Source organism: Aegilops tauschii, chromosome 7 (assembly GCF_002575655.3).
Source record: "Aegilops tauschii subsp. strangulata cultivar AL8/78 chromosome 7, Aet v6.0, whole genome shotgun sequence".
NCBI classification, from domain to species: Eukaryota; Viridiplantae; Streptophyta; class Magnoliopsida; order Poales; family Poaceae; genus Aegilops; species Aegilops tauschii.
This window is the reverse complement of record NC_053041.3, coordinates 322,263,056-322,335,144: the sequence shown is the minus strand read 5'-3', so window position 1 is coordinate 322,335,144 and position 72,089 is coordinate 322,263,056. Positions and strand designations below refer to the sequence as shown.

Below are 72,089 nucleotides of genomic sequence, written 5' to 3'. Positions count from 1 at the left end.
CTCATCGAGTCATGGCGGTTTATATTTCCGGCTTAAAGAAACCACGCGCCGTAGAACCTTCCGACTCAAAGGAAACCATGCGCCATAGAATTTTCCGGCTCATCTGTGATAAGGCCGTAGACAATCGAATTACTCTCAATACCTTGGGCGGCTAAATAACCTGGTACACTTAGATATATGTCATTAGTCCCCTCTGTAAGCCGCCACTTTAACATTGAACTATAACTTCCCTCCGGCTTATACTTAAACCGGACGTTTCCTTTTATCATAGGCTGCCGACTTTCACCATGCCTCCCAAAGCTCCTAAAGCCTCTATCACTTGCAATTGGATGAGGTCCAATGTCACCAATGAGACCTTAGCGGATTTTGTCAAGTCAGGCTACCTGCCCAAGAAGGATGTCATGTCCTACCGTGCCCCTGACCCGTCAGAGGAGAGACCACAGCCAAAGGACGGGGAGGTGGTCATTTTTGCGGATCACATGAGCCGGGGCTTCGCACCGCCCGGCTCAAAGTTTTTTAGAGACGTGCTGAACTTCTTTGACCCGCGGCCACAAGATATAGGACCCAACTCGGTGTCCAACATCTGCAACTTCCAAGTGTTCTGCGAGGTCTATCTTGGAGAGGAGCCCAGTCTGCTGCTCTTCAGAGAGCTCTTCTACTTGAACCGCCAGAACGAGTGCGCCAACGGGCCAAGTTTGGAGCTAGGCGGCATCTCCATTCAGAGACGGAGAGACTGTCTTTTCCCTTACGCAGAGCCGCCCAGCCACCCCAAAGACTGGAATTTGACGTGGTTCTACTGCCAAGACACGTCGCCGACTGATGAGAGTCCGTTGCCCGGCTTTCGCCCCTTGCGTCTGGAGCCCACACACCCACTGTCAGACAAGCTGACTCAAGCGGAGCGCCAACCTCTGCTCCCCACCATAAACAAGATCAAGGCTCTCCTGGGCAATGGTCTCAACGGAATCGATCTGGTCCGGGTCTGGATCTCCTGGCGGGTGATCCCATTGAGCCGCCGCCCCGGCTTAATGTGCGAGTACACGGGCCGAAAGGATGACCCTCAGAGACACAGCCGCAATGATCTTCCTGAAGATGTTGCAGAGGATCTGACCAAGGCTCTCTTGAACGAGAGTCTGGCAGACTGCGGGAGGACCGGGTTAGCCCCCTTCTGCAAGACCAACCCAGCCCCAGCGGTAAGCCGCTGATCTAAACATCTTATCTTCTTCTGTATATAACTGTCATCTGAATCGTTTTAAGAAATCATCATTGTATTTTTCAGGCTGATGACAAGTTCTGGCGGGTCAAATATGACCATGAGGCGGCCAAGAAGGCCAGAAAGGCGAAGAAAGCCGCCAAGAAAGCCGCCCCTCGCAAGAAAGGAAGTAGGCCTACTGCTTCAGAGCTGATGCAACTAAGCGACAGCTCCGAGTCAGAGGTAACTCCTGAGCCTGTAAGTCCTTGTTGTATTTGTTGTTTATTTCTGTCTGCCTTATCAATACTTGTTCATCGATAGGACGACACCGGAGCAAGTAACCCGGTGGTTGAAGAGGTAATGTCACTTTCCTCCGACTCGGAGCCCTTGTCAAGGCTGAAAGTCCGAAGGGTAACCCGGAAAGTAAGCTTTTCCAATCCTTTAGCTTATCAAGATCCTCAATTTATTTTGAAGCGACAGGTTCATGAAAGCCGGCGGCACACCCGGACCAACAAAGACACTGACCTTTCCGCCGGGTTACCTGACGCATCAAGGAAACGCCGGACCGAGGTGATCTCAAAGTTGTACCCTTTTCATCCTTTGGCAGGTGTTATACGTCAACCACTCAACTCTTCTGACTCAAATTATCAGGAAACTTCCCCCTCTTCTGGCGACTCTATGCAGTCGAATCTTCCGGCTTTCAAGACCGTGCCCGGGTAATGATGACCATCTCATGTTATACTTGTCTTTACTTACACTTTTGTGCTTAATCTTTTTTGTCTTTGCAGTGCTCAAGCAAAGCTCAGCAAAAGGGCGAAGAAGCACAAGCCGGTCGATGAGCCGGATTTGCCTGAGCCAGAGGCAGCCGCTCAAGAACCGCCAGCTGCCTCTGCGCCTGAGGCTGCTGCTCCAACCAACAAGCCCGTAACAGAAGCTTCTGTTAACCCGGAGGCCTCTAGCTCGGCTCAACCAGCAGATGACCCGGACGTGGTAATCACCCGGACGGGATTTGTTGAGCCGGGGAGACCCACTGCGTTGGCCAAGTGCTCCGCCAAGGGGGAGCTGCTACAGCCCCGCCGGGTTAACCTGGACCTCACCGACTACGCCACTTTGAACATCGGAGAAATCGTCTCCGGCTTCGTCAGCCAAGTGCACAAGAGCCGGGATGCGGAGATTGCCATGGTGAACCAGATTCAGCAGAAGTCTGAGGTATTATTCTTCTGTCTTTTTACTTACTGCATAGTTACCTTTACCATGCTAGCCCCCAAGTCGACAACTTATTACTGAATATGTTGTAGACTTAAGTTCCGGCTTACTCAATTGAACCGGCAATTTGTAGATAGAAACGTTCAATATGCATTAGCCCCCAAGTGCCAAGTGTCTTTGCTTGAAAAGTGCTTGGGACTTTAAAACTGTTCATCCTATAACCCGGAAATTATGCATGCAGGCTGCTTGTAAAAAGTTTGAAGCTGACATCTCCGATCTGAAAAACCGGCTGAAGATGCAAGAAATGGAGACCCGGAAGGCAAATGCCAAATTTGTGTCCAGTATCGCCGCGCAAGAAAAGCTGAAGACGGAGTTTGACGCTGAATGGAAGGCTTGGGCTGAAGAAAAGGCCGCGCTGGTGAACCGGGCTGAACAAGCGGAGAAGGCCCTCTCCGAGAAGACCGCCGAACTCTCCGGCTTAAAGCGCCAGGTGTCCCAAATGGTTGCCGCAATCTTCGGTAAGTCATCTCACCGACTTTCATCAAGTTCAGAATCTTTATATCTCATAACTCATCCTCGTCGGCGGCTTATCTGATTCTGTTAAACAGGTCCCAGAAGTGCCAACCTCAACCAGAGTGTGGTAACCAAGCTGAAGGCCGTGTGCACCCTGGTGGAGCAGCTCTACACCGGGTCACAGCGTGCCTTGGCTATGGTGGCCCTATCCAACGAGGTGCCGACTCACCTGGCGGAAGTTCTTCGCCGGCTCGCCGTTCTGCCTCAACGTATCCAAGAGCTGCGACGGGCCTCTGCAAGAGCCGGAGCTATCACCGCGCTGAGCCGGGCCAAGGCGTTCCTTCCAGAGTTAGACCCGGCAGACATCGCCCTCGGCTATCCAAGCTTAAAGGAAGACGGCTCCGCCTTTGACCAGAAGGACTTCGCGGCTTGCGTGAAGATCGTACGCCCGGTGCCCACTCTGATTGGCAATGATACAGATCTGACTAAGTATCAGCCGGGTTACAATGCGGAAAATCAGAGGATCCCGACCCCTCACTATGAAGCCCTCAGCTTAATCCCGCCGGCTCGTCAGCACACCTTCGCCCCGGAGATTGACCCGGCCGGGTTAATTGACGAGGAAGCTCAATTCGAAGCTCTGAGCGGCATCGACTGGAAGTCGTCGACTTTCCAGACCTTGGGAACAGCCGGAGGAGAAGAGAGAGACGAGCCGGAGACTTGAACCCAGCAAGCGTCGTAACTCTGCTGGCGGTTTATCAAACAATGCCTCACCCTTTTGGACTCAACGAGTCTTTGTAATAGAATAGGGTCAACACTTTAACTGTGCCGTGCCATCGTGCACGCATTGAATGCTGAAGTCTATGGAAGTTGTCTCCTTTATATTTCTCCGGGTCATGATTGATCATTCATTTTCCTTAAGCTCAAAATAGTTGCCTTTAACTATCCTGCATAAAAGGACAAATCACAAGTCTCTAGGCGGCTTACCGCACTGAGAAGCACAGGTTTTAGATATATAACCCGGATATGACTCAAAAAAGACGTCCTCAAGTATGTCCTTAATACAGCCGTAATAACACACTTAGCGGCCTGCAAGCATACCTCCGGTTTAAATAACCCGGGTAATAAGGGTGATACCTCAATTCTGGTTTACCTGTCTTAATAACACCCATTGCGCTCAACTAACACTGGAAATCAAAATTAAGCCGGCAAAGTGAGACCCGGCCGTACACACTTTGAAATACTCAGAAGAAACTTGCTATAAAGCAGAAGAGCTTAGGGGCTTCCGGTTCGAATACGACCAGAGACCCGGCCCAAAGGGGTTATGCTAGGATTCGAATACGATCATATAGCCCCCAGTGGGTGTGGCGATGCCAATCAAGAGGGTACCGACAGCTATGTTCTCTTTGGTTCGAATACGACCCATGTTTGAACAGGAAGCCCCAAAGTGATTTTAAGAATTGTTTAACGACACTGATTCGAATACGATCCACGTCGGTTCTCAAAGGGGTTAAACTAAGATTCAAATATGATCAAAGAAAACTCCCCAATGAGCTTGGCACTTTGCCAATCAAATGGGTATCGACAGCTATGTTCTCTTTGGTTCGAATACGACCTATGTTTGAACAGGAAGCCCCCAAGTGACCTTGTTGCTTACGGCTAGATTCGAATACGATCATAAGCCGGATCCTCCTTCAAGTTATCATGTAATCTTGCAATGAAAACAACACATGCACTTTTGGAGGAGAAAAAAGGACAGAGGTCCTGCTTTATTGCTTATCATAATATATACATGGCGTAGAGAAATATGTACATTGGGAGAGCCGGTGGCTCAAGTGTAGTAAGGCCGAAGCTGAGCTATGTTCCACGGCCGACGGGTCTCTTCCTCCGACTTACGTGAATCTTTATGCTCCCGAATGTCAATGAGGTAATATGACCCGTTGTGCAAATTCTTGCTGACCACAAAGGGCCCTTCCCAAGGTGGGGATAACTTGTGCACGTCTGTTTGATCTTGGATGAGCCGGAGCACCAGATCACCTTCCTGGAAGACCCGGGATTTAACCCGGCGACTATGATAACGTTGCAGGTCTTGTTGGTAAATCGTTGAGCGAGCTGCTGCCACATCACGCTGTTCATCCAACAAGTCAAGAGCATCTTGGCGCGCCTGTTCATTGTCCGCCTCAACATAAGCCGCCACTCGAGGTGAGTCATGACGGATGTCACTGGGGAGGACTGCTTCTGCCCCATAAACCATGAAGAAAGGCGTGAAACCTGTAGACCTGTTAGGAGTAGTGTTGATGCTCCATAACACGGAGGGCAACTCCTCCACCCAACAACCTGGCGTTCGTTGCAAAGGGACCAAAAGCCGGGGCTTGATACCCTTCAGAATCTCCTCATTCGCCCTCTCAGCTTGACCATTGGATTGAGGATGAGCCACTGAGGAAACATCAAGTCGGATATGCTCTCGTTGACAAAACTCTTCCATAGCGCCTTTGGATAGATTGGTGCCATTGTCAGTTATAATGCTGTGCGGAAAGCCAAAGCGAAAGATCACCTTTTTCATAAACTGAACTGCCGTGGCTGCATCACACTTGCTAACTGGCTCTGCTTCTACCCACTTGGTAAATTTGTCAACCGCCACCAAGAGGTGGGTCTTCTTATCTTTGGACCTTTTAAAAGGCCCAACCATATCAAGCCCCCGGACCGCAAAGGGCCAAGTAATTGGGATCATCCTCAGCTCTTGAGCCGGCACATGAGCCCGTCGCGAGAACCTTTGGCAACCATCACATTTACTGACCAAGTCCTCCGCGTCAGCATGAGCCGTCAGCCAATAAAAACCATGACGAAAAGCCTTCGCCACAAGAGACTTTGAGCCGGCGTGATGGCCACAATCCCCTTCATGAATCTCACGCAAGATCTCTCGACCTTCCTCAGGGGAGACACAACGCTGGAATGTTCCCGTAACACTGCGGTGATGCAACTCGCCATTGATAACAATCATTGACTTAGCCCGCCGGGTTATTTGCCTGGCCAAAGTTTCATCCTCAGGCAACTCTCCCCGGGTCATGTAAGCCAGATAAGGCATTGTCTAGTCCGGTGTGATATGGAGAGCCGCCACCAGTCGTGCCTCCGGGTCAGGGACAGCCAAGTCTTCCTCTGTAGGGAACTTAACAGAAGGGCTATACAGGACGTCCAGGAAAGTATTAGGCGGCACCGGTTTTCGCTGAGAGCCCAGCCGGCTTAAAGCATCAGCCGCCTCGTTCTTCCTGCGATCGATGTGTTCCACTTGGTAACCCTGAAAGTGCCCAGCAATGGCATCAACTTTGCGGCGATAAGCCGCCATGAGAGGGTCCTTGGAATCCCACTTTCCTGATACTTGTTGAGCCACCAAGTCTGAGTCGCCGAAGCACCTTACCCGGCTCAAGCTCATCTCTTTAGCCATCCGAAGACCATGGAGCAAGGCCTCGTACTCAGCCGCGTTGTTAGTGCAAGGAAACATCAACTGTAGCACATAATGAAACTTGTCACCTTTAGGGGAAGCCAACACGACTCCAGCCCCCGAGCCCTCCAACTGCCTGGACCCATCAAAGTGTATAGTCCAATATGTGTTGTCCGGCTTTTGCTCGGGCACTTGTGACTCTGTCCAATCATTGATGAAATCCACTAAGGCCTGAGATTTAACAGCAATATGTGGCACGTATTTCAGACCATGGGGTCCGAGCTCTATAGCCCGCTTAGCAATTCTCCCTGTGGCCTCTCTGTTTTGAATGATATCACCAAGAGGGGCAGAACTGACCACAGTGATGGGATGACCCTGAAAATAATGTTTAAGTTTCCGGCTCGCCATGAATACACCATATACCAGCTTCTGCCAATGCGGGTACCGCTGCTTGGACTCGATAAGCACTTCGCTGACATAATAAACCGGCCGCTGAACCGGATGCTCCTTACCCTCCTCCTGGCGCTCCACCACAATAGCCACACTGACGGCTCGTGCGTTTGCCGCCACATACAGTAGTAAGGGCTCCTTATCAACCGGAGCAGCAAGGACTGGGGGCTCTGCCAGCTGCTTCTTCAAATCCTCAAAGGCGGTATTAGCTGCATCATTCCAGACAAAGTTATCAGTTTTCTTCATCAACTGATATAATGGCATGGCCTTCTCACCCAAACGGCTTATAAACCGGCTTAAAGCAGCGATACGACCCGCCAAGCGCTGAACGTCATTTATACACGCCGGCTTAGCCAGTGAGGTGATGGCCTTGATCTTCTCCGGGTTAGCTTCAATGCCTCTGTCAGAAACCAAAAAACCCAAGAGCTTGCCTGCAGGAACACCAAAAACACACTTGGCCGGGTTAAGCATCATCTTGTAGACCCGGAGATTATCAAAGGTTTCCCTTAAATCATCTATCAGGGTTTCCTCCTTTATGGACTTAACCACAATATCGTCCACATAAGCATGAACATTGCGCCCAATCTAGTTATGAAGACAGTTCTGCACACAACGCTGATAAGTCGCCTGTGCACACTTGAGTCCAAAGGGCATAGACACATAGCAGAAGGCTCCAAAGGGAGTGATGAATGCCGTCTTTTCCTGGTCCTTAACTGCCATTTTAATCTGATGATATCCGGAATAAGTATCCAAGAAACTTAAGCGCGCACAACCCGCCGTAGCATCAATAATTTGATCAATACGGGGAAGGGCAAAAGGATCAGCTGGACACGCCTTATTTAAGTCCGTGTAGTCCACACACATCCGCCAAGTGCCGTTCTTCTTGAGCACGAGCACCGGGTTAGCTAACCACTCTGGGTGAAAGACTTCAACAATAAACCCGGCCGCCAAGAGCCGGGCCACCTCTTCAACAATAGCTTTTCGCCTCTCCTCATTGAACCGCCGAAGGAACTGCCGGACCGGCTTAAATTTCGGATCAACATTGAGAGTGTGCTCAGCGAGTTCTCTAGGTACACCTGGCATGTCAGAAGGTTTCCATGCGAAGATGTCCCTATTCTCACGGATGAACTCGATGAGCGCGCTTTCCTATTTTGGATCCAGATTGGCACTGATGCTAAATTGCTGAGATGAATCTCCTGGAACAAAATCAACAAGCTTAGTCTCATCAGCCGACTTAAATTTCATTGCCGGCTCATGTTCCGTAGTCGGCTTTTTCAGAGAGGTCATGTCTGTTGGGTCAACATTGTCTTTGTAAAACTTCAACTCCTCTGTTGCACAACCAGACTCTGCATAAGCTGCATCGCCTTCCTCACATTCCAAGGCCACCTTCCGGCTGTCGTGAACCGTAATGGTCCCATTATGACCCGGCATCTTGAGCTGTAGGTACACATAACACGGTCGTGCCATGAACTTGGCGTAAGCCGGCCGTCCAAATATAGCATGGTATGGACTTCTTATCTTGACCACCTCAAAGGTCAATTTCTCCACCCTGTAGTTGTTCTCATCTCCAAAGGCCACTTCCAACTCAATCTTGCTGACAGGATAAGCCGACTTACCAGGTACCACACCGTGGAAAATAGTGTTGGACTGGCTGAGGTTCTTATCAATCAATCCCATACGACGGAATGTCTCATAATAGAGGATGTTGATGCTGCTGCCTCCATCCATGAGCACCTTAGTGAACTTATATCCTCCCACCTGAGGAGCCACCACCAGGGCCAAGTGACCCGGATTATCCACCCGGGGAGGGTGATCCTCCCTACTCCACACTATAGGCTGCACAGACCACCGCAAGTAGCGTGGAACCGCCAGCTCAATAGCATTCACAGCCCTCTTATGAAGCTTCTGATCTCGCTTACACAGACTGGTGGTAAACACATGATACTGCCCACCGCTAAGCTGCTTTGGATTGGTCTGATAACCTCCCTGCTGCTGTTGATGACCCTGGCAAGACTGCTGACTAAAGCCCCCTTGACCGTTCTGGGGATTAGAATTTGAGCCGCCGCCCGGGCCATGAAAGCCGCCGGCGCCTGAGCCGCCGCCCGGGCCATTGTAATTCTTAAAGGCCTTCATGATTGCACAATCCCTCCATACATGAGTCGTTGGCTTCTCTCTAGAGCCATGCCTTGGACAAGGCTCATTCAACAGTTGCTCCAGCGTCGGGCCTGACCCGCCGCCTCGGGGAGGGGGCCTCCCCTTGCGTCACTGGTTATTACCTTGTGAGATGGCGTTGGCTACAAACTCTAGGCTGCCATCGGCCTTACGCTTGCCTCCTCCTTGGTTTCCCGGGTTATGCTGAGGACCCTTGCCATTGCCGTTCTTCTTTCCCTTCCTTGTCCTTTCACCATCTGAAGCGGGGTCCTTGGTACCATCAGAATCGGCGTACTTGACAAGAGCCGCCATCAGTGTACCCATATCATTGCAGTCGCGTTTAAGCCGCCTGAGTTTCATCTTCAGGGGCACAAAACGACAATTCTGCTCCAACATTAAGACTGCAGAGCCGGCGTCCATCTTATCCGAGGAATGTATTATCTCCTTAACCCGGCGAACCCAATGTGTCGTAGACTCACCCTCCTGCTGCTTGCAGTTAGTCAAATCCACAGTTGACATAGACTGCCTACAGGTATCCTTGAAGTTTTGGATGAACCGGGCCTTTAGCTCAGCCCAAGACCCAATGGAATTTGGTGGTAGCCCTTTCAACCAAGTGCGGGCAGTCCCATCTAACATCATGGTGAAGTACTTAGCCATGGCCGCTTCACTGACCTCCAGCAGTTCCATAGCCATCTCATAACTCTCGATCCAGGCTGCGGGTTGTAAGTCTGCCGTGTAATTAGGCACCTTCCTAGGGCCTTTGAAGTCCTTGGGTAGACGCTCATTGTGGATAGCTGGCACTAAACAAGGGACACCCCCCGTCCTGGTAGGGATACCCACGTCGACAGAAGTCGTCTGATAAGCCGGGGGAGTCTGGTAAGCCGTCAACTGAGGCACCTGCTCCGCCTCTTGCCGCGCTCTATCTTGGTCTGCTGCGTGAAAGGCTCCGTTATGAACCGGGCCATGGCCAAGGGCGGGTCATGGCGTCGGACGTTTCTTGAGCCGGTCGCTGAGACCATGTGCCTGCTGTAACTCGGGCTCCGGCCTGGACGAGGGGTCGAGTGGATCCTGTCCCGGCTGTAGGAGTACGCCTCTTGCTGTGCCAGTGCTGTCTGAAGGAGTTCCCTGACCCGGCGGGTTTCAATAGCCGTCGGAGAGTCGCCGTCAACTGGGAGAGCCGCCAGCCGTGCTGCCGCGGCGACCATGTTCTCCAGCGGGTTATTATAATGACCCGGTGGTATTGGCACGTACTGAGGCGGGGCAGGGGGCACCTGGGGAGGCCCCATCACTTGTGGCTGAATAGGGGTCCTAGACCCGGGCACTATGGCCCCTGGCGGGTTACTAGACCCTGCACCTGGCGTGTTGAAGAGGTTTCGTGGATCGTAAACCGGAGGGAGTCGAGATTGGGCCTTTTGATGCCTCCTTCTCAGGACCTCATTGGACGCGTTTTGATCCATCGTGAGCCGGAAGGACTGCGCTTGAATCAACTGGGTTTGGGCGTCAAGAGCCGCCCTTTCCGCAGCCATCCTGATCCCTTCTGCTGCCAGATCCTCCTTAGCTTTCACTAGATCCGACTTTAACTGCGCCACCTCTGCATCATGCTGAGCTTGATCCGCCGGGTCAACCGTGGCGGTTAACAGGGCCGTCATCTTGTCCGTGAGATCCATTAGCACCTGAGCCGGGGAGGGCACCGGGTTTCCCACTCCAGCAGCAGGGTTCTGAACAGGCTGTGCACCGGCCATAAAGACCCCAACCTGACTTGGCGGCTCAAACGGGTCCGGAATACTGTCACCATCGGAACAACCCATGAGCCTGCCATCTTGAAGTTGATACAACGAGTTTGACTCATCGGTGGTCGACTCGCCGTCCGAGCCGGCGGCCGTCTCATCACCAGATCCAGATCGATCAGAGGTCCCTCCATGGATACATCCCACAAAAGAATGCCTTAAGGCAGGCCGGGCCCGGGCGGGTCGTGCACGCTGAGCCGTCTCGATGAGATCGGTGCAGAGATCCGGCTCAGGGCCCGGCTCACCAATCTTGCCAATGAAAACATGAATTCCGCCGAAGGGGACCCGGTACCCGTACTCAATTGAGCCGGCGTTGGGGCCCCAGTTTGCATCGTCGATGTAGAGCTTGCCGGGACGACTCTTGGTCATCCGGCCCACAGCATATCCCTTGAGCCCTTCGAAGCTGCCCTTCAAGAACTCAAATCCACCGTGCGCTGGCCCCACGGAGGGCGCCAACTATCGTGGAATTGTCACGGCAGATGTCCTCGAACTAGGACTTAGTCGTGGAGCCATCGCAACTAGGAAGCTTGAAGGGGTTAAGTGGGACAAGGAACACGAGGGTTTATACTGGTTCGGCCCCTTACGGTGAAGGTAAAAGCCTACGTCCAGTTTGAGGTGGTATTGATTAGGGTTTCGATGACCAGGGAGCTTAACTGCTATGCGTGGCTCTCGATGAGATCTTTCTTGTCCCTAAACCACTGCCGGGTCGTCCCTTTATATAGGGAGGCTGACGCCCAGCAGCTCTCAGAGTCCCGGCCGGCTCATAAGAGTGTCCGGCTCGGACTCTCGACTATTCTTGCCTTACGCTACAAGTTTTACCATGATAATGATTGCAACTACGGGCCTTAAGCCATATCCGGGTCTTAAGCCCATCTTTGGCCCACCGTCTTCAAGCTTGGCGCCGGGCTTCTGGCGATGACCATTATGAGTAACCAGGCCCCTTCTGGCGGGTGACTCTAAGGTCTATATCCTCAACATGTCCCCTGTATCCCCAACACCAGATTGCATAACCAGAAAGTTTCGGGAGTTTATAAGTGGGAATTCAAGTAGCTCTTAGGATTTCTTTCCGACAGACGCATGATATGAGATTGGGGTTCGACGTCTAGTGGTCCGCCTATACACGGTTGGTTTTACACTTGTCTCGTAGTGTCTTAAAGAGTCCTTGGCTATGCCGACTCGGGGACGCTTCGTATGTCATGTGCACAGCCTTGTACATGATGGTGTTGTACGATCGAGCCCGTGTGGGCCCCACCACAAAAACTTCGGACGAAATATCTATCATATGTTTGTTCCGGCTTATTCTGCAAGCCAATACTTTGTTTTGTTTTGTATTGTGGTATTCGAGTTGCTTCGAAGTCATATGTTGATTCCATATCTTTTTCAAGTGGCTTCTCAACTTATGGAAGTGTGATGATTTACTACGGAATTCATTCGTTCATCTTCGTTCGAATGTTTATTGTGAAGACGATATGTTGCAATTTCTATCCGTTTATTCTACTTGTCTATTTGTCTATCAAGATGCTAACGGATGTCACCCTCTTCAGGATGGCTCCGCCAACGCGTCAGAATCCGGATCGCAATGAAGGGAGTCAAGCGAACCCTCCGCCACCACCTCCGCCTCCGGAGGCATGGCAAGCTATCATGGCAGCCACCAACGCCAATGCTCAGATGATTCTGCAACTCTTGCAAGAACGCACCCAAGGGCAAGGCAATCAAGGAAATCAAGGTCAAGGCAACAATCAGCCTCACTTCGCTACACTCAACCAGTTTCTCGCAAATCAGCCCAAGTCTTTCAGCTACTGTGCCGAGGCCACGGATGCCGATGATTGGCTTGTGGACATCAACAAGCATTTTGAATGTAGCAATGTCAGGCCTGAGGACTATGTCAAGTTCGCTTCTTTTCAGCTCAAGGACCAAGCTGCTGATTGGTTTCAACAATACAAAGATTCCAGAGGAGGTCGTGTGATCACTTGGACTGACTTCTGTCGGGACTTCAAAGCTCACCACATTCCACAAAGTGTTGTTGAGAGCAAGCGTGAGGAGTTCCGCAATCTCAAGCAAGGCAACATGTCTGTGTATCAATTCAACATCCAGTTTCAGAAACTTGCTCGCTTCGCTAAACAAGACGTTCCTGATGAAAAGAGCATGATCTATCACTTCAAAGGTGGCCTTAAGGAGGATCTGCAGTTAGCTCTCGTTCTTGTTGAGCCTACTCAGTTTGATCAATTCTATAATATGGCACTGAAGCAAGAGGCTGCTCAGATCAAGTGTGAGGCTTCTAAGAAGAGAGTCAGGGACGCAGTTCAGTCTTCTTCTTCCTCACTTGTGGCAGCTAAGCAACAGAAGTTTTGGTTCCCTCCTCCTCCTCCGTTTCGTCAGCCTTACCAGCAGAAGAACAAAGGTGGCCATGGTTCTTCCCACTCTTCCAACTCTGGCTATCAGAACAAGTCTCAGAATCAAGCTCCAAAGTCCAATGCTCCTTATCACCGTCCACTCTCAGAGGTGACTTGCAACAAGTGTCAGCAGAAAGGCCACTATGCTAACAAGTGCTTCAACCAAAGGCGCCTTCCACCTCCTCCTCCTGTCAGATCTTCCGGCAATGCAGTGGTCAAGCATAATCCAAAGTCTGCTAAGGTGAACATGATGAATGCAGCTCAAGCGGAGGAATCTACTGATGTGATAATGGGTAATCTTCCTGTTAATGATATTCCTGCAAAAGTTATTTTTGATACTGATGCATCGCTTCCTTTCATTTCAAGACCTTTTGTTGCCAAGCATGAGTTTGTGACGGAAAAGATTCCTATCCCGTTGAAGGTTGTGTGTCCGGGCAAGCAAATGACATCTAATAATTGTGTCCCGGATGTTTCCATCAAGATGGGGAACTATAAATTTCTGTCTAAACCAGTTGTTCTTGGTGACTCGGATATTGATCTTATTCTCGGGATGGACTGGCTTTCTAAGCACAAGGCTCAACTTGATTGTGCTGCCAGGGAAATTCAATTGACACACTCTTCTGAGGATGTTATCATTTATGCCGCTCGTGATGAAACCATTCGGTTATTTTCTCTTAATGAGAAGGGCGAATTAAATGCCATCTCTCAAATTCCAGTCGTTTGCGAGTACCAAGATGTCTTTCCAGATGAGCTTCCGGGTATGCCTCCTCACCGACCAGTTGAGTTCGTTATCGATCTTGAGCCTGGCACTGAACCCGTTTGCAAGCGTCCATACAAGCTTGGACCCAAGGAGCTGAAGGAATTGAAACAGCTTGATGAACAAGAGCGTCTGGGTTTGATCAGACCGAGCTCATCTCCATGGGGTTGTGGTGTTCTTTTTGTTAAGAAGAAGGATGGCACGGACCGACTTTGTGTCGACTACCGTCCATTGAATAAGAAGACAATCAAGAACAAGTATCCACTTCCCAACATCAATGAGCTATTCGAGCAACTCAAAGGTGCTAAAGTATTCTCCAAGCTTGACCTCCGTATGGGTTATCATCAGATTCGCATTCGTGAAGAAGATATTCCCAAGACAGCATTTAGAACAAGTTTTGGTTCTTATGAATATACTGTCGTGTCTTTCGGCCTTGTCAATGCTCCTCCAACTTTCTCTCGGATGATGAATTTCATCTTCAACCCCTATACCAATGAATTCGTCCTGGTGTATCTAGATGATATCTTGGTTTTCTCCAAGAATAAGAAGGACCATGCCAAACATTTGCGATTGGTGCTCGACAAGCTCAGAGAGTATCAATTCTATGTGAAGTTCTCTAAATGTGAGTTTTGGCTCGATGAAGCTCTTTACCTTGGTCACATCATCTCTGCCAAGGGCATCGCTGTTAATCCCGAGAAGGTATCCGCAATTGTGAATTGGGAACCTCCTCAGAATGTCAAGCAGCTCCGCAGTTTTCTTGGTCTTGCAAGCTATTGCCGAAGATTCGTTGAGAATTTCTCTAAGATTGCAAAGCCTCTTTCCAACCTCCTCCAGAAGCATGTGAAGTATGTCTGGTCTCCTGAGTGTGACGTTGCTTTCAACACTCTCAAAGAGAAACTAGTCACAGCTCCTGTCTTGACTCCTCCTGATGAATCCAAGCCATTTGAAGTTTTCTGTGATGCTTCTCTCCAAGGTCTCGGTGTTGTGTTAATGCAAGAGAAGAAAGTTGTGGCCTATACCTCTCGTCAGTTGAAGCCCAATGAGAAGAACTACCCCACTCACGATCTTGAGTTGGCGGCAGTTGTCCATGCATTAATAACGTGGAGACATCTCTTGTTGGGAAGACAAGTGGACATATTCACCGATCACAAGAGTCTCAAGTACATCTTCACTCAGCCCAACCTCAACCTCAGGCAGACTCGATAGGTCGAAATGATTCAAGAGTACAATCCGAGTATTGAATATACTCCAGGCAAGGCCAATGTCATTGCAGATGCTTTAAGCAGGAAGGCTTATTGCAACAGCTTAATTCTCAAGCCATTCCAACCGGATCTTTGTGAAGCTTTCCGCAAGCTGAATCTCCAAGTTGTTCCTCAAGGCTTCCTTGCCAACCTCTTAGTCTCTCCTACTTTGGAAGATCAAATTCGTGAGGCACAACTTCTTGATGCCATGGTGAAGAAGGTGAAACGTGGTATCGACAAGGGCCTTTCCAAATAAAAGTGCTATCACATTGATGACAGAGACACTTTATTCTTCGAGGACCGGATTGTGGTTCCTACAGGTGATCTAAGGAAAGTCATAATGAACGAGGCGCACAATTCTCTTCTTTCCATTCATCCTGGAAGTACGAAGATGTACCATGACCTCAAGCAGTCGTATTGGTGGACTCGAATGAAGCGAGAAATTGCTCAATTCGTGAATGAATGTGATGTCTGTCGAAGAGTGAAAGCAGAACACCAAGGACCAGCTGGTCTCCTTCAACCTCTTGCTATCCCAGAATGGAAGATTGATCATATCGAAATGGACTTCGTGACTGGATTTCCAAAGTCCAAGCGTGGAAATGATGCTATCTTTGTTGTCATCGACAAGCGTTCTAAAGTGGCTCATTTCCTTCCAATCAAAGAATCTATCACAGCAGCTCAGTTGGCAGAGCTATACACCTCCAGAATTGTCTCCTTGCACGGCATTCCACAATTGATTTCTTCAGATCGTGGAAGCATCTTCACCTCTAAGTTCTGGGACTCCTTCCAGAAGGCCATGGGCACAAACAATCGCTTCAGCACAGCTTTCCATCCTCAAACTAGTGGCCAAGTCGAGCGAGTCAATCAAATTCTTGAAGATATGCTCGGGGCTTGTGTCATTTCTTTTGGCATGAAATGGGAACATTGTCTTCCATATGCCGAATTCTCCTACAACAACAGCTTCCAAGCGAGTTCGGGCAAGGCACCATTCGAGATTCTCTATGGCAGAAAGTGTCGTACTCCTCTCAATTGGTCAGAGACTGGTGAACGCCAACTTCTTGGCAATGACTTAATCACAGAGGCTGAAGAAATGTGTAAAGTCATCCGTGATCATCTCAAAGTCGCGCAATCGTGCCAGAAGAGTTACTATGATAGTAAGCACCGTGATTTGGCTTTCGAGATCGGAGACCATGTCTACCTCCGCGTCTCTCCAATGAAAGGAACTCGTCGCTTCGGTATCAAAGGGAAGCTTGCCCCTAGATACGTGGGTCCTTTCAAGATCATTGGCAAAAGAGGCGACCTTGCCTATCAACTTGAGCTTCCTTCCAACTTCGTGAACATGCACGATGTGTTCCACGTGTCACAGCTCCGCAAGTGCTTCAAGATGCCTGAGTGCACCATCAACTTCGAAGAGAACGACCTCCAAGAGGATTTGTCTTATCATGAGCACCCCATTGCTATTCTTGAAGAAACTGAGCGCAAGACTCGCAACAAGTCAATCAAATTCCTGAAAGTGAAGTGGTCGCACCATTCCGACCGGGAAGCCACCTGGGAACGCGAGGACCATCTCCGTTCCGAATATCCGGAGTTCTTTCAGTCCTAGATCTTGGGACGAGATCCTCTCATAGTGGTGGAGTATTGTAACACCCCGGATGTAACTTTCCATATTGGTAACTCCAACTCTTGCCATTTTCGGCTATGTGCTATGATATTCTCTTCGTGGTCGGGTTTTGTTTCCATTTTGTATTTTGTTCATGTCATGCATTTCATACCATGTCATCATGTGCATTGCATTTGCATACGTGTTCGTCTCATGCATCCGAGCATTTTCCCCGTTGTCCGTTTTGTAATCCGGCGCTCCCACCTCCTCCGGCGCACCCCTCTTGTTTTCTTTCGTGAGCGGGTGTCAAATGTTCTCGGAATGGACCGAGGCTTGTCAAGTGGCCTTGGTATACCACCGGTCAAGTTTCGTTCCATTTGGAGGTCGTTTGGTACTCCAACGGTTAACCGGGCAACCACAAAGTCCATCTGTGTGTTGTAGCAAAACCCCCCTGAAAACCGGCCCAAAACCCACCAAACTCTCTTCCATGCTCTAGGTCGTTCGATCACGATCGTGTGGGCGAAAACCGCACCTCATTTGGACTCTCCTAGCTCCCTCTAGCTATATATATGCATTCCCTCCCGTATACATTCGCAGTCCAACCCTAACCTCGTCCCCTCCGCGCCGCCGGACAAAAACATCCACCGACGGACACGTCCGTCTTCCACCGCCGCCGCCACATGTCGCCTCCGGATTCGCCGCCGCCCGCGCCCGTCCGCCGCGGCCCGCCAGGCCCGCCGCCGGTCCCCGCGGGCCCGCGCACCTCCGCCGCCCGCGCGCCTCCCCCGCTCGCCTTGCGCCGCGCCGCCGCACCGGCCGGCCCCGCCGCCTCGCCGCGTCGCCGCACCGTCCGGCCCCGCTGCCATCGCCGCCCGTCGCCGCCCGCAGCGCGCCGTGCGCCGCGCCGTCTCCCTCCTCCGTCGCCCCGTGCCCCGTCACCGGTCGCCTCCTCTCCTCCGGCCGCCCCCTCGCCTTCCCCTCCATCAACTTCGGCAAACCTCCGGCCGCCCCGACCTCGACGAGCCAGATCCCGATCCGGTTTGACCGAAGGTTGACCTGAGATCCCCCCCGGAATTTTTCCCAAGTCTTTTATCTTGACGATATGTGCACCTGTTCATCATGGCATAACTCTCTACAGATAGCTTCGTTTCATGCGTGTAATATATCGAATTGTTCATCTCGTGATGCTCTACATTTTTTTCAATTGCACCATGTTCATTAGAGGCCATCTTGATGCCCAAATCTCTGGTGCAAGAGTGCTAGTTGCTGTTGTCTGCTGTTACTTAGCAGAACTTGGAGATTTGTTATTTTTGTATTATTTAATCTGTGCATCTTATGGGCATGAGCTCTACATGTGTTTTGTTGTATACCATGCCATATTTCTAGAGGTGTATGCCATGTATTTTTCTGATCTCTGTGGTGACTAGCACAAGCATGCAAACTAGGCCCCGTAATGTTTCTGATTTCAGGGACTTAGTAATTTCTCTAAGTCTGTCTGCTGTTATTTGTTGCCATGTAAACTTGATGCTACAGAGAGATCCACGCATATTTTCGAGATATTCAGTAAGGATGTTTTGTAGCTATTGTTGTAATGGATCCATTCCTGCCCTTGGTTGCAATTATGGAGTGCCATAGCATGACTCAATCTTGCTCTACGTTTGCTATAAAATATTTCTGGCAGATTGTTTACATGTTATTCAATTTTGCCAAGCTTGTTGTAGTTGATCCATACATGCTATGTAGTTGCTCTTGCCATGGATAGCTTCATAAACTTGCCATCTTTCTGTAGGTTTGCTTGTTTTGTCATGCATTGCTTTGTGGTGAGTGCGTCAAGCTCACCAAGATGCCTTCATATTATTGTTTCTGCCATGCTCTGTTTTCTGCTAAGTCTGAAACCTGTTAATGATACTTGCTATGTTTACATGATTGCCATCATATCTTCTGGTCCTTTTTTGGCTTATGGTCAATAAGGGACTTTTGTCATATGTATTTAGTAGAATACTTCCATGCCTTGTTTTGCCATTTTAAGTTCCTGTAGCATGTTGATTTCGTGCTCTGAACATTGCTACCTGATGCTGTTTTCTTCCATGTCCAGTAATTTCACTAAGTCTGTGAACCTGTTATCTTTTGCACTTTTGCCATGCTTGTTTGAGCCTCTTATGTTGTGATCTAGCCGTAGCTCACTGTTCATCTTTTGTCAAGCATCTCCTGTAGATCACTTTCATATGCTTTGTTGCTATGATGGATTGCTGTAGCATTGTTACTTGTTGCATTTTATGTGCTATCATGCTGTTAATCGCAGATTCGTGTCATTTTTGTTTTGCTTGCCATTTGCAAACCATGCATCCGTTTCCGGTGATCTTTATATCGATTTCGACCGAAATCATCTCATCTTTCTAGTGGCATGCTTGGTTTGCCAAGTTACTGCCTTGTTCATCATTTTTCCTTCCGGAGCACGCATATGCATCGCATATCATATCTCGCATATCATACATGTTTTGCATCATGTTGCTTGTGCATTTCCCGTGATTGATTGTGGTTCCATTGCTTGTGTTCTTGTCTTGGGTAGAGCCGGGAGATGAGTTTGGGAATGAGGAACCTGTTGAGTACGCTTACGAGGATCAAGCTTTCGACAACTCTGAGAACCTTGCAGGCAAGATAACCACCCCTCGAAATCACTTCTATCTTTGCTTTGCTAGCTGTTCGCTCTATTGCCATGCTGTGCTACCTACCACTTGCTATATCATGTCTCCCATATTGCCATGACAGCCTCTAACCATCCTTTCCTAGCAAACCGTTGTTTGGCTAAGTTACCGCTTTTGCTCAGCCCTTCTTATAGCGTTGCTAGTTGTAGGTGAAGTTGAAGGTTGTTCCATGTTGGAACATGGATATGTTGGGATATCACAATATCTCTTATTTAATTATGCGTCTATATATTTTGGTAAAGGGTGGAAGGCTCGGCCTTATGCCTGGTGTTTTGTTCCACTCTTGCCGCCCTAGTTTCTGTCATACCGGTATTATGTTCCTTGAGTTTGCGTTCCTTACACGGTTGGGTGATTTATGGGACCCCCTTGACAGTTCGCCTTGAATAAAACTCCTCCAGCAAGGCCCAACCTTGGTTTTACCATTTGAGACCTAAGCCTTTTCCCCCGGGTTTTCGCGAGCCCGAGGGTCATCTTTATTTTAACCCCCCCCCCCCCGGGCCAGTGCTCCTTCGAGTGTTGGTCCGAACTGAGTAGACTGCGAGGCCCCCTCCTGGAAACTCGAGGTCTGGTTTTACTCGTAGGATGTCTCATCCGGTGTGCCCTGAGAACGAGATATGTGCAGCTCCTATCGGGATTTGTCGGCGCATCGGGCGGCTTTGCTGGTCTTGTTTTACCATTGTCGAAATGTCTTGTAAACCGGGATTCCGAGACTGATCGGGTGTTTCCGGGAGAAGGTTTATCCTTCGTTGACCATGAGAGCTTATGATGGGCTAAGTTGGGACACCCCTGCAGGGTATTATCTTTCGAAAGTCGTGCCCGCGGTTATGAGGCAGATGGGAATTTGTTAATGTCCGGTTGTAGAGAACTTGTCACTTGACCCAATTAAAACACATCAACTGTGTGTGTAGCCGTGATGGTCTCTTCTCGGCGGAGTCCGGGAAGTGAACACGGTTTGAGTTATGAATGACGTAAGTAGGAGTTCAGGATCACTTCTTGGTCATTACTAGATGACGACCATTCCGTTGTTTCTCTTCTCGCTCTCACTTGCGTATGTTAGCCACCATATATGCTTGTTGCCTGCTGCAGCTCCACCTCATTACACCATCCTTTCCTATAAGCTTAAATAGTCTTGATCTCGCGGGTGTGAGATTGCTGAGTCCTCGTGACTCACAGATTCTACAATACAGTTGCAGGTGCCGACGATGCCAGTGCAGATGATGGGATCGACCTCAAGTGGGAGTTCGATGAGGAACGTGGTCGTTACTATGTGTCTTTTCCTGATGATCAGTAGTGGAGCCCAGTTGGGACGATCGGGGATCTAGCATTTGGGGTTATCTTATTTTCATTTGGATCTTGACCGTAGACGGTCTATGTGTGTATTTTGGATGATGTATGATTTATATTTATGTATTGTGTGAAGTGGCAATTGTAAGCCAACTCTTTATCCCATTCTTGTTCATTACATGGGATTGTGTGAAGATGACCCTTCTTGCGACAAAACCACAATGCGGTTATGCCTCTAAGTCGTGCCTCGACACGTGGGAGATATAGCCGCATCGTGGGCGTTACAGTGGGCCTACATGTTTGGCGGGCCATGTGTTCTAACTCGGCGCATTTCATATTGCAAGCCATCAGTACGCGTTGGTTTTAGATGCTGTTGCAAGGCGAATACAGAAAATTAAATAAAGCACGACAACTATTAGAATGAAATCGAACGACGGTTCCTAACCAGCAATCAAAGTTGCAATTCTTTCATGCTATCCTACGTGATAAATAATACTGGCGTACTATTTATACACACAGGACACTTGTTTCACCATGCCATATTATTACATCAAAAGCTCTCGGAGGATAGATCAGTTCGGCAGTTGCGTGCTGCTACTGAAGAATTTCAAAGTTGATTTGGACCGGCTCTCCATGCCGAGAAAGTTCGATTTTGACACCATCCCCTACCACAAGATTTGATAGAGTTTTGAACCTTGACCATCCTTTAGCATAAATCGTCATGCGACCATCCTTTGTACTTACGGTATATTGAGCAGGTTCATGCACACCAAGGCTGTGCATGGTAAGAGAAACTTGGCAACGGTCGCCCGGATTATTGAACGGCTCCCTCTTTGCTCTAGGATTTCTCTGTTTGCAAACAAGAAGACAGACACAAATAGTTAGATCAACATAGTGAATCATGTGAAACAACATGGAAAGAAAAAAAACGAAGCACTTGGGCATCTAATGCTTACCAAGAAGGTGGAGATGTATGTTTTTGTAAGGAGTTTGGTATATGCAGTGCGAACTGCAGCCCAGTATGTTGCCAGTGCAACTGCTGGTTCCGTTGCCGATGCATGGGCCGGAGCAGATGCAAGTGCAACTTCAAGTGTTGGTGCAGGTGCCGGAGCCGTTGCTGGTGTTGGTGCCCATGCCGGTGCGACTGCTAGTGCCGTTGTTGCTGCCGGAGATGGTGCTCCTTGTGGAGCTGGTGCTGGTGTCGGAGCAGGTGCACGTGTCGGTGCCCGATCCTCCCATAGATCAGCCTGATCCACTGATGCGGTCGGTGCTAAATCCTCAGGTGGATTAGACTGAGCTGCTGCCGTTGTCAGTGCTAGAGCCAGTGCCGTCAGAGAAGGTACCGGTGCTCGATCCGATGTTGAAGGTGGTACCGATGTGCGAGACAGCAGTGATCGTCTCTGGTCTGCTATGATTTCATACTTCAACTTTCTAACTTGACTAGGCTCCGTGACCTTGATCCAGTCTTTTTCTTCATTTCTTTTAAACGCGAGAAGGACTACTTGTGGCGTGTTTGTTAAACCAAACTGCAGTTCATCATAGGGCTTTAGATTGTATTCAGACAACAGACTGATCCAATTGTGTCTATTAATATAAGTGATGGACAGTGCCTTCGCTACTGACACGACATAAGAAGTGAAACCTGCAAAAATAACCATCATAAAGGAAACAAAACGGTTTATTCTGTAATGAATGTCACATTGCAAAACCTGCATCATAAAATTGGAGCAAAAGTAAGAAAACATGACATTAAATCAATAAGATTTAGACAGTAAATCAATAAGATTTACTTGATGTAACATGAGTGAATCCTTACCAGGAAATCACTATGTTCAAGTTCTAAACAGAAGGTTGATCGTCCAATTACGGGTGGCATGCAGGGCCCCCGCTTACTCCCACAAGCAGGACAATCTAAAAGTCGTGACAAATCGTATGAACCGAACATCCATGGGACTAGAAATCCTAGTGGGTGTGATAATTGATTGTGCATTTGCATTCAAAAGCAAATTTTATATAATGCACAAATTTAGGGGGAGCTCTTGCTTATCACATACTTCTCAAAGCGACAATGTATTTCATTCATATTATCATTTGTCGAAGCTTTCAGCTATATGTAGTCATCAATTACCAAAAAGGGGATATTGAAAGTGCAACTAATCCCCGGATGGTTTTGGTAATTCATAACAACATATAGCTCATAGAACTAATATCCATTCAAGTTAAATATTTCAGAAAGTTCAATGATTGGCATGGCATGGACTAGAGATCTGGACCCCTCAAAATGCTACGCCCACATATTGGCAAAAGCTCAAGACTCTTCATTTTTATTTTAGTGATCCAATATCACATTGAGTCCATAGGAAAGCCAATACTATTAAAAGGGGATGAGGTGTTGCTTAATGGTCTACTTGCTCAAAGTAATTAATGATATTGCTCCAAAAACCCTCAACCACTTTCTCATTTCCACATTTGTCCAAAACTCAAAAGTCAAGCTTGGCCCCACCGATTTGATCTATCCGGCGCCATCGAGTTCTTTTGACATAGCCACTGCCAGAAACCCTAGACAATTCGGTCACACCGATACGGATCTCCGTCTCACCAGGATGGCCTTGCAATCTCTCTGTTACCTGTTGTAATTATTTCGGTCTCACCGAAATATGCAATTGGTCTCATCGAGTTTGCTTGACATCCTCTCTGTTGCATTATTGCTTCACTTCGGTCTAACCGAGATGATGCAATCGGTGCCACCGAGTTGATGTTTGCCCTAAGCCCTAGCACATCGGTTCCACCGAGTTGATCATGTCGGTCCCACCGAGATTCCTAACGTTCATATTTTTGAACTAAATCGGTCTCACCGAGTTCTTCTATTTGGTCTGACCGAGTTGGGTCAAATGTGTGTAATGGTTGGATTTTGTGTGGAGGCTATATAGACCCGTCCACCCCCTTCTTCATTTGTGAGCCATCAGAACGTGCCTACACTTCCACTACTCATTTTCTGAGAGAGAACCACCTACTCATGTGTTGAGACCAAGACATTCCAATCCAACCACAAGAATCTTGATCTCTAGCCTTCCCCAAGTTGCTTTCCACTCAAATCATCTTTCCACCATAGCCAAATCTATGAGAGAGAGTTGAGTGTTGGGGAGACTATCATTTGAAGCACAAGAGCAAGGAGTTTATCGTCATCACACCATCTATTACCTATTGGAGAGTGGTGTCTCCTAGATTGGTTAGGTGTCACTTGGGAGCCTCCGACAAGATTGTGGAGTTGAACCAAGGAGTTTGTAAGGGCAAGGAGATCACCTACTTCGTGAAGATCTACCCAAGTGAGGCAAGTCCTTCGTGGGCGATAGCCATGGTGGGATAGACAAGGTTGCTTCTTCGTGGACCCTTCATGGGTGGAGCCCTCCGTGGACTCGCGTAACCGTTACCCTTCGTGGGTTGAAGTCTCCATCAACGTGTATGTACGATAGCACCACCTATCGGAACCACGCCAAAAATCTCCGTGTCTACATTGCGTTTGCCTTCTCAAACCCTTCCTTTTACCTTCATATGCACTGAAATTATCAGTAATAGATAGTTGTGTGATAAGATAATTCATAACGGGTAACAAGTAAAAAAAGTAAACAAGGTGCAACAAGGTGGACCAATCCTTTTTGTAGCAAAGGACAAGCCTGGACGACCTCTTATATAAAGCAAAGCGCTCCCGAGGACACATGGGAATTGTTGTCAAGTTAGTTTTCATCAGTGACGCCCCCGTTTTGACCGTACACTAATCATGCACGCAAACGTGTACGATCAAGATCAAGGACTCACGGGAAGATATCACAACACAACTCTAAAACATAAATAAGTCATACCAGCATCATAATACAAGCCAGGGGCCACGAGGGCTCGAATACAAGTGCTCGATCCTAGACGAGTCAGCGGAAGCAACAATATCTGAGTACAGACATAAGTTAAACAAGTTTGCCTTAAGAAGGCTAGCACGAACTGGGATACAGATCGAAAGAGGCGCATGCCTCCTGTTTGGGATCCTCCTAACTACTCCTGGTCGTCGTCAGCGGGCTGCACGTAGTAGTAGGCACCTCCGGTGTAGTAGGAGTCGTCGTCGACGGTGGCGTCTGGCTCTTGGGCTCCAGCATCTGGTTGCGACAACCAGGTAGAAAGGAAAGGGGGAAAAGAGGGAGAAAAGCAACCGTGAGTACTCATCCAAAGTACTCGCAAGCAAGGAGCTACACTACATATGCATGGTTATATGTGTAAAGGGCCATATCGGTGGACTGAACTGTAGAATGCAAGAATAAGGGGGGATAGCTAGTCCTGTCGAAGAATACGCTTCTGGCAGCCTCCATCTTGCAGCATGTAGAAGAGAGTAGATTGAAGTCCTCCAAGTAGCATCGCATAGCATAATCCTACCCGGCGATCCCCTCCTTGTCGCCCTGTGAGAGAGCGGTCACCGGGTTATATCTAGCACTTGGAAGGGTGTGTTTTATTAAGTATCCAATTCTAGTTGTCATAAGGTCAAGGTACAACTCCGGGTCGTCCTTTTACCGAGGGACACGGCTATTCGAATAGATAAACTTCCCTGCAGGGGTGCACCACATAACCCAACACGCTCGATCCCATTTGGCCGGACACACTTTTCTGGGTCATGCCCGGCCTCGGAAGATCAACACGTCGCAGCCCCACCTAGGCACAACAGAGAGGTCAGCACGCCGGTCTAAATCCTATGGCGCATGGGTCTGGGCCCATCGCCCATTGCACACCTGCACGTTGCGAACATGGCCAAAAGCAGACCTAGCCTAGTAGGCGTTCCAGTCCAATCCGGCACGCACCGCTCAGTCGCTGACGTCACGAAGGCTTCGGCTGATACCACGACGTCGAGTGCCCATAACTGTTCCCGCGTAGTTGGTTAGTGCGTATAGACCAAATGGCTAGACACAGATCAAATACCAAGAACTCGTTAAGCGTGTTATTTTGAAGTAACCGCGGACGCCGTCTAGGGCCAGGCCCACCTCTCGCCTAGGTGGTCTCAACCTGCCCTGTCGCCCCGCCACAAGATCCACTCGCGGGTACTCTACGAGCCGACCCGACTTTAGTCACCACAGGTATCATGTATAGAGTATATAAGTATATACCTGTGATCACCGCCCAAGTGATCACGGCCCAATAGTATAGCACAGCAGACGCACAAGAATGTAGGGCCACTGATGGAAAACTAGCATCCTATACTAAGCATGTAGGATTGCAGGTAAAGGTAACAACAGTAGTAGCAAGGACAGGCTATGCATCAGGATATGATTAACGGAAAGCAGTAACATGCGATACTACTCTAAAGCAAGCAGTAAAGAGAAGAATAGGCGATATCTGGTGATCAAGGGGGGGCTTGCCTGGAAGCTCAACCGAGAAGGAGGGGTCGTCAACAGCGTAGTCGGTCGGGGCACCAGTAGCGGCGTCGGTCTCGTAGTCTACTGGAGAGAAGAGGGGGAAGAAACAATGAATACAATGCAAACAGATGCATAACGATGCATGACATGACAAAGCGTGATGCTAGGGGTGCCCAATCGCGGTAGTAGTTGATACCGGCGAAGGGGGGAAACATCCGGGAAAGTCTTCCCGGTGTTTCGCGTTTTCGAACAGATGAACCAGAGGGGGAAAGTTGCGTGTTTGCTATGCTAGGTATGTGTGGCGGACGAACGGGCTACGTATCCGGATTCGTCTCGTCGTTCTGAGCAACTTTCTTGTACAAAGTATTTTCATCCGAGTTACAGATTATTTTATATTAATTTCCAAAGTTTTAATCATTTTCTAGAATTATTTATATCTTGAAAATAAATAAGAAAAAGGCTATGGGTACCCAGAGGTGTACCCAGCCAGTGCATGGCAGGGCGGGCCAGTTGACTGGGTCAACTGCCCAGTCATCATTGACTGGTCAAAGTGAACAGTGGTGGTGGGTCCTTGCTGTCATTGAGTTAGCTTCCATTAGAGTTTAACTAAATGGTTTAATTAATATTAAGTTAATTAAGCAAACTTAATTAGGTTAATTATTTAATTAGTATATATATTTAATTTCCATTTCCTTTTTCATTTTTCTTTTTGTTTAACAGGGGGCTGGGCCCCGCTCGTAAGTGGGTCAGGCCACCTCCCTCCTGTGCACGAACGTGCACAGGGGAGGGGCAGGGGCGTGGTGGCCGGACCTAGCCCCGGCAAGGCCATGGTCGAGGCCGGCAGCGGGGTATGCGGAGCAGGGCAGAGGGTGTGGCCGGGGACGCGGCAGCTGCGGTCGCCGGTGGCAGCGGCATGGGAGGAGCAGCAGGGGCGGCCGCGGGCGTCGCTGGGTGTGGCGTGGACGCGCCCGGACAAGGTGCGGGCGAGCACGGCCGTAGCGCGGGGCTGCGGACACGCGCGGGCGGCGCGTGCAGGGCTCAGCCAGGCACGGCCGGAGCGCAGCAGGGGCGCGGTGAGGTCGCGTTGAATCGGGATGGCGCGGGCGCGTTTGATCTGTAGGGAAGAGGAGAGGAATGGAGGACGGCGGCTCACCCCCGTTGTAGGGGAACACCGGCGAGGCTCGGTGGAGCCGCGGTTGAGGAGGAGGTCGAGGACGTCGCGATGATGAGGACGAGGCGGCGGGGCGACGTCGGGGCAAGGTGACGCCGGCGATCCAGCGACGGCGACGGCGCGAGCGAAGGGGTCGGGACGACGAGCGGCTTCGGGTCGGGCAACGCCGCGCGGAAGGAGAGGGGGCGCGGGGTCGAGGTGGTGGCGAGGGGCGACGGTGTGGTGCGCCCCGATCCCGATTGGATCGGAGGGAGAGGGAGAGTGGGGGGAGTGCGTGTGGTAGTTAGGGTTCGGTGGGAGTGCAGGGGCCTAAGTAGGCCAGAGAGGGGGGCGGCTGGGCCGGCCTCTTGGCTAGCTGGGCCGGTTGGCCCAGCATGGGGGTGTTTCTTTTGTTTTTCTTATTATTTCTTGTTTTGTTTTATTTTATTTTCTTTTATTCTGTTTTATCTTTGTTTCCTATTGTTTTAGTTTTTGTAAAATATATACTTGGCATCTAATTTGGTATTTCAATTTAGTCCACTGCCACAAAAACTCTAGTCCCCAAATAATTTAGTTTGATACTTTTTTAATTAGTAAAGGCATTTAGATAATTAGTTTTGCTACTATTTAAATCATTATAGAGTTAAGCATTTCATAAAAGTTTGGTTTCACCACCACAATTACCTATGATTTATCCGACACATTTAGAACATTTTAGTTTTATTTTTGGAAAACTTTTGTTGTTTGCCTTAATTTCAAATTTGAATTTGAATCGGTTTCGAACTAACGCGAGATTAGCGACAGTAACGGAGGTGACGTGGTGTCATTAGCAGAGGTTACTGTAGCTTGATTATCCGGGCGTCACAATTCTCCTCCACTATAAGAAATCTCGTCCCGAGATTTAAGAGGGGGAATAAGGGGGAAAGGTCTGGTTACGAAATTCTAACGAATCTTCTCGCTCTTGGTTGCTCTTCTCGAAGTGGTCGATCCATTACATTGACGTCTTCATTTGTCTGCTTCAGGTCATCCTGATGAAGTCGTCATCCTTCCTTCAGGATCTCCATCGTACTTACGGAAAGCTAAGGGGGAAAACTCGGGAAGGACGGAGCTCAACATATGTTAGGTACCTGGGGGCTATCTCAGTGAACGTGGCATAGAGGCATCTCTCGAGTTGAAGTTCAAGAAAGTTATCGAGAGCAAGGTAAGGAGGGGCAACAAGAAGCTCCAAGCGGTTAGGCAACCGTCCGTTGCCTGAAACAGAGGGTGAAAGGGGTTCAGAGCAATGGGAATAAGTATTGCGCCTAATACCAGAATAGATCACTAGGAAGGTGGGTCGTGATCTTTCATACGAAGCCAAGCGTGAGGAATAACTTTAGAAATAGGGGTGTACAGGAGAGTCGGGTTTTGATCCTGTGGAACTGTGGGTTATGGGCCCACCATGTGGTTAAAGTAGGAAGGGCGGTGACATCTTGCACGATCATGATAGCAAGGCATGTCAGAGGGTAGCCTGTCAGTTATATGTCAGCAACATCGTCGGTACCAAGGGCGAGGGACGAAGAGAACCATTTTCCTGCTCGTTGAAACGAGGCGGACTAATAGGCAAAGTTCTCGTCCATCGGTGGTTACCGGAATGTCAACAACTATAGTAACAGGGTCTTACTGACACGGTTCTACACCAAGGTGTTTACATAAGCAGAAACAAATATTACTGCTTAGATCATATAGATCACAAGAAAGGTTAAACAAAACAATGGGAAGGAAAAGGCGATTATCAGATTAAACAGAACAATGGAAATGAAAATGTGTTTAAACACATATTTCAAGGGTATATCCTTCCCAAGGACAAGCAGAGCATGGTATCCATGACAGGATAGAAAGTAGAAAACCATATAGGTAAGGGGGGAGGAATCTCATGATATTACCCATACAACAGTGTTAGGATAAATGATAAAGAAAATTTAGCATTGTGCTTCAAATGCTCTTATAAAAAATCGGATTACCACAGACATGCTTCGAGATAGCATTGACATGGTCTTCAAGCAAAGGTCAGACTTTGGATGCAGGAAGGATCCATCAGGAACAACTTGTAGAATAAGTCTTACAATTTCCTCATGGATGAATGGATAACCTTGCAGAAAAGGAAACTATAACACTAGGTGCTCCGGCCAGGTGTGCTAGGCATGACATCATCTTACCCGGTCATGTAAAGATGTTATAACTCTTGAAAATATGTTCCAACCATCATATCTGACCGAGATTTAGATCTGATTGGTGTCAAGATACCTCAGACACGGGATGCCTGAGAAGAAAAGGTGCAACGCAAATTGACGACATGACATTGTACGATTCCCGGGGAAATGAACTATGAAAGCAAGTTCCGAAACAAGAGTTCATCATTAAACCAAGGAGAGGGTTAGGAGGTGGCTGATGGACTCAGCGACATTCCATTGAGATTTCCAGAAGATGGATTTCCACAATTATGTGTACAAGGAGATAGCTTTTGTCAGTTCAAATGATATAATGAGGTATGCTCGAGGAAACATACACGATTGAACATTGGTTGACGGTGCACCCGAAATACGGACTTAGGTAGCACAAACAATGTTAGAATGGCGATTCGATAACCAATGGTCTAAGAATGAAATGTTGACCATTAACTTCAAAGCAATAAGCTTGCTAGAAGTTTTAAAATTACTAGTCCATCTGTCGGTATTCCTGTTAGGAACAACACGGGGACCAAGAAAAGAATGGTGATGGTGAGGTATCACTTATATCAAGAATTATCAAGAGGTGGTGAGATTCTCACGACATTCCTGACATAAAAGATGGTAATACTCCAAGGTAAAGAAGAACAATTGCTGGATAGCAAGGATCTCAAGGTATATCACAAAGCACGAACAAGTTTGCGTTGAACGAAAGGCAATAAAGTGGTCGATGATAACACAAATCATCGAGAGCAAAGGGTGGTATTTCTCACCAAGAATTCGATAGATATCTTGGAAGAGCTCAGAATGTTGACGATGTTCACGACACATTTGTCGTGAGATTTCATGAAGATGTAATTGATCGGCGACGACATCAAGTCAAAGGAATGATGAGGCGAAAGATTATTGGAACCAAGAGTATGACACGAACTCGAAATCAAGCTTGGTGTTCAAGGCGAAATGATACGATGAGGAAGATCGGCGTAAGGTTACCTCATCGTCCAAAATTGTGCTAGCCGGTCAGGCTAGGAATGACGTGATCGGGTACAGACTCATAAGTAAAGAAGATTACTAAAAGTTGTTGAACCATAGTGCGTACTCGGTTCAGTTATTGGTGTCTTTGAGTGTTTAATAACTCAGAGCCCGTGAAAAATTGGAATCAGTGAGAATGTAGTACTTGATGAAGAACTCATAAGAAGTTATGCAGTTCCATGATAATTTCGAGATACCAGGGGGGTAATACTCGATGACAGATCAAAGTAGAGGTTGGACTAGGTTATTGCCAGAAGACAAGTGCTTGAACTTGTCCGAGAAATTTGGATCAAAGAAGAACAATATGGTCGGAAACCACGATTGCAAAAGACCAAATCCCAGATATAAGATGAAATTATATCAAGGGGATAGTTATTGTTACGAGAAGCTTCCATGACAAGATCTACATCGTGTCCATGGGCATGAACACAAAGTTCAAGGTCGACTCCCACTTCTCCAATGCATAACCTATCATTCACTCCTCATTTTCGATGGAGTTGTAGTGTTGAAATTTTATCTGGTAAATCACCAGGAGAATATGACTCGTGAAAACTTTTGGGTTCACATGGTTTTAGAGAAGGTATAGGTTCAACCCATCGGGGCATCTTAGAAACATATACCACAAGCTTCAAGAGTAACTAACACAAGCTTGAAAATAGAGCATGGTTGACAAAAGGAGAGGATACAATTTACCAAAGGCATTATGTATCGGAGAAAGAACTCACAAGGTGATTAATTATGAAGGACACTATCGGATAATAATCCAACAGTGGATATGGCGATCCACAATGGAGCTGATGTGAGTATTGATACCCAATCAGAGGAAGAAAGAATGCAAATGCATCGGTTTATAGAACATCTGAGTAATTCAATGTTTAAATAACAAAGGAATTATCATTTTCAAATCAAGGAATCAGGAGCAAACGCTCTGATCAAGGATGGATAAGTTGAGTAGACTTAGGGGTACAATCAATGGCAATCTGATTGGCCGAGAACCAGCTCATGTTCGAAAGACGTCTGAGACGGAAAGATAATTTATAAGGATCAACTGATGATTGCGTGCATTCGCACACATATAGAATCAACGGACTCAAAATGATAGTGTCAAAGGATGCCAATAAGATTACTAGACTTATGGGATTAACCATAATGAAAGCAAGCAAGGATTTCAAGAGCATTAGGCTACCGAAGATTTTTGGAAGATCGAATGGTATTTTCAAGAGTATTGTGAAATACATGAATCAACTGGGAATGAGTGAATCCTCGATAAGTGCGAGAAATTATTCGTAGGGGTATTCAGGTGGCAAGGAACTGCAAGGCAGTAGGCACAAAGTATTCTCGGGGTATCTTGTAATAACAAGACCGACTGGAAATAAAAGTAAGAACGACAGACGATAGGTGTAAGTATTTATCCATAGGGATGTTTCGGTGGTAGGGAATTGCAAAAGCAACGGGCACAAAGTCTCAAGAGAATATCGGAGAGTATCTTCGAAATCTTCTGGTGCAGCAGGCGATCATCTGTAATAAGGGGCTCTCCGGAAGATAGTAATTACGAGAACCTAGAGTTAGAGTTAGCAAAATCATTTAACCCGAATAGAAGAGAGATCAGAATCTCGGAGTAAAGATCGAGGAGTAAAAGATCCTAATACCACCCAATGGCGACGTGGGCCCGTAAGCCACACAGCCATGTTAGTAAAAGTTTTGCAATGTCTAGACTCGACTTCGGCCAAGGAGTTCAGAAGGGGGATTCCTACAGGCAGTCGGCTCTGATACCAACTTGTGACGCCCCCGTTTTGACCGTACACTAATCATGCACGCAAACGTGTACGATCAAGATCAGGGACTCACGGGAAGATATCACAACACAACTCTAAAACATAAATAAGTCATACATGCATCATAATACAAGCCAGGGGCCTCGAGGGCTCGAATACAAGTGCTCGATCATAGACGAGTCAGCGGAAGCAACAATATCTGAGTACAGACATAAGTTAAACAAGTTTGCCTTAAGAAGGCTAGCACAAACTGGGATACAGATCGAAAGAGGCGCATGCCTCCTGTTTGGGATCCTCCTAACTACTCCTGGTCGTCGTCAGCAGGCTGCACGTAGTAGTAGGCACCTCCGGTGTAGTAGGAGTCGTCGTCGACGGTGGCGTCTGGCTCCTGGGCTCCAGCATCTGGTTGCGACAGCCAGGTAGAAAGGAAAGGGGGAAAAGAGGGAGAAAAGCAACCGTGAGTACTCATCCAAAGTACTCGCAAGCAAGGAGCTACACTACATATGCATGGTTATATGTGTAAAGGGCCATATCGGTGGACTGAACTGCAGAATGCAAGAATAAGGGGGGATAGCTAGTCCTGTCGAAGACTACGCTTCTGGCAGCCTCCATCTTGCAGCATGTAGAAGAGAGTAGATTGAAGTCCTCCAAGTAGCATCGCATAGCATAATCCTACCCGGCGATCCCCTCCTTGTCGCCCTGTTAGAGAGCGATCACCGGGTTATATCTGGCACTTGGAAGGGTGTGTTTTATTAAGTATCCAGTTCTAGTTGTCATAAGGTCAAGGTACAACCCCGGGTCGTCCTTTTACCGAGGGACACGGCTATTCAAATAGATAAACTTCCCTGCAGGGGTGCACCACATAACCCAACACGCTCGATCCCATTTGGCCGGACACACTTTTCTGGGTCATGCCCGGCCTCGGAAGATCAACACATCGCAGCCCCACCTAGGCACAACAGAGAGGTCAGCACGCCGGTCTAAATCCTATGGTGCAGGGGTCCGGACCCATCGCCCATTGCACACCTGCACGTTGCGAACGCGGCCGAAAGCATACCTAGCCTAGTAGGCGTTCCAGTCCAATCCGACGCGTGCCGCTCAGTCGCTGACGTCACGAAGGCTTCGGCTGATACCACGACGTCGAGTGTCCGTAACTGTTCCCGCGTAGTTGGTTAGTGTGTATAGACCAAATGGCCAGACACAGATCAAATACCAAGAACTCGTTAAGCGTGTTATTTTGAAGTAACCGCGGACGCCGTCCACGGCTAGGCCTACCTCTCGCCTAGGTGGTCTCAACCTGCCCTGTCGCCCCGCCACAAGATCCACTCGCGGGTACTCCTACGAGCCGACCCGACTTTAGTCACCACAGGTATCATGTATAGAGTATATAAGTATATACCTGTGATCACCGCCCAAGTGATCATGGCCCGATAGTATAGCACAGCAGACGGACAAGAATGTAGGGCCACTGATCGAAAACTAGCATCCTATACTAAGCATGTAGGATTGCAGGTAAAGGTAACAACAGTAGTAGCAAGGACAGGCTATGCATCAGGATATGATTAACGGGAAGCAGTAACATGCTATACTACTCTAAAGCAAGCAGTATAGAGAAGAATAGGCGATATCTGGTGATCAAGGGGGGGCTTGCCTGGAAGCTCAACCGAGAAGGAGGGGTCGTCAACAGCGTAGTCAGTCGGGGCACCAGTAGCGGCGTCGGTCTCGTAGTCTACCGGAGAGAAGAGGGGGAAGAAACAATGAATACAATGCAAACAGATGCATAACGATGCATGACATGACAAAGCGTGATGCTAGGGGTGCCCAATCGCGGTAGTAGTTGATACCGGCGAAGGGGGGAAACATCCGGGAAAGTATTCCCGGTGTTTCGCGTTTTCGGACAAATGAACCGGAGGGGGAAAGTTGCGTGTTTGCTATGCTAGGGATGTGTGGTGGACGAACGGGCTATGTATCCGGATTCGTCTCGTCGTTCTGAGCAACTTTCATGTACAAAGTATTTTCATCCGAGTTACAGATTATTTTATATTAATTTCCAAAGTTTTAATCATTTTCTGGAATTATTTATATCTCGAAAATAAATAAGAAAAAGGCTATGGGTACCCAGAAGTGTACCCAGCCAGTGTATGGCAGGGCGGGCTAGTTGACTGGGTCAACTGCCCAGTCATCATTGACTGGTCAAATTGAACAGTGGTGGTGGGTCCTTGCTGTCATTGAGTTAGCTTCCATTAGAGTTTAACTAAACAGTTTAATTAATATTAAGTTAATTAAGCAAACTTAATTAGGTTAATTAGTTAATTAGTATATATATTTAATTTTCATTTCCTTTTTCATTTCTCTTTTCGTTTAACAGGGGCTGGGCCCCACTTGTAAGTGGGTCAGGCCACCTCCCTCCTGTGCACGAACGCGCACAGGGGAGGGGCAGGGGCGTGGTGGCCGGACCTGGCCCCGGCAAGGCCATGGTCGAGGCCGGCAGCGGGGTATGCGGAGCAGGGCAGACGGTGTGGCCGGGGACGCGGCAGCTGCGGTCGCCGGTGGCAGCGGCACGGGAGGAGAAGCAGGGGCGGCCGCGGGCGTCGCTGGGTGTGGCGTGGACGCGTCCGGACAAGGCGCGGGCGAGCACAGCCGTAGCGCGGGGCTGCGGACACGCGCGGGCGGCGCGTGCAGGGCTCAGCCAGGCACAGCCGGAGCGCAGCAGGGGCGCGGTGAGGTCGCGTTGAATCGGGACGGCGCGGGCGCGTTCGATCTATAGGGAAGAGGAGAGGAATGGAGGACGGCGGCTCACCCCCGTTGTAGGGGAACACCGGCGAGGCTCGGTGGAGCCGCGGTTGAGGAGGAGGTCGAGGACGTCGCGATGATGAGGACGAGGCGGCGGGGCGACGTCGGGGCGAGGTGGCGCCGGCGATCCGGCGACGGCGACGGCGCGAGCGAAGGGGTCGGGACGACGAGCGGCTTCGGGTCGGGCAGCGCCGTGCGGAAGGAGAGGGGGCGCGGGGTCGAGGTGGTGGCGAGGGGCGATGGTGTGGTGCGCCCCGATCCCGATTGGATCGGAGGGAGAGGGAGAGTGGGGGGGAGTGCGTGTGGTAGTTAGGGTTCGGTGGGAGTGCAGGGGCCTAAGTAGGCCAGAGAGGGGGGCGGCCGGGCCGGCCTCTTGGCTAGCTGGGCCGGTTGGCCCAGCATGGGGGTGTTTCTTTTATTTTTCTTATTATTTCTTGTTTTGTTTTATTTTCTTTTCTTTTATTCTGTTTTATCTTTGTTTCCTATTGTTTTAGTTTTTGTAAAATATATACTTGGCATCTAATTTGGTATTTCAATTTAGTCCACTGCCACAAAAACTCTAGTCCCCAAATAATTTATTTTGATATTTTATTAATTAGTAAAGGCATTTAGATAATTAGTTTTGCTACTAATTAAATCATTATAGAGTTAAGCATTTCATAAAAGTTTGGTTTCACCACCACAATTACCTATGATTTATTCGACACATTTAGAACATTTTAGTTTTATTTTTGGAAAACTTTTATTGTTTGCCTTAATTTCAAATTTGAATTTAAATAGCTTTCGAACTAACACGAGATTAGGGACAGTAACGGAGGTGACGTGGTGTCATTAGCAGAGGATACTGTAGCTTGATTATCCGGGCGTCACAATGCTCATATGATTCGCGTTCGTTACTTTGATAATTTGATATGTGGGTGGACCGGTGCTTGGGTGCTGCCCTTTCTTGGACAAGCCTCCACTTATGATTAACCCCTTTCGCAAGCATCCGCAACTACAAAAGAAGAATTAAGATAAATCTAACCATAACATGAAACATATGGATCCAAATCAGCCTCTTACGAAGCAACACATAAACTAGGGTTTAAGTTTTTGTCACTCTAGGAACCCATCATCTACTTATTACTTCCCAATGCCTTCCCTAGGCCCAAATAGTGGTGAAGTGTCATTTAGTCGACGTTCACATAACACCACTAGAGGAAAGACAACATACATCTCATCAAAATATCGAACAAATACCAAATTCGCATGATTAATTATAACAAGACTTCTCCCATGTCCTCAGGAACAAACGTAACTACTCACAAAGCATATTCATGAATGTTCATAATTAAAGGAGTATTAATTTCCATTAAGGATCTAACATATGATCTTCCACCGAATAAACCAACTAGCATCAACTACAAGGAGAAATCAACACTACTAGCAACCCACAGGTACCAATCTGAGGTTTTGAGACAGAGATCTGATACAAGATATGAACTAGGGTTTGAGAGGAGATGGTGTTGGTGAAGATGTTGATGGAGATTGACCCCCTCTCGATGAGAGGATCGTTGGTGATGACGATGGCTTCGATTTCCCCCTCCCGGAGGGAAGTTTTCCCGACAAAACAGCTCCACCGGAGCCCTAGATTGGTTCTGCCCAAGTTCCGCCTCGAGACTGCGGTGCTTTGTTCCAAAAGCTTCCTTGTGGTTTTTTCGGGTCAAAACACACCATATAGCAGAAGATGGGCCTCGGCGGCTGCCAAGTGGCCCACAAGACAGGGGCGCGCCCAGGGGGTAGGGCGCGCCCCCATCCTTGTGGATGGCAGGTGGCCCTCCTCAGGTGCTTTCTTCACCCAATATTTTTTATATTTACTCCTGTAAAGATGCGAATAGGTGATGATGATGTGTCTACCTTCGGGCTATATTTATTGTCCGATATGAAACCAAGGGCCGAGATTAACTAAGTGTGTTGTGGCGAGCCATCCGCCAAAACAGACATAGTAGTCTGGAGGTTTCTCCTGCTCTTGCGAAACAGACTTTTCTAGAATCGCTCCAAATTTCTCGCCGCCAGCCCCTCCCCTCTCTTTCCTGCGAGCGCTAGATCTGAGTTCCGCCAGCATCACATCTCTAGCTATCGGTAGGGTCTCAATAATTCGTATTTGGCATTGAGATTTCCCCTTCGTCATCGCTTCTTCTAGATTCTCCCTAAGTTCTAGATCTGGTCGTGCAGGTTGTTGGGGAAGGAGAATGGCACACGGCTATCGACGGACGGAGTCGAAAGAAATAGCAGACTTAGGACAATCCATTGGAGGTGGTGCTGGTGGCGCGTACACACGTCGTCGCGGACCCGAGGCCAGCCGGAATCTGTACCAAAGGGTGTCGTGGAAGAGCCTGGTGTGCAGCGGCGGTCATCGGGGTCGGGGAAGATGACCGCGACAGGGATATCGTGGTATCCAAGAGGCAATAGCTATGGGCGCTCCGGTTCAATCTCGTTGGCCTGAACCACCTGCCGAGCGGGAGCAGCGCGGGCCCCCGGGAGATGGATATCGATCGATGCATGACAGGCGGCGGTCAGGAGCAGCGGAGGCACGACAGGCGGTTGTCTGGAGCAGTTGTGAGGCGTTGGCCAGGAGCAGTGAAGGCGTTAGCAGGCAGCGAACGGGATCAGCGATTAGGGAGAAATGAGAGAAAATTGATTAAAGGCGCGTTCGCCATCACGCAACCGTGCTTCCCGTCCTAAGCGACCTTGAATGGCCCGTCGCGCGCACAGCCTCCATTCCAGTGCGCCCGCTCCGGCCACCATCCTGTAGTCGTGGTCTTCTACCTGTAAAATAGAAAATTAATCAATCAGCCGAGCTGCTACAGTGTATCTTCCATTCCCCAAGCTGTTGCGCATGAGGACCTATCCCAATGGATAGTGAGCGCGGCAGCAAGCGGACGAGCTCGCTGTGGCGGGCGCCGCGACGGGCGCTAGACCGCAAGCCTATTTCTACAGGTCCTACAGGTTCAGTATGTGACGGGCCAGCTGCTACAGGTTCTTCGCCCACAGCCCATACGCGCCGCTTCGGAGAAGTGAGCAGCCGCGGATGGAATTTGGCAGTGCGTCGTCGGTCACACCAACGCCGCCATGTGTTTGGCAGTTCCAAGGGGCATTTCGGCACCTGCGTCTCCTAATTGTCCCCTAATGCCCTGAATCAGTACGCAATGGCATATTTCAAAGTATAGAAACTTTGCATTGGCATGTCTCAAAATATGGAAGTAGTGATGGCATTTCGACCTAAAACTTTGTAGTGGCATATATCAAATTTACCCGTAAATCTAATAGGTTTCCCCCTCAGTGATATCCCGAGTTATCCATCCCGAGTTATCCCACTGGTAAAGATGGTCACGTCGTCTAGGCCTGCGCTCCCGACCACCCCGGCAGGATTTCCAGGCTACCGTTGCAAGGACGCCGAGCTGTGAGCTTCATGCAGCCGGAGTCGGTGTGTATGCCAGCATCCGTCTCCCATTGGTTGTGTCCCTTGCGCGCTAACGGACGACAGTAGTGTTCCCGGAAACAAGGAGTATCCCCTATTTATTTCGACGAGCATTGCAAGTTCTGAACTAAACCTGACCATTCCACGGGCTGGGTTAGGTTTGGGTCGGGCTTGGCAAAGCCCGAAGAAAAAATCCCAAGCCCGAGCCCGGCCTGGCTTGAAGCACATGAATAAAAAAATATGTATATGGCCATTTCGGGCTTTCGGGCAAGAAAGTGGAGCCTGAGTCTGGCTCGAATGTCGGGCTTCAGGTTCGGGCCTCTAGGTCGGGCTGTCCATTAATAGGTCTACTCTGAACTACACATACTATCATGACGAGGCCGTCACGTCTCAATTCTCGGCTTCTAGGGAAACGTGTTGCCAACGGTAACACAATCACACCGCACACCGCGCCACGTCGCCCGCATTGCTGCTTCTACCTCCACGCTTCACCGCTCGGCAGGTGGTTCACTGCTTTTAGGTAGAAGATGAAGTGAGAGCTCATGGGCTAATATTGTTGGCACAGATGTTTTGAGCAAACAACTAAAAAAGGGTATACTATGCTTGGGGAATGATTCCATGGCCTCATAGATGGCTAAGGTATGTAACTAAGCATGAATGGATCTAAAATATTGATTTTCTTCATTGTGGCGATGTATGCAGATTCTTGTAGCGGTTAATGGGCTGCAGACTGGAGGTGGATCATGTGTTAATGAAAAGCTGGTGGGGGTCGTTGCAATTGCCAAATGTGTCTCGAAAGACTTTCTGTTTGTCGCATGCTCTCTGTCCCCTCAATATGGAACAACAATGATAAAGCTGGGTAGGGAGAGAACAAGTCTTCAGCAAGGTGAAAATTGAGAAGAGAACAATTGGCTTGGACGAGGGGGTTCATTGATCGGAAACCATATGTTTGATTACGAGGAGGTTCATTGGTCGGAAACCATATGTTTGATGTTTCTTGACTTGCACTTATCAAAAATATCACATGACTTCGATTGATGTCTTGGTATATCTTTTATTGTTCACTAGACTCCTGACACTTATGTAAACAATTCTCACCAAATCTTTTGTGATTCCGTAGCATAGCACGGGCATCTTGCTAGTATATTCCAAAAATATTCTCCATGAAGTTTCAGGACTTTTAGAGTTGTGCAGAATAGGTCTCTAATATTTGCTCCTTTTCCAGTCCAGAATTCCAGTTGCCGGCATTCCCCCTCTTCATGTAAACCATATAAAATAAGAGAGAAAAGGCATAAGTAATGTGATATAACGTGTAATAACAGCCCATAATGCAATAAATATTAATATAAAAGCATGATGCAAAATGGACATATCAGCGGTCCTTGCGAAGGTGTAGCCACACAAGATCTCCAATGTTGAATATCATGGGGTGCTTGTTGATATTGATCTTGGTCGCGAGGCGATGTACTTGGCGCTCGATTTATTGTCTTGTATCTTCCTGCACCTTCTTGAGATAACTTGCGCGTGCACTCGCGTCCAAGTTGATGCGCTCTTGTAGTGGTAGCCGTAGAATGTCCAATGGGGATAACGGGTTGAAACTATATATAGACGAGCTCGAAGGTGGACTTGCCGGTAGTCGAATATCTTCCTCGATTGTAGGCATACTCGCCGATGGTTAAGAACTCCTTCCACTCCTAGATGTTCTTCTTGATCAACATGCGTAGGAGAGTAGATAGCATCCGGTGTGTGACCTCCGCTTGGCCATCGGTTTGTGGATGGTATGTTCATGCGTCCATTTTGCATCATGTTTACCTACTGTTAATTACTATGTTTTTATGCATAATAATGCTTTGGGGGGTAATTCTAATGCCTTTTCTCTCATAATATGCAAGGTTTATACAAGGAGGGAGAATGATGGCAGCTGGAATTCTGGACCTGAAAAAGCTACGGCAGAATTACCTATTCTACACATCTCCAAATGAGCTAAAAATTTCGAAGAATTGTTTTAGAATGTATGAGGAATATTGGAGCAAATAACTACCAGAGGGGGCCCACCAGGTGGGCACAACCCACCTGGGCGCGCCAGGGAGCCCAGGCGCGCCCTGGTGGGTTGTGCCCTCCACAGCCCACCTCCGGTGCCCCTCTTCTGGTATATAAGTCATTTTGACCTAGCAAAATAAAGAGAAGACTTTCGAGACGGAGTGCCACCGTCTCGAGGCGAAACTTCGGCAAGTAATCATGTGAACTTGATATGTGTTCGATATTTTGATGATATGTATGTTGTGATTCCCTTAGTGGTATCATGTGAACGTCGACTACATGGCACTTCACCATATTTAGGCCTAAGGGAATGCATTGTGGAGTAGTTATTAGATGATGGGTTGCTAGAGTGAGAGGAGCTTAAACCCTAGTTTATGCGCTACTTCGTAAGGGACCGATTTGAATCCAAAAGTTTAATGCTATGGTTAGATTTTATCTCAATATTTTTCTCATAGTTGCGGATGCTTGCGAGGGGGTTAATCATAAGTAGGAATACTGGAGGTTTACCCGGAGATGAAGCTATGAAGAAGGTTTTCCCTTTATCTTTTAAGGGAAAATCATTGGCATGGTATAGGCTATGCGGTGATATTGGATCTTGGAACTGGAATCGATTGAAATTGGAATTCCACCAAATATTTTATCCTATGCATCTAGTTCACCCTCTCGGAGGGAAGTTTCCCCTACAGAACAGCTCCGCCGGAGCCCTAGATTGGTTCTGCCCAAGTTCCGCCTCAAGACGGCGGTGCTTTGTCCCGAAAGCTTCCTTCTGATTATTTCCAAGTCAAAACACACACAATAGTAGAAGATGGGCGTCGGGGGGCTGCAAGGTGGTCCACAAGATAGGGGGCGCGCCCAGGGGGATAGGGCGTGCCCCCCATCCTTGTGGATGGCAGGTGGCCCCCCTCTCGTGCTTTCTTCGCCCAATATTTTTATATATTCCAAAAATATTCTCCATGAAATTTTAGGACTTTTGAAGTTGTGCAGAATAGGTCTCTAATATTTGCTCCTTTTCAAGTCCAGAATTCCAGCTGCCGGCATTCTCCCTCTTCATGTACACCTTATAAAATAAGAGAGAAAAGGCATAAGTAATGTGATATAACGTGTAATAACAGCCCATAATGCAATAAATATCAATATAAAAGCATGATGTAAAATGGACGTATCAGCGGTCCTTGCGAAGGTGTAGCCACACAAGATCTCCGATGTTGAATATCATGGGGTGCTTGTTGATATTGATCTTGGTCGCGAGGCGATGTACTTGGCGCTCGATTGATTGTCTTGTATCTTCCTGCACCTTCTTGAGATAACTTGCTAGTGCACTCGCGTCCAAGTTGATCTGCTCTTGTAGTGGTAGCGGTAGAATGTCCAATGGGGATAACGGGTTGAAACTGTAGACGACCTCGAAGGTGGACTTGCCGGTAGTCGAATGTCTTTCTCGAGTGTAGGCATACTCGCTGATGGTTAAGAACTCCTTCCACTCCTTGATGTTCTTCTTGATCAACACGCGTAGGAGAGTAGATAGCATCCGGTTCGTGCCCTCCTTCGCCGTTGGTTTGTGGATGGTATGCTAATGCGTCCATTTTGCATCATGTTTACCTACTGTTATTTACTATGTTTTTATGCATAATAATGCTTTGGGGGGTAATTCTAATGCCCTTTCTCTCATAATATGCAAGGTTTATACAAGGTGGACCTGAAAAAGCTACGTCAGAGTTACCTATTCTACACATCTCCAAATGAGCTGAAAATTTACGGAGAATTGTTTTGGAAGGCATGAGGAATATTGGAGCAAATAACTACCGGAGGGGGCCCACCACGTGGGCACAACCCACCTGGGCGCGCCAGGGAGTCCAGGCGCGCCCTGATGGGTTGTGCCCTCCTCGGCCCACCTCTGGTGCCCCTCTTCTGGTATATAAGTCATTTTGCACTAGAAACAAATAAAGAGAAGACTTTCGAGACGGAGAGCCTCCGTCTCGAGGCGGAACTTCGGCAAGTAATCATGTGAACTTGATATGTGTTTGATATTTTGATGGTATGTATGTTGTGATTCCCTTAGTGGTATCATGTGAACGTCGACTACATGGCACTTCACCATATTTGGGCCTAAGGGAATGCATTGTGGAGTAGTTATTAGATGATGGGTTGCTAGAGTGACAGAAGCTTAAACCCTAGTTTATGCGCTACTTCGTAAGGGACCGATTTGGATCCAAAAGTTTAATGCTATGGTTAGATTTTATCTTAATATTTTTCTCGTAGTTGCGGATGCTTGCGAGGGGGTTAATCATAAGTAGGACTATTGGAGGTTTACCCGGAGATGAAGCTAAGAAGAAGGTTTTCCCTTTATCTTTTAAGAAAAAATCATTGGCATGGTATAGGCTATGCGATGATATTGGATCTTGGAACTGGAATCGATTTAAATTGGAATTCCACCAAAAAATTATCCTATGCATCTATTTCCCCCTCCCGGAGGGAAGTTTCCCTGGCAGAAGAGCTCCGCCGGAGCCCTAGATTGGTTCTGCCCAAGTTCCGCCTCGAGACGGCGGCGCTTCGTCCCCAAAGCTTCCTTCTGATTTTTTTCCAGGTCAAAACACACCATATAGCAGAACATGGGCGTCAGGGGGCTGCCAGGTGGCCCACAAGTAGGGGGGCTTGCCCAGGGGGGTAGGGCACGCCCTAATCCTTGTGGATGGCAGATGGCCCCCCTCTGGTGCTTTCTTTGCCCAATATTTTTCATATATTCCAGAAATATTCTCCGTGAAGTTTCAGGACTTTTGGAGTTGTGCAGAATAGGTCTACAATATTTGCTCCTTTCCAGTCCAGAATTCCAGCTGCCGGCATTCTCCCTCTTCATGTAAACCTTATAAAATAAGAGACAAAAGGCATAAGTAATGTGATATAACGTGTAATAACAGCCCATAATGCAATAAATATCAACATAAAAGCATGATGCAAAATGGACGTATCTACTCCCCCAAGCTTAGACCTCGCTTGTCCTTAAGCGAAAGCCGATATCAAAAAATAAGTCCACATGTTTAGAGATAGAGGTGTCGATAAAATAAAATACGGACATGAGGGCATCATGATTATCTTTAGGACAGCAAGATACATTTTCATATAATTTCTTATGCTAAAGTAACAATTTATTCACAAGGTAAAGCATGAATCAGAAAATTTATTGAAAACTAACAAACTATGATCTCAGTCATTGAAGCAACTGCAATTTATCATAACATCGGAAAGAGTCAATTAAAGAGCTTTTCAGCAAGTCCACATACTCAACTATCATTTAATCTTTCACAATTGCTAACACTCACGCGATATTTATGTGTTCAAAGCTTCAATCGAACAAAGAGAAAGATAGGGGCTTATAGTTTTGCCTCCCAAACTTTTACCTCAAGGGTAATGTCAACAATAATACTTTATGATAACCTACATCCGAGTGGATATATATATCCGGATCTCTCCAACACATAGTGCTTGCCAAAGGAAAAAGTATAAAAAGGAAAGGTGATGATCACCATGACTCTTGGAAGGGTAGAAGATAAAAGTAAAAGATAGGCCCTTCGCAGAGGGAAGCAGAGGTTGTCATGTGCTTTTATGGTTGGATGCACAAAATCTTAATGCAAAAGAACGTCACTTTATATTGCCGCTTGTGATAAAGAACTTTATTATGCAGTCCATCACTTTTATTTCTTCCATATCACAAGTTCGTATAAAGCTTATTTTCTTCACACTAATAGATCATACATATTTAGAGAGCAATTTTTATTGCTTGCACCGATGACAACTTACTTGAAGGATCTTACTCAATCCATAGGTAGGTATGGTGGACTCTCATGGCAAAACTGGTTTAAGGGATGTTTGGAAGCACAAGTAGTATCTCTACTTGATGCAAAGGATTTGGCTAGCAAGAGAGGGAAAGGCAAGCTCAACATGTTGGAGGATCCATGACAATATAACTTCTGTTCGGATATAGGAAAACATAACCCATTATGTTGTCTTCCTTGTCCAACATCAACTTTTCAGCATGGCATATTTTAAAGAGTGCTCACAATTACAAAAGATGTCCAAGATACTATATTTATATGTGAATCCCCTCTTTCTTTAATTACTTCCTATTAATTGCAACAATGACCAAAACTATGTTTGTCAACTCTCAACAAATTTTATTCATCATACTCTTTATACGTGAAGTCATTACTTTTCATAACATCAATATATGATCTTTTTATTTCTTTTTATTCCTTTCTTTCCTTTAATTCCCTCAAGATCATAGAAAGGAAGCAAAGCCCTCAACTCAAAACTACTCTTTATTATATATAACTCACGAAGTCGATTACATAGAGGGAACATAAAGCAAAACTCAAAGCTAGATCATACCAAAAAACTTTATTCTACTAGATCAAGATATAACCAAAAGGAACAAACTAAGAAAAACGATAAAGGTAAAGGTGTGATGGTGATACGATACCGGGGCACCTCCCCCAAGCTTGGCAGTTGCCAAGGGGAGTGCCCATACCCATGTTTTTATGTCTCTTTCTTCAGAGGTGGTGATGTGATATTCTTGGCGATGATGCCCCTTAGGATGCAATTCTCTTCCTCGAGCTTATTAATTTGCTGCTTAAGATCCATTACTTCTTTGCAAAGTTTACCTGTGATGGCTAGAGCTCCATTCACCCATGGATGTTTCATAGCTGCGGGAGAAAAAGCAACACTCTTTTTCATATTTTCATAAGAGAGAAATCTAGCATTGGGAGGAATGACCGAATTTGGTATTGCTGAGCTCTGAAGTTCCTCCACCATGAATCTAGTTTGAAGACGAGAGGTAACTTCTTGATCCTCGTCCATGGCATCCACCCTTTTTAAGTCAGCCTCCATCTCTTCCTAAGTTGATTGCCTGAAGTGGTCAGCTTCGCCGTATGCTCTTGGGGCCGGTGTCGGGTGAGATACCCGACTCTCCCCGACTAACTCTTGCAAAGACATATTGCTCTAAATCTGCTGCAGAAACAACTTAAAATAAAAATAGGGGATTTTGTCGTGGTACCGTGGTAAAAACCTTCGGGAGATTATATAATGAATTTTTACCGATCAAAAGAAGTGTTGCGCAAGAAAACAAAGTCCAGAGGGCACACGAGGTGGCCACAAGGCAGGGGGCGCGCCCAGGGGGTAGGGCGCGCCCTCCACCCTTGTGGTCTCCTCGTGTCTCTTTCGGACTACTTTTAATTTTCCTCATTTTTTTAAATATTCCAAAACGGAGAAAAATTGCTATTAGAACAGTTTTGGAGCCGATTTACTTACCATACCACATAACTATTCCTTTTCGAAGTCTGAAACGTTCTGGAAAGTGTCCCTTATGTACTCCTCGGTGTTACGGTATCAATTATATTGGTCTCAACATTTATGGGATTACCTGAGATATAATGTTTGATTCTTTGACCGTTTACCACCTTTAGATTTGTGCCTTCGGCGTTGTTGATTTTTATGACACCGGAACGATAGACCTCCTCGATAACGTAAGTACCTTCCCATTTAGAGAGAAGCTTTCCTGCAAAAAATCTTAAACAAGAGTTGTATAGCAAAACATGATCACCTACATTAAACTCACGCTTTTGTATCCTTTTGTCATGCCATCTTTTAACCTTTTCTTTAAATAACTTGGCATTCTCGTAGGCTTGGGTTCTCCATTCATCAAGTGAGCTAATGTCAAATAACCTCTTCTCACCGGCAAGTTTGAAATCATAATTGAGCTCTTTAATAGCCCAATAAGGTTTATGTTCTAGTTCAAGAGGTAAGTGACATGCCTTTCCATAAACCATTTTATATGGAGACATACCCATAGGGTTTTTATAAGCCGTTCTATAAGCCCATAACGCATCATCAAGTTTCTTAGACCAATTCTTTCTAGATCTATTAACAGTCTTTTGCAAAATCAATTTAATCTCTATATTGCTCAATTCTACTTAACCACTAGACTGAGGATGATATGGAGATGCAATTCTATTGTTAACATCATATTTAACAAGCATTTTACGGAAAGCACCATGAATAAAATGTGAACCACCATCAGTCATTAAATATCTAGGGACTCCAAACCTCAGAAAAATAACTTCTTTAAGCATCTTAATAGAAGTGTTATAATCAGCACTACTAGTTGGAATAGCATCTACCCACTTAGGAACGTAATCAACAGCAACTAAAATATGTGTATACCCATTAGAGGAAGGAAAAGGTCCCATATAATCAAAGACCCAAACATCAAATCGTTCAATAACAAGTGAATAATTCATAGGCATTTCCTGACGTCTACTAATATTACCAATTATTTGGCATTCATCACAAGACAAGAAAAACTTGCGAGCATCCTTGAAGAGAGTAGGCCAATAAAAGCCAGATTGCAATACCTTATGTGCAGTTCTATCTCCAGCATGGTGTCCTGCGTAAGACTCGGAGTGGCACTTGCGTAGGATCTGTTCATGTTCATGCTCATGCACACAACGTCTAATAACACCATCTACTCCTTATTTATAAAGGTGTGGGTGATCCCAAAAGTAATGTCTCAAATCATACAAAAACTTTTTCTTTCGTTGGTATGTGAAACTAGGTGGTATAAATTTAGCAACAATATAATTAGCATAATCAGCATACCATGGAGTATTATGAGAAGCATTTATGACAGCTAATTATTCATTAGGAAAGCTATCATCAATAGGCAGTGGGTCATCAAGAACATTTTCTAGCCTAGACAAGTTGTCAGCAACGGGGTTCTCAGCTCCCTTTCTATCAATAATATGCAAATCAAATTCTTGCAGCAAGAGAACCCATCTAATAAGTCTAGGTTTAGCATCTTTCTTTTCCATAAGATATTTAATAGCAGCATGATCAGTGTGAACAGTTACTTTGGAATCAACAATGTAAGATCTGAACTTATCACAAGCAAAAACAACTGCTAAAAATTCTTTTTCAGTAGTAGCATAATTTCTTTGGGCACTGTCTAGAGTTTTACTAGCATAATGGATAAAATTTAATTTCTTATCAACTCTTTGTCCTAGAACAGCACCAACAGCATAATCACAAGCATCACACATAATTTCAAAGGGTAAATTCCAATCAGGTGGCTGAACAATAGGTGTAGAAATCAAGGCTTTGTTAAGTATTTCAAATGCTTCTACACAATCATCATCAAAAACAAAAGGAACATCTTTTTGCAAGATATTAGTGAGAGGCCTAGAAATTTTAGAGAAGTGTTTAATAAACCTCCTATAGAAACCAGCATGGCCAAGAAAACTTCTTATACCTTTGATATCTTTAGGACACGACATCTTTTCAATAGAATCTACTTTAGCCTTATCACCTTCAATACCCCTTTCGGAAATTTTATGCCCCAAGACAATACCTTCATTAACCATAAAGTGGCACTTCTCCCAATTCAAGACAAGGTTAGTTTCTTCACATCTCTGCAAAACTCGATCAAGGTTGCTTAAGCAATCATCAAAAGAAGTTCCGTAAACGAAGAAATAATCCATGAAAACCTCAACAATCTTTTCACAAAAATAAGAGAATATAGCAGTCATACATCTTTGAAAGGTAGCAGGTGCATTGCATAAACTAAAAGGCATACGTCTATAAGCAAAGGTACCGAAAGGGCAAGTAAAAGTGGTATTTTCCTGATCATCTTTTGACACAGGTATTTGAGAAAAAAACAGAATAACCATCTAGAAAGCAAAAATGTGTATGTTTGGATAGCCTTTCTAGCATTTCATCAATAAAAGGTAGAGGGTAATGATCTTTTCTAGTAGCTTTGTTCAATTTGCGGAAATCAATTACCATTCTATAACCTGTAACAATTCTTTGTGGAATCAATTCATTCCTATCATTAGGAACAACAGTAATACCTCCCTCCTTAGGGACACAATGAACAGGACTTACCCATCTACTATCAGCAATAGGATAAATTATACCTGCCTCCAGAAGCTTTAGTATTTCATTTCTTACCACTTCTTTCATCTTAGGATTTAACCGTCGTTGATGATCAACAAGTGGTTTAGCATCATGCTCCAAATTAATTTTGTGCTGACATAGAGTGGGACTAATGCCCTTAAAATCATCAAGCGTATATCCAATAGCGGCACGGTGCTTTTTCAGAGTTTTCAATAATTTATTTTCTTCATGCTCTAAAAGGTTAGCACTAATAATAACATGATATATCTTCTTTTCATCAAGATAAGCATATTTCAAAGTATCGGGTAATTGTTTAAGCTCAAACACGGGATCACTCTTGGGTGGAGGAGGATCCCCAAGGATTTCAACAGGCAAGTTGTGTTTCAAAACAGGCCCTTGATTAAAGAATATTTCATCTATTTCCCTTCTTTCATTCATAAACATATCATTTTCATGGTCTAGCAAATATTGTTCTAAAGGATCAGTAGGAGGCACGGCAATAGAAGCAAGACCAATAATTTCATCCTTACTAGGCAATTCTTTATCATGGGGTTGTCTACGAAACTTAGAGAAATTAAAATCATGAGACATCCCCTAAACCAACAGTAACAATATCTTTCTCGCAGTCTATCTTAGCATTAACGGTATTCAAGAAAGGTATACCAAATATAATGGGACAAAAGTCATCTTGTGGGGAAGCAAGAACAAGAAAATCAGCAAGATATTTTATTTTCCCACACAAGACTTGACATCTCTAACAATCCCGATTGGTGATATAGTATATCTATTGGCAAGCTTAATAGTAACATCAATATCTTCTATCTCAGCAGGTGCAATATAATTCATAATTTCTTGGTATAAGGTGTAAGGAATTGCACTCACACTAGCACCCACATCACATAAGCCATGATAACAATGATATCCTATTTTAACAGAAACAATAGGCATGCCAACGACATGTCTATGTTTATCTTTAATATCGGGTTTAGCAATCCTACCAGCTTCATCACAGAAATAAATAACATGCCCATCAATATTATCGACCAAGAGATCTTTAACCATAGCAATACTAGGTTCAACTTTAATTTTCTCAGGGGGTGTAGGTGTTCTAGTATAACTCTTACAAACCACAGTTGAAGCTTTAGCATGATCTTGTATTCTAACAGGGAAAGGTGGTTTCTCAATAGGAACAATAGGATCAACATTATAAGTAATAGTTTCTTCTTCAACTTTAATAGGTTCTACTACTTTAACTTCGATGGGAGGATGATATTTAAACCACTTCTCCTTAGGGAGATCAACATGAGTTGCAAAATATTCATAGAAAGAAGGTACTATCTCAGAGTCAAGTCCATATTTAGTGCTAAAATCACGAAAGGCGTCGGTATCCATAAAAGATTTAACACAATCAAACTTAAGGTTTATACCTGACTCCTTACCTTCGTCGAGTTCCCAATCTTCAGAGTTGCATTTAATTCTTTCCAATAAATCCCATTTGAATTCAATATGCTTCTTCATAAAAGAACCAGTACAAGAAGTATCGAGGATGGATCGATCATTATGAGAAAGCCGAGCATAAAATTTTTGAATAATAATTTCTCTTGAGAGCTCATGAGTGGGGCATGAATATAACATTGACTTAAGGCTATAAATATATATATATATATATATATATATATATATAGTTTCGATCACGATGAACCAGATGCATAGGATAAAACTTCTGATGAAATTCCAATTTCAATTGGTTGTAGTTCCATGATCCAATATCATCACATAGCCTGAACTATGTCAATGCCTTTCCCAGCAAAGATAAAGGGAATACCTTCTTCTTCACAACATCCTCGGGCATACCTACAAGCTTAAATCCACAAACTTCATCCACATAGATTAGGTGCGTATCAGGATGTAATGTTCCATCTCCTGCATAAGGATTAGCTAGCAGTTTCTCTATCATACCCGAAGAAATTTCATAATATATATTTTTAGTAGGTGCAGTAGGTTGAGGAGAAAATATTTGCTCTTCCGGTCGGGGTGAAGATACCCCGAACAAGCCCCTCAAAGGATTATTTTCCATAGTAGCAAGTGACAGTAAATTTCAGCACACTATATAAATGTTTTCTTACCAAATTCCACTTCCCAAAGACGCTTCACTCCCCGGCAACGGCGCCAGAAAAGAGTCTTGATAACCCACAAGTATAGGGGATCTATCTAGTCCTTTCGATAAGTAAGAGTGTCGAACCCAACGAGGAGCAGAAGGAAATTACAAGCGGTTTTCAGCAAGTGCAAGCACTGAAATTACCGGTAACTGATAGTTGTGTGATAAGATAATTCGTAACGGGTAACAAGTAACAAAAGTAAACAAGGTGCAGAAAGGTGTCCCAATCCTTTTTGTAGCAAAGGACAAGCCTGGACGAACTCTTATATAAAGCAAAGCGCTCCCGAGGACACATGGGGATTGTTGTCAAGTTAGTTTTCATCATGCCCATATGATTCGCGTTCGTTACTTTGATAATTTGATATGTGGGTGGACCAGTGCTTGGGTGCTGCCCTTCCTTGGACAAGCCTCCCACTTATTATTAAACCCTCTCGCAAGCATCCGCAACTACGAAAGAAAATTTAAGATAAATCTAACCATAGCATGAAACATATGGATCCAAATCAGCCCCTTACGAAGCAACGCATAAACTAGGGTTTAAGCTTCTGTCACTCTAGCAACCCATCATCTACTTATTACTTCCCAATGCCTTCCCTTAGGCCCAAATCATGGTGAAGTTTCATGTAGTCGACATTCACATAACACCACTAGACGAAAGACAACATACATCTCATCAAAATATCGAACAAATACCAAATGCACATGATTACTTATAACAAGACTTCTCCCATGTCCCCAGGAACAAACGTAACTACTCACAAAGCATATTCATGCATGTTCATAATCAGAGGAGTATTAATTATCATTAAGGATCTGAACATATGATCTTCCACCGAATAAACCAACTAGCATCAACTACAAGGAGTAATCAACACAATTAGCAACCCACAGGTACAAATCTGAGGTTTTGAGACTGAGATCGGATACAAGAGATGAACTAGGGTTTGAGAGGAGATGGTGCTGGTGAAGATGTTGATAAAGATTGACCCCCTCTCGGTGAGAGGATCAATGATGATGACGATGGCTTCGATTTCCCCTCCCGGAGGGAAGTTTCCACGGTAGAACAGCTCCGCCGGAGCCCTAGATTGGTTCTGCCCAAGTTCCGCCTCCAAACGGCGGTGCTTCGTCCTGAAAGCTTCTTTCTGATTTTTCTAGGTCAAAACACACCATGTAGCAGAAGATGGGCGTCGGGGGGCTGCCAGGTGGCCCACAAGACAGGGGGCGCGCCCAGGGGGTAGGGCGCGCCCCCACCCCTCTGGATGGAAGGTGGCCCCCCTCTGGTGCTTTCTTTACCCAATATTTTTTTTATATTCCAAAAATATTCTCTGTGAAGTTTCAGGACTTTTCGAGTTGTGCAGAATAGGTCTATTATATTTGCTCCTTTTCCAGTCCAGAATTCCAGCTGCCGGCATTCTCCCTCTTCATGTAAACCTTGTAAAATAAGAGAGAAGCGGCATAAGTAATGTGATATAACGTGTAATAATAGCCCATAATATAATAAATATCAATATAAAAGCATGATGCAAAATGGACGTATCAGCGGTCCTTGTGAAGGTGTAACCACACAAGATCTCCGATGTTGAATATCATGGGGTGCTTTTTGATATTGATGTTGGTCGCGAGGCGATGTTCTTCGCGCTTGATTGATTGTCTTGTATCTTCCTGAACCTTCTTGAGATAACTTGCTCGTGCACTCACGTCCAAGTTGATGCACTCTTGTAGTGGTAGCGGTAGAATGTCCAATGGGGATAACGGGTTGAAACTGTAGACGACCTCGAAGGTGGACTTGCTGGTAGTCGAATGTCTTTCTCGATTGTAGGCATACTCGCCGATGGTTAAGAACTCCTTCCACTCCTTGATGTTCTTCTTGATCAACACGCGTAGGAGAGTAGATAGCATCTGGTTCGTGACCTCCACTTGGCCGTCGGTTTGTGGATGGTATGCTGACGGATCCATTTTGCATCATGCTTACCTACTATTAGTTACTATGTTTTTATGCATAGTAATGCTTTGGGGGGTAATTCTAATGCCTTTTCTCTCATAATATGCAAGGTTTATACAAGGAGGGAGAATGCTGGCAGCTGGAATTCTGGACCTGAAAAAGCTACATCAAAGTTACCTATTCTACACATCTCCAAATGAGTTGAAAATTTACGGAGAATTCTTTTGGAATGTATGAGGAATATTGGAGCAAATAACTACCAGAGGGGGCCCACCAGGTGGGCACAAACCACCTGGTCGCTCCAGGGAGCCCAGGCGCGCCCTGGTGGGTTGTGCCCTCCTCGGCCCACCTCCATTGCCCCTCTTCTAGTATATAAGTCATTTTGACCTAGAAAAAAATAAAGAGAGGACTTTCGAAAGGAGCGCCGCCGTCTCGAGGCGGAACTTCGGCAAGTAATCATGTGAACTTGATATGTGTTCGATATTTTGATGATATGTATGTTGTGCTTCCCTTAGTGGTATCATGTGAACGTCGACTACATGGCATTTCACCATATTTGGGCCTAAGGGAATGCACTGTGGAGTAGTTATTAGATGATGGGTTGCTAGAGTGACAGAATCTTAAACCCTAGTTTATGCGCTACTTCGAAAGGGACCGATTTGGATCCAAAAGTTTAATGCTATGGTAAGATTCTATCTTAATATTTTTCTCGTAGTTGCGGATGTTTGCGAGGGGGTTAATCATAAGTAGGAGGTATGTTCAAGTAAGAACAGCACCTAAGCACCGATCCACCTAGGGGTGGGCATAAAAACTGACCAACTGAATACCGAACCGATGCCAAAACTGAATAAACCGAATTTTTGGTTTTTTAAGCATCCACATTTAAATTCGGTTTTTACATTTAATAACCGGATTTAACTCGGTTGGTTCGGTATTAAACCGATAACCAAACCGAAAACCAAAGTGCAGCCAGTCCCGCGTGACTCGTATCGTACGGCTTCCGCGTGTATCGCCAAACGCTGGTGGCCGCGTACGCGCGTCCAGCCACATGCATGCGAACGGCCCAATGTAATGAAACCCGTAGCTAGTAGTAGTTCTATTAGCTGGGCCTTCCACTAACTACAAGGCCAAACACAAAAACTATTACTTCTATCGGCTTGGTGGAGTGTAGCGCAACATCCGCATATTTGTTTAGTCCCACATCGCTTCCTATGCTCAGGGCACAAGGCGTTGGGTGATATATATTACTGCGGGGGTGCTCACTACTCAGAGAAGAAGCTCTCATTGTTGCGCTCTAACTTGGACACAATGTTCGGTAAAAACCGAAAACTGAACCGAATTAATCGGTTAGTAATTTTGCCTTGCTATTTTCAGTTTTTGGTTTTACAAACCGAATTTGAAAATAAGTTAAATGGTATAAACCAAAATTTCGGCTTCTACCGAGTGCCCAGTCCTAGATCCACCCACATATCAAATTATCAAAGTAGCGAACACGAATCAAATCAACATGATGAAAGTGACTAGATGAAATTCCCGTGTAACCTCAAGAACGCTTTGCTTATTATAAGAAACCGTTTTGGCCTGTCCTTTGCCACAAAAGGATTGGGCTACCTTGCTGCACTTTACTTACTGTTACCATTACTTGCTCGTTACAAATTACCTTGCTATCAAACTATCTGTTACCGACAATTTTGGTGCTTGCAGAAATTACCTTGTTGAAAACCACTTGTCATTTCCTTCTGCTCCTCGTTGGGTTCGACACCCTTACTTTTCGAAAGGAATACGATTGATCCCCTATACTTGTGGGTCATCAAGACCCTTTTCTGGAGCCGTTGCCGGGGAGTGAAGCTCTCTTGGTAAGTGGAAATTGGTAAGGAAAAATTTATACTACGGGCTGAAATTTATTGTCACTTGCTACTATGGAGAACAATCCTTTGAGGGGTTTGTTCGGGGTATCTTCACCTCGACCGGAACCACAATTATTTGCCCCTCAACCTACTGCACCTACTGAAAATATTGGTTATGAAATTCCTTCGGTATGATAGAACAACTGCGAGCTAATCCTTATGCAGATGCAGGAGATGGAACTGAACATCCTGATATGCACTTGATATATGTAGATGAAATTTGTGGATTATTTAAGCTTGCAGGTTTACCCGGAGATGAAGCTAAGAAGAAGGTTTTCCCTTTATCTTTTAAGGGAAAAGCATTGGCATGGTATAGGCTATGCGATGATGTTGGATCTTGGAACTGGAATCGATTGAAATTGGAATTCCACCAAAAAATTATCCTATGCATCTAGTTCATCGTGATCGGAATTATATATATATATATATATATATATATATATATATATATGTATGTATATATGTATATATATATATATGCCTCATGAAGGAGAAAGTGTCGCTCTAGCTTGGGGGAGGCTGAAGTCAATGTTATATTCATGCCCTCAAGAGAAATTATCATTCAGAATTTTTATGCTCGGCTTTCTCGCGATGATCAATCTATGCTTGATACTTCTTGTACTGGTTCTTTTTATGAAGAAGACAATTGAATTCAGGTGGGATCTTTTAGAAAGAATTAAACGCAACTCTGAAGATTGGGAACTCGAGGAAGGTAAAGAGTCAGGTATTAAGCTTAAGTTTGATTGTGTTAAATCTTTTATGAATGCCGATGCTTTCCACAAGTTTAGCACTAAATATGGACTTGACTCTGAAATAGTAGCCTCTTTCTGTGAATCATTTGCTGCTCATGTTGATCTTCCTAAGGAGAAGTGGTTTAAATATCATCCACCTATTAAAGAAGAAATTAAAGAACCGATAATAGCTAAAGAAGAAACTATCATTTACAATGTTGATCCAGTTGTTCCCACTGCTTATATTGAAACCCCACCTTCCCTGTTAGGATAAAGGAACATGCTAAGGTTTCAACTGTGGTCCGCAAAAGTAATATCAAAGCACCTAGACCTTCAGAACAAATCAAATTAGAACCTAGTGTTGCTATGGTTAAAGATATCTTGGTAGAAAATATTGATGGGCATGTTATTTACTTCTGTGATGAAGTTGCTAGAATTGCCAAACCCGATGAAAAAGATAATCATAGACCTGTTGTTGGCATGCCTGCTGTAACACCCCAAAAATTTAATCAAATTTTATTAAGTAAAGTTTGGTCAGAAATAAATTTTTTGAGCTATATGAGCTCAGTTATTAATTCCAGAGCTTTTCTATTTTCTGTTTTACAAAATTCTTCCCTCCATAGAAGATTATTTTTGTGAAATGTTGTGGTCCTTGGTTGTTTTGTAAATCATTTGATTTATATCATAAATAATAGTAGGAAACATTTTCATAATAAAATTTGCCACAAACAATTCTTTTACTTGCATTTTCAATGCTTAAAATGCTTCTGTTGCACTACAAGTATTTTAAATATTTGATTTAAAATCCCACAAAAACTATGGGAGGTCAGGTGATGCCTATAAATCTCTTTTGTGCAAAAACCTAGCTATGTCTCTTGAAAAGTTTGAGTGAAACATCCTCTTTTCAAATTCTGTCCCATTCTTGAGTTATAACTGCAACCCTCTTTTTCCTATCTCCAATGATTCTGAAACTCTTCCATCTTGTAGTCCTTCCAACCAAAAACTTAAATCCAGGAGATCAGCTCCATTGGAATCTTTTTAGTCCACCAAACATGCCTCTAAAGTTTTTGTCCAGAACTGAATTCTGGTAAAACTTGCACCAGCACGTTTCTCATCTTGCCAAACTAACTTCACCACCAGCTCTATCATCTAAAGAGACCCCACCCTGCCAAGTTTCAAATCCATCAGAGTCCTCTAGCTTGCCCTAGCATTCTGTCGAACACTTCATGTGCATGACAGAAATCTGCAAGTTCATAAACTTGCATTGGGCATCTGCTCATCTGACCAAGCCACCATGTCAAATAGCTCTAGTATACCCCAAATCAACTATCTGGAAAGTGGCACTGGCATCAGAGGCTCCTAGACCACAGAAGCATTTTCTCGAGCAGGCTACGTGCACATCCGGAGCGTGTCCAGAGCGCGCGTTTGGCATGCGTCGGCACCGAGCTGCTGCCACCGCGCTGCTGCCTCCCCCTCTCATCCTGATCCTCCTCTAGATCGGCTCGACCACCTGGAACCTCGCCGACACCCTCGCTTGGCCCCTAGCGCCGTCCACCGCCGTCCACGACGACCAAGACCGCTGCCCGACGAGTCCCGCACGGCCACGTCTCTGCCCGACCCGCGTGGCGCGTCCCGAGTAGCCCAGCTCCTCCCAGGAGTAACCGCGGGCGGCCAGCGTCCTCACCGGCCACTCTGCCAACCTTAACGGACTCACCTGCCGCCGTAATGATCGCCGCCGCCGTGCTTATCCTCGGGACACCATGGAGCCGACCCCCTCGCACTATAAAAGCTTACCCCGAGACTTCTCAGTCCATCACCACCTCTCTCCCTCCCTCACTAACCCACTGATAGCGATAGAACGACCGGAGCGGGTCATCTTCCCCAACTCCGGCAACCACGGCCGCCGCCTCTGTCTCGTTCATGCCGACGCCATTAGGGCCTCCCCCTCTCCATCCTCTTCACCAACAGCACCCTGGAGCACCCACGAATCCAACCCACCTCTCGATTCTGCTCAGGAGCCGCCGTAGGCGAAAGCTCAATCCCACCCGACGCTACCGTCCACCGAAGAGCTCGCCGCCGGTGACTCCGTCCACTCCGGCGACCAAGGAGGGTACCCACGGGTTATCTTCGGTCTCCTAAGCTCGAAGGTGGCCTCGGTTTTCCGAACAGTGCCACCGTTCACCGGCGCCGATCGCCGGAGCTCCGCCCCTGTTCGGTCGGAGGAGACGGCGCGCGCGTGGACTGGTCAAACCTGACTGGTGGGCCAGGCGGGCCCATCGTCAGTGACTCAGCGCCGCGCCAGCTCGTCTTAAGTGGAGACGAGTTCCGTTGAAGTTGCCTTCCCGCGTGGAAAGCGTATTCCTGGGAGTACGCCTCGGCGTCGCAGCCCTTCCACGCAGCCAAACAACTGGGCTTGGCCCAGTAGCGCAAGGCGGCTATACCGCGCCCGGGGTGCGTCTCTACTCAGCCAATCACAGTAATATCTGTTTCCCTTTCTCTTGTCCACCAGATTTCAAATAATTCCACGGCATCCATTTCACATCCAAATTTGAGGATTCAAATTTGTGCCTACTCCTAAAATCATGCTCTATATATCCAGATAGGGTGAACATTTTTCCTAAGCCAGGTTTTTGCTGGATCTAATAAACAGTCTATTTCCTTGATTATTCCAGCTTAGTAAATCCATAGGAAAATCATATAAACTTCAAATGACTTGATTCTTTTTCTGTTATCTCTCAAATTTCATCTAGTTTATTTTAGTATTTATTTTACAAATTTCCAAACAACTTTTATCTACTGTTTTGGAATTGTGTGGTAATTAAAATATTTTGAAAATAGGAAATGGAGGGGAGATATAATTTTCAAAGTTTTGGAGTGCACCCAACATTCCTGAATGCTCAAGGCAAGCATTTTGAACACATGATATGATGACTACATAATTATTTGTGGCATGTGTATTTGAATTATGAACATGTTGAATTCCTATAGAGTTTGCATATTGTTGGTCATACATGCATGATCCCCTTGATGGTATTTTCTTTTCACTTAAACATGAAGTATAAATGAGTACAGTTACTTTCACGTGCCATATGTGCCTGTGTTGGTCCAGGCTAATTTGCATGAAGAATCAGTCACGAGAAAAGTGACTGTGAGACTGAAAACTCGTTGTGACGAGAGTGATCAGTGAGGGTATGTTGGGACATACCAGGTGGTTATCCTGTTGGGTACTGCCAAGGATTTATATTGTGCTAACCACTGCAGGCAAACTTAAACCTCCTGAGTTGACTGTAGATCGAGTCTTGTTCCGGTAACCCCCATACTGGTTTCGTGCTACCACTTGTCCCGACCACAGGCTGGGTACGGTTCAGTAAGTTGTTAACCCCTTTCCCTGCACACACCGTACAGAGAGGTCACGATGAGGGTTTCCAGGTACCGGCTGCAATGCCATTCATCGGGCCAGGGGGCATGGGTGTATCCGGCTGGGCCGAGAGGGGGGCACCCCTTGTAATCCGCGCGTGTTAATAGTGATCCCATGCTACTCGAGACGATGGTCTCCCCGCCTTAGAGTTTCTCTTGAACGATGCTTTGGGTGATTCCTGGCATCCGGAAAGTTAATCTGGTGTGTGCTAGTCAGGTGTGTTTTCAATCCAAAGGCCGTAACGGGAATTAGTCAGCGTCTCGGTGCTGGCTAAAGAAATCCTATACACGTGGGTAAAGAGTACACCCTCTGCAGAGATACATCTATTCGAATAGCCGTGTCCATGGTTAAGGACTACAGTCTGGGTTGGTCAAGTGTCGGTCTTAGTGTCAGTCTCCGGAGGAAATAACTAAATTGATCATGGATCGTTCTGCAGGGTAATTATTGTCACTACTGGTGCCATTTTGAATATTATTGATGATATGAATATTGTTGTGGACTAACCTTTTCCTCTTATGTTTAACCTTGAGTATCTCTTGGGATGGCTAGACTACCCGGGATACTCAAGTTTATTTTTTTATTTCTGAGTATCACTTGGATGGCTAGTCCACCTGGATACTCATGTTATTATTTTCTTATAAGCCCTTTATGAGGCGTCGCTCAGACACCCGACTGTGGCATTCATTTTCAAGACCTTACGAGGTGTCGCTTTTAGACACCCATTTGGCATTTCTTTTCAAGACCTCTCATGGCGTCGCTTGAGTTCTCGGGCGGTCTTGTCTCGCCCGATTCTCTTTTAGACACCCGTTTGGCATTTCTCTTGGAATTTCTTGGGCGGTCCAACGCCCAACGTTCCATTTCATTTCTTTGATTTACTAATAACATGACTTATTTTCTATATGAATATTTGTCATGCCATGCTTTAATACTCAGTCAACACATGCATGCAATTTAATTCATCATGAGCATATGCATCCGGTATATCTTTTGTTCTTGATGTTTGCGAGTACATTCAAACGTACTCACTGGCTTGTCCCTGGCTATTGTCTTGGCTAGATCATGACTTAGAGAGGAGCATTACGGAGACTCCCCCGCAACCTAGGATTCGGAGATAGCAGCCACGTGAGATAGGAGTTATCCATGTCAGCTGTTCCCGTGGGAATGGAGTCCCATCAACATTGGAGATCCATGAGTCGCTGCCGTCATCCACCACTAGAGATCCTTGTTATATTCATTGGACCTTTGTGGTCTTGTATCCAATCTCTTGTAATTGCTTGGAATTCTATATCAAGGAAATGTCCACCAGCAACAGTAATCCTGGGGTTGGTGATGACACAAGGGTCGTTTACTGGGATTTATGTCCCGGAAATCCAGCCCCGACACCTGTTGTCTCAGTCAAAATAGGAGATCACTATTATCATGGTTTATGTGACATAGGTGCTAGCATGAGTGCTATTCCTTTTACCTTATATCAAGAAATTATGGATGATATAGCACCCCCTGAAATAGAAGACATAGATGTTACTATTAAACTTGCTAATAGAGACACCATCACACCACTTGGGATTGTTAGAGATGTTGAAGTCTTGTGTGGGAAAGTAAAATACCCTACTGATTTTCTAGTTCTTGGTTCCCCACAAGATGATTTCTGCCCATTATTTTTGGTAGACCTTTCTTGAACATCGTTAATGCTAAAGTAGATTGTGAGAAACAAACCGTCGGTGTTAGTTTTGGGGATGAGTCTCGTGAGTTTATTTTTTCTAAGTTTAGTAGGAAACATCATAGAAAAGAATTACCTAGTAAGGATGAAATAATTAGTCTTGCTTCTATCACCGTGCCTCCTACCGATCCGCTAGAACAATATTTGCTAGACCATGAAAATGATATGCATATGCATGAAAGAAATGAAATAGATAAAACTTTATTTGAACAACGACCTCCGCTCAAACACAATTTGCCTATTGAAACTCTAGGAGGTCCACCTCCACCTAAGGGTGATCCAGTGTTTGAATTAAAACAATTGCCAGACACTTTGAAATATGCTTATCTTGATGAGAAAGGGATATATCCTGTTATTATCAGTGCTAATCTTTCAGAACATGAAGAAGAAAGATTATTGAAAATTCCGAAGAAGCACCGAGCTGCTATTGGGTATACTCTTGATGATCTTAAGGGCATTAGTCCCACTCTATGTCAGCACAATATTAATATGGAACCTGATGTTAAACCCGTTGTTGATCACCAACGATGTTTGAATCCTAAGATGAAAGAAGTGGTAAGAACTGAAATATTAAAGCTTCTTGAAGCAGGTATAATCTATCCCATAGCTTATAGTAGATGGGCAAGTCCCGTTCATTGTGTCCCTAAGAAGGGAGGTATTACTGTTGTGCCTAATGATAAAAATGAATTAATTCCATAGAGAATTGTCACTGGCTATGGAATGGTAATTGATTTTAGAAAATTAAATAAAGCAACTAGAAAAGATCATTACCCTTTGCCTTTTATTGATCAAATGCTAGAAAGACTATCTAAACACACACACTTTTGCTTCCTTGATGGTATTCTGTTTTTTCTCAAATACCCGTTTCACAACCTGATCAAGAGAAACCCACCTTTACTTGCCCTTTTGGAACTTATGCTTATAGACGTATGCCTTTTGGTTTATGCAATGCACCTGCTACCTTTCAAAGATGTATGACTGCTATATTCTCTGATTTTTGTGAAAAGATTATTGAGGTTTTCATGGATGATATTTCTATTTACATAACTTCTTTCGATGATTGCTTAAGCAACCTTAATCAAGTTTGTCAAAGATGTGAGCAAACTAATCTTGTTTTGAATTGGGATAAGTGCCACTTTATGGTTAATGATGGTATTGTTTTGGGGCATAAAAATTCTAAACGAGGTATTGAGGTGGATAAAGCTAATGTTGATGCAATTGAGAAAATGCCACGTCCTAAAGATATTAAAGGTATATGTAGTTTCCTTGGTCATGCGGGTTTCTACAGGAGGTTTATTAAAGACTTCTCCAAAATTTCTAGGTCTCTTACAAATCTTTTACAAAAGTACGTTCCCTTTGTTTTTGATGATGATTGTGTAGAAGCCTTTGAAACACTCAAGAAAGCCTTAACTTCTGCACCTATAGTACAACCACCTGATTGGAACCTGCCTTTTGAAATTATGTCTGATTCTAGTGATTATGTTGTTGGTGTTGTTCTAGGACAAAGAGTTGATAAAAAATTAAATGTTATCCATTATGCTAGTAAAACTCTAGGCAGTGATCAACAAAATTATGCTACTACCGAAAAAGAATTTTTAGCAGTTGTGTTTGCTTGTGATAAATTCAGATCTTATATTGTTGATTCTAAAGTAACTGGTCACACCGATCATGCTACTATAAAATATCTTATGGAAAAGAAAGATGCTAAACCTAGACTCATTAGGTGGGTTCTCTTGCTACAAGAATTTTATTTACATATTAGTAATAGAGAAGGAGCTGAGAACCCCGTAGCCGATAACTTGGCTAGGTTAGAAAACGTTCTTGATGACCCACTACCAATTGATGATAGCTTTCCTGATGAACAACTAGCTGCAATAAATGTCTCTCATAACACTCCTTGGTATGCTGACTATGCTAATTACATTGTTGCTAAATATATACCACCTAGTTTCACATACCAACAAAAGAAAAAATTCTTCTATGATTTAAGGCTTTACTTTTGGGATGACCCACACCTCTATAAAGAAGGGGTAGATGGTATTATTAGACGTTGTGTGCCTGAGCATGAACAGGAACAAATCCTCCGGAAATGTCACTCTGAAACTTATGGAGGACATCATGCGGGAGATAGAACTGCTCATAAGGTATTGCAATCTGGTTTTTACTGGCCTACTCTCTTCAAGGATTCCCGTAAGTACGTTTTATATTATGATGAATGCCAAAGAATTGGTAATATTGGTAACCGTCAGGAAATGCCTATGAATTATTCACTTGCTGTTGAACCATTTGATCTTTGGGTTTTGATTATATGGGACCTTTTCCTTCCTCTAATGGGTATACTCATACTTTGGTTGCTGTTGATTATGGTACTAAGTGGGTAGAAGCTATTCCAACTAGTAGTGTTGATCACAACTCCTCTATTAAAATGCTTAAGGAAGTTATTTTCCCAAGGAGTCCCTAGATATTTAATGACTAACGGTGGTTCACACTTTATTCATGGTGCTTTCCGTAAAATGCTTGCTAAATATGATGTTAACCATAGAATTGCATCACCCTATCATCCTCAATCTAGTGGTCAAGTTGAACTTAGCAATAGAGAAATAAAATTAATCTTACAAAAAACTATCAATAGGTCCCGAAAGAATTGGTCTAAGAAATTAGATGATGCACTTTGGGCCTACAGAACCGCATATAAAAATCCTATGGGTATGTCTCCTTATAAGATGGTTTATGGAAAAGCTTGTCATTTGCCTCTTGAGTTAGAACATAAAGCATATTGGGCAATAAAGGAACTCAACTATGATTTCAAACTTGCAAGTGAAAAGAGGTTATTTGATATTAGCTCAGTAGATGAATGGAGAACCCAAGCTTATGAGAATGCCAAGTTATTTAAAGAAAAAGTTAAAAGATGGCATGATAAAAGAATCCAAAAGCGGGAATTTAAAGTTGGAGAATATGTTCTTTTGTACAACTCTCGTTTCAGATTCTTTGCAGGAAACCTTCTCTCAAAATGGGAAGGACATATATATTGTCGAAGAAGTCTACCGCTCTGGAGTTATCAAAATAAATAATGTCGAAGGTACTAACCCGAAGGTTGTCACTGGGCAAAGAATCAAACACTATATCTCAGTACGCCTTTTAATGTTGAAAGCAATATTATCCAAACTATGACACCGGAAGAACATATAAAAGAAACTTTCCGGAACACTCCAAAATCCACAAAAATATTTTTTGTCAGTTTTAGAATATTACAAAAATTAGGAAAATAATAAACAACCCAGAAGGCAAACGAGGAGGGCACAAGACACCAGGGCGCGCCTGGCTTGCGAGGCGCGCCCAGGTGGGTTGTGCCCACCTCGGGTACCTTCCGAACTCCGTTTTTCTCCTGTTTGCTTGTTTCCCAAGAAAAAAAATCTTTATATACCCCCCGAACCTATTGACCACCGTATCACGGAGAAAACTTTTGTTCTTCTTTCTCGTTGTTTTTCTGACAGATCTGAATATATGCCATCTCAAGACTCAGAGGTTGAGAGCTATGTTGTTGATTATATTACCAACCCCAAGGTTTACGGAGATGTGGAACATTATGGTTGGACTACGGAGGAGGAAGAAGACTATAATCCTAAAGGGAAGGAAGAGACAAGCTCAGATGAAGATGAAGTTCCACTGCCCCAGCCGGGGGACATGCATGTGGAATTCAAGAAGTCAAGTCTCCCCAATAAAGCAAAGAAACCCAAGATCCAGTTTATCCCTTTCCATCTTCTGCAGGAAAACAAGCAAGAATTATGCAAAATGATATTGATGTTGGAGCAGGAGATTGATGACTTGAGGGAGGAAAATTCCATCCTCAAGCGTAAGCTGAGGAGGAAGTGTGAAGCTACTACCTCATCACCACCATCACCATCACCTTCTTCACCACCAAAGGAGACTTGAGTATCAGGTATGGGCACTCCCCTAGGCTTGTGCCAAGCTTGGGGGAGGTTCCCCGGTATCGTATCACACCACCTCTTTTTCTCTTATTTATCTTAGTTCGATCTTTAGTTATCTTTTGAATTACTTGAATAAAAGTTTAGTTCGATCCTTTTCGAGTGATTTTGCTCAGTGATCCATCTATCTTCGTAGTCGTGTGCGAGATATATAATAAAGTTTAGTTTGAGTTTTGCTTTCTTTATTTTTATGATTCAATCAAAACAAAAATGAAATAATGAAAAAAGGGGAGATCGTATGCTAATCTTATGGTAAGTAATGACATCACATAAGGAAAAGTATAAGTAGTACAATTTATTGGAGATTGACAAACATAGCATTGGTCAATGATGCAATTCATGAAAGAATTAATAATGGAAGAGAAGATTCACATGCAAATACACTATCTTGGACATCTTTTATGATTGTGAGCCCCCATCAAAATATTTTATGCCAATTTTTTTGATGTTGGACAAGGAGGACAACGTAATGATTTATGCTTGTTCATATTCACATAGAAGTTATATTGTCATAGATCCTTTAACATGTGGTGCTTGCCCCCTATCTTTGCTAGTCAAAAATTCCGCACTAAGTAGAGATACTACTTGTGCATCCAAAAATCCTTAAACCCAAATCTTATTTTGAGAGTCCGCCATACCTACCTATGGATTGAGTAAGATCCTTCAAGTAAGTAGTCATCGATGCAATACAGCAACAAAAATTGCTTCCAAATGTGTTGGATCATTTAGTGTAAGAGAAAATTGAGCGTTGTATGAACTTGTGATGGCAAAATAATAAAGGCGACAGACTGCGTAATAAAGGTTGCTATCATAAGGGGCAATACAACGTGACGTTCTTTTGCACTAAGAGATTGAGCATACAAACCAAAAAGCACATGACAACCTCTGCTTCCCTCTGCGAAGGGCCTATCTTTTACTTTCATGTATTTACTTTTATGCAAGAGTCAAAGCATTCTTCCATGTTCCTTTTTATTTTTCTCTTTTGCAAGCATCATGTGGTGAGGAAAGATCTAGGCACATATATCCAGTTGGATATGGGTGAGCATGAGTTATTATTGTTGACATCACCCTTGAGGTGAATACGTTGGGAGGCAAAACTATAAGCCCCTATCTTCCTATGTGTCTGGCTGAAACTTTTTGCTCATGGGTATGCGGTGAGTGTTAGAAATCATAGAAGACTATATGATGGTTGAGTATGTGGACTTACCATAAGGCTCCGATACGTGACCCTTCCTGAAAAGATGATGAATTGTAGTTGCAAAGTTGACTGAGAACAAAGTTTGTTGGCTTCCAATAGAGTTTATGCTTTATACTTCGATGGTGTGATGAATTGTTACTTGTTCATGAGAAGTATATGATAGAAGTTATGTGGTAAAAAGTTCTATGATAAAGTTTGTTGCTGCTATAATAATGTACATGATGCTTCCATGTCCGTATTTTGTTTTATTCGACACCTCTCTCTCTAAGCATGTGAACATGTTTTTCGATATCGGTTTTTCGCTTGAGGACAAGCGAGTCTAAGCTTGGGGGAGTTGATACGTCCATTTTGCATCATGTTTACCTACTATTATTTACTATGTTTTTATGCATAATAATGCTTTTTGGGGTAATTCTAATGCCTTTTCTCTCATAATATGCAAGGTTCATATAAGGAGGGAGAATGCCGGCAGCTGGAATTCTGGATCCGAAAAAGCTACGTCAGAGTTACCTATTCTGCACATCTCCAAATGAGCTAATAATTTACGGAGAATTGTTTTGGAATATATGAGGAATATTGGAGAAAATAACTACCAGAGGGGACCCACCAGGTGGGCACAACCCACCTGGGCGCGCTAGGGAGCCCAGGCGCGCCCTGGTGGGTTGTGCCCTCCTCGGCCCGCCTCCGGTGCCTCTCTTCTGGTATGTAAGTCATTTTGACCTAAAAAAAAATAAAGAGATGATTTTGAAGATGGAGCACCGCCGTCTCGAGGCGGAACTAGGGCAGGAGCAGTTTTGCCCTCCGGCGGAGCAATTCTGCTGCGGGAACTTCCCTCCCGGAGGGGGAAATCATCGTCATCGTCATCACCAACAACCCTCTCATATTTGGGAGGGAAATCTCCATCAACATCTTCAACAACACAATCTCCTCTCAAACCCTAGTTCGTCTCTTGTGTTCAATCTTTGTACTGGAACCTCAGATTGGTACCTATGGGTGACTAGTAGTGTTGATTACGTCTTGTAGTTGATTACTATATGGTTTGTTTGGTGGAAGATTATATGTTCACCATTATGCTATTTAATACCCTTTATTCTTGAGCATGATTATCATTTGTGAGTAGTTACTTTTGTTCTTGAGGTCACGGGAGAAATCTTGTTGCAAGTAATCATGTGAACTTGATATGTGTTCGATATTTTGATGATATGTATGTTGTGATTCCCTTACGTCGACTACATGGCACTTCACCATATTTGGGCCTAAGGGAATGAACTGTGGAGTAGTTATTAGATGATGGATTGCTAGAGTGACAGAAGCTTAAACCCTAGTTTGTGCGCTACTTCGTAAGGGACCGATTTGGATCCAAAAGTTTAATTCTATGGTTAGATTTTATCTTAATACTTTTCTCGTAGTATCGGATGCTTGCGAGGGAGTTAATCATAAGTAGGAGGTTTGTTCAACTAAGAACAACACCTAAGCACCGATCCACCCACATATCAAATTATCAAAGTAGCGAACACGAATCAAATCAACATGATGAAAGTGACTAGATGAAATTCCCGTGTACCCTCAAGAACGCTTTGCTTATTATAAGAAACTGTTTTGGCCTGTCCTTTGCCACAAAAGGATTGGGCTACCTATCTGCACTTTACTTACCGTTACCATTACTTGCTCATTACAAATTACCTTGCTATCAAACTATCTGTTACCGACAATTTATGTGCTTGCAGAAATTACCTTGTTGAAAACCACTTGTCATTTCCTTCTGCTCCTCGTTGGGTTCAACACTCTTACTTATCGAAAGGACTACGATTGATCCCCTATACTTGTGGGTCATCATATCTTGAAGAGAATAAGAGCTTGATTCCGAGCTTGCGCATAGGGTCTTCCAAAAGTAGCTAAGGAACTTGACGTCGCGGTCCAAGACAGTCGTCTTTGGCACTCCATGTAGATGCAAAATTTCCCCACAAAAGAGATTGGCAACATGTGAAGCATCGTCGATCTTGTTGCATGGGATAAAGTGTGCCATCTTAGAGAAACGGTCCACAACAATAAACACGGAATCCTTTCCATTTTGAGTTCTAGGCAAGCCAAGCACAAAGTCCATACTAATATCTTCCCAAGGGTGATATGGAATAGGAAGTGGTATATAGAGACCATGGAATTGAGATTCAGACTTAGCTTTGCGACATGTAGAGCATCGGCTGGTGTAGCGGGAGAAGTTGTGGAACATCTTGGGCCAATAGTAGTTCTTGGAGAGCGTAGAGAATGTCTTATCACGTCCAAAGTGTCTCATAAGTACTCCTCCATGAGCCTCTTGCAAAAGTAACAAACGAAGAGAAGACTCGGGTATACAAAGCTTGTTAGCTCTCATTAGATAATCGTCCTTGATATAATATTGCTCCCAAGATGTATGCGTCAAGCATTTGGCATAAGGAATAGCAAAAGTAGGATCATGCACATACAAGTCTATGATGTGCTCAAAGCCAATAACATTCAATTCAAGTTGAGTTACAAGCATGCATTTGCGGGAAAGAGCATCCACCAGAACATTTTCTTTACCTTTGATGTACTTGATAACATAAGGAAATGTCTCGATAAACTCACTCCATTTGGCATGTCATTATTCAATTTCGTTTGACCCTTTAGATATTTAAGAGTTTCATGATCCATATGGATGACAAATTCACGAGGACAGAGATAATGCTCCCACATATGCAAGACTCACACTAAGGTTGTGATGCTGCTTGAAGCTACGTCCGTATTTCTCCAAAGAGGAAAGGATGATGCAGCACAACAATGGTAGGTATTTCCCTCAGTGATGAGACCAAGGTTATCGAACCATTAGGAGAACCAAGTGATACATCTCCAACGTATCTATAATTTTTGATTGTTCCATGCTATTATATTATCTGTTTTAGATGTTTAATGGGCTTTATTATGCACTTTTATATTATTTTTAGGACTAACCTACTAACCGGAGGCCCAGTGCAAATTGCTGTTTTTTTGCCTATTTCAGTGTTTCACAGAAAAGGAATATCAAACGGAGTCCAGACGGAATAAAACCTTCGCGAGGATCGTTTTTGGAACAAACGCAATCCAGGAGACTTGGAGTGGACGTCAAGGAAGCAACGAGGCGGCCACGAGGTAGGGGGGCACGCCCAGAGGGGGTAGGCGCGCCCCACCCTCATGGGCCCCTCGTGGCTCCACAGACCTACTTCCTTCGCCTATATATACACTTATACCCTGAAAACATCCAGGAGCACCACGAAACCCTATTTCCATCGCCGCAACCTTCTGTACCCGTGAGATCCCATCTTGGGGCCTTTTCCAGTGCTCCGCCGGAGGGGGAATCGATCACGGAGGGCTTCTACATCAACACCATAGCCTCTCCGATGATGTGTGAGTAGTTTACCACAGACTTTTGGGTCCATAGTTATTAGCTAGATGGCTTCTTCTCTCTCTTTGGATCTCAATACAAAGTTCTCCTCGATTCTCTTGGAGATCTATTTGATGTAATACTTTTTGCGGTGTGTTTGTCGAGATCCGATGAATTGTGGGTCTATGATCAATATTATCTATGAACAATATTTGATTCTTCTCTGAATTCTTATATGTATGATTTGATATCTTTGCAAGTCTCTTCGAATTATCAGTTTGGTTTGGCCTACTAGATTGATCTTTCTTGCAATGGGAGAAGTGCTTAGCTTTGGGTTCAATCTTGCGGTGTCCTTTCCCAGTGACAGCAGGGGCAGCAAGGCACGTATTGTATTGTTGCAATCGAGGATAAAAAGATGGGGTTTATATCATATTGCTTGAGTTTATCCCTCTACATCATGTCATCTTGCCTAATGCATTACTCTGTTCTTATGAACTTAATACTCTAGATGCATGCTGGATAGCGGTCGATGTGTGGAGTAATAGTAGTAGATGCAGAATCGTTTCAGTCTACTTGTCACGGACATGATGCCTATATACATGATCATGCCTAAATATTCTCATAACTATGTGCTTTTCTATCAATTGCTCGACAGTAATTTGTTCACCCACCGTAGAATTTGCTATCTTGAGAGAAGCCACTAGTGAAACCTATGGCCCCCGGGTCTATTTTCCATCATATAAGTTTCCGATCTATTTTATTTTGCAATCTTTACTTTCCAATCTATACCATAAAAAATACCAAAAATATTTATCTTTTTATCTCTATCAGATCTCACTTTTGCAAGTGGCCGTGAAGGGATTGACAACCCCTTTATCGCGTTGGTTGCAAGGTTCTTAATTGTTTGTGCAGGTACGAGGGATTTGCGTGTAGTCTCCTACTGGATTGATACCTTGGTTCTCACAAACTGAGGGAAATACTTACGCTACTTTGCTGCATCACCCTTTCCTCTTCAAGGGAAAACCAACGCATGCTCAAGAGTTAGCAAGAAGGATTTCTGGCGCCGTTGCCGGGGAGATTTGCGCCAAGTCAAGTCAAGAGTTGATCTCCCAGCAACTAGCCATTTCTGGTGCCGTTGCCGGGGAGATCTATGCACAAGTCAAGACATACCAAGTACCCATCACAAACTCTTATCCCTCGCATTACATTATTTGCCATTTGCCTCTCGTTTTCCTCTCCCCCACTTCACACTTGCCGTTTTATTCGCCCTTTTTCCGTTTGTCTCTTTTCGCTTGCTTCTTGTTTGCTTGTGTGTTGGATTGTTTGTCACGATGGCTCAAGACAATACTAAATTGTGTGACTTCTCCAATACCAACAACAATGATTTACTTAGCACTCCGATTGCTCCTATTACCAATGCCGAATCCTGTGAAATTAATGCTGCTTTGTTGAATCTTGTCATGAAAGATCAATTCTCTGGCCTTCCTAGTGAAGATGCCGCTACTCATCTTAACAACTTTGTTGATTTGCGCGATATGCAAAAGAAGAAAGATGTGGATAATGATATTGTCAAATTGAAGCTATTTTCGTTTTCGCTTAGGGATTGTGCTAAAACTTGGTTCTCTTCTTGGCCTAAAAATAGTATTGATTCATGGAATAAGTGCAAAGATGCTTTTATCTCTAAGTATTTTCCTCCCGCTAAGATCATCTCTCTTAGAAATGATATTATGAATTTTAAGCAACTTGATCATGAGCATGTTGCACAAGCTTGGGAGAGGATGAAATTAATGATACGTAATTGCCCTACACATGGTTTGAATTTATGGATGATTATACAAAAATTTATGCCGGATTGAATTTTGCTTCTAGAAATCTGTTAGATTCGGCCGTGGGAGGCACTTTTATGGAAATCACTTTAGGAGAAGTTACTAAACTCCTAGATAATATTATGGTTAATTATTCTCAATGGCACACAGAAAGATCTACTAGTAAAAAGGTTCATGCAATTGAAGAGATTAATGTTTTGAGTGGAAAGATGGATGAACTTATGAAATTATTTGCTAATAAGAGTGTTTCTTCCAATCCTAATGATATGCCTTTGTCCACTTTGATTGAGAATAATAATGAATCTATGGATGTGAATTTTGTTGGTAGGAACAATTTTGGTAACAACGCGTATAGAGGAAATTTTAATTCTAGGCCGTTCCCTAGTAATTATTCTAATAATTATGGTAATTCCTACAACAACTCTTATGGAAATTTTAATAAGATGCCCTCTGATTTTGAGACTAGTGTTAAAGAATTTATGATTTCGCAAAAGAATTTCAATGTTTTGCTTGAAGAAAAATTGCCTAAGATTGATGAGTTGGCTAGGAACGTGGATAGAATTTCTCTTGCTGTTGATTCTTTGAAACTTAGATCTATTCCACCTAAGCATGATATCAATGACACTACAAAAAAATACACTTCCATGATGATACATGTTTGTCACAGTAGGTCACGTTTTCTGTCATGCATGTACATCCATGACGATTTTATGACAGAATCAAGATAGTCATACCTGTGTTGTCGTAGAAGTGTTCCACGACATTACCAAATTTATCATCACAGAAGTGTCCACTTCCTTGACGATAAATCGCGCGTCACAGAAGTGCTTTCATCAAGGGTGACCGACACGTGGCATCCACTGTAAGGGAACGCCGTTAAGCTATCGGGTCCGGTTTTGGATCCGATAACCCATTAACAGCCCCGACCAATGGGGATTTTCCCCGTGTAAAATCATCTTTGGCTGGAGGAAACATGTGTCGGCTCACCGTTGGGACAGATGTCATCCACTCATTGGACCCAAAGCGCCTATGATACGTCGACACGTGGCACGGCCCAACAGAGGCCCATTCCTGGCCGGCCTGTTTGACTTGGTCAAAAGGTGGCGGGCCGGCCCACGGCAAGCCTGTTAACGGCATGTTCGCATATAGCCCATTTACAGCCCGCTAACCCAGGGCCCGTTTACGGCCTATCCGAATTAGGCCCAGTAGCGTCATCTGGGCCGTCCAATATAATTCCAGCCCGTTTTAACTTCCAGCCCATGTATGGCCCATGACGTCTTTCAGCCCATATGAGGCCCTTAGTAACTCTCAACCCATTAACGGCCTGTGGTAA

At 45.1% G+C, this 72,089-nt stretch overlaps 1 long non-coding RNA gene across 1 annotated transcript; it reads left to right on the top strand.

Moving 5' to 3' along the window:
- The first annotated feature begins 35,471 nt into the window (after positions 1-35,471).
- Positions 35,472-38,362, top strand: LOC120968878 (uncharacterized). The gene is made up of 2 exons (XR_005763202.3): positions 35,472-37,177; positions 37,271-38,362. It is a non-coding gene; the product is annotated as an uncharacterized lncRNA (long non-coding RNA).
- Positions 38,363-72,089: the final 33,727 nt, after the last annotated feature.